This window comes from Cinclus cinclus, chromosome 4, assembly GCF_963662255.1.
Source record: "Cinclus cinclus chromosome 4, bCinCin1.1, whole genome shotgun sequence".
NCBI lineage: Eukaryota > Metazoa > Chordata > Aves > Passeriformes > Cinclidae > Cinclus > Cinclus cinclus.
In genome coordinates, this window is record NC_085049.1 from 3,005,501 (window position 1) to 3,077,589 (window position 72,089).

At 42.7% G+C, this 72,089-nt stretch overlaps 2 protein-coding genes across 2 annotated transcripts; one reads left to right on the forward strand and one right to left on the reverse strand.

Moving 5' to 3' along the window:
- Window positions 1-16,413: 16,413 nt before the first annotated feature.
- On the reverse strand, window positions 16,414-24,617 carry BPGM (bisphosphoglycerate mutase). The gene is made up of 2 exons (XM_062492618.1): window positions 24,002-24,617; window positions 16,414-16,638 (listed from the first exon to the last, which is right to left on the reverse strand). The coding sequence occupies exons 1-2, from the start codon at window positions 24,600-24,602 to the stop codon at window positions 16,460-16,462; spliced, it is 780 nt and encodes a 259-aa protein (XP_062348602.1). The 5' UTR covers window positions 24,603-24,617; the 3' UTR covers window positions 16,414-16,459.
- Window positions 24,618-42,069: 17,452 nt separating this feature from the next.
- Window positions 42,070-48,667, forward strand: LOC134043874 (aldo-keto reductase family 1 member B1-like). Its single transcript, XM_062492617.1, has 10 exons — window positions 42,070-42,144; window positions 42,225-42,392; window positions 43,219-43,335; window positions 44,538-44,615; window positions 44,847-44,969; window positions 45,469-45,569; window positions 45,742-45,823; window positions 46,310-46,393; window positions 47,372-47,454; window positions 48,213-48,667. The coding sequence occupies exons 1-10, from the start codon at window positions 42,070-42,072 to the stop codon at window positions 48,253-48,255; spliced, it is 954 nt and encodes a 317-aa protein (XP_062348601.1). The 3' UTR covers window positions 48,256-48,667.
- Window positions 48,668-72,089: the final 23,422 nt, after the last annotated feature.

A 72,089-nucleotide genomic window follows, 5' to 3' on the forward strand; every position in this document is an offset into this window, starting at 1 on the left:
CTGAAGTTTAAAAGCCAAGCCCCAGTTGGGACTTGAGACAGGGATGAAGAGCTGCATGGATCAGGCTCAGACAAGACCTGGTGCTCAGGCTGGATCCCAGCTGGAATCCCCTGGGCCCACAAGCAAGGTGTGCAAGGGGATGTTCTTAGGTGCCAACTCATATCCCATGTAAGATGTACCATCTTAATTTAATGCATCTTTTGGCCTTTCAACTACAGAATGTATTGAACTCTGTAAAGTTTCTTTGAACTTTTATGGAAATGTATTTTTTTTCCCTCTAAAACAGATGCCAAGGATGCTAAAAAGGAGAAGCAAAGCATCTGGGTGGTTTGTTTGTTTTTTTTGTTTGTTTTGTTTTTGGTTTTGTTTTTGTTTATTTGTTTGTTTGTTTGTTGTTTTGTTTTGTTTAAACCACAGTCTGAACTAACCTGGGATTCCATCACATCAGCCATGGTCAGGGAAAGCAGGACAGCCCTGCTGGGAGTCTCCCAGAGGAAACACAAGTGTTGGCAGACCCGATGGCACTGATCCCCTAGACAACGTGGATCAAGGGTCCAAAGATCTTCTTATAGCTGAGAGACTGGGTCTCCCACAAGAGATTAAAGATGGAGCTGTGTGACCCATGAAAAACTGCCCTCAGAAATTTTGTCACCGGAGAAACTTCTGTCCCTGTCCATACTCCCATTCCTCCAGTCAGCCCAACCAGTTCAAGGGAAGTGAATGTCCTCCAACATGAAACTTTCAAAGGACCAGAGATCTGAAAAACTCATCAGATAACTGGTTCATTAGTACTCAGGAAACTGTGATATGTTTTAAGAAGCTTGACAGTCTCTTTTGCCTTTGATAAATTACATACATTAGCCACCCCAAAGGTCTGCCCAGTAGCTGCCACCCCACTGTAACATCTTGCTTTCTTCTCCAGGGGAACTCCATAAATTCACTGTCCTTTCCTTGTAATCCATCTCCCTCCTTACTTCTGTCAAGGAACCACTTGAGCTTCTTTAATTCAGCCAGATTTTCCCAGGCACAGCTAAAAGCCTTTGGTTGTGTTCATGACAGGAGATGCCTGGTTATCTGTTAGGTAAACTGATTAATTAAATATAAAAGCTTCCAGGACATTTTTTTGGTCTGTTAAAAGCAGTTCTCAGTCTAGTCCTGTTGTCCCATTTCCTTAATACAGAGAGTCTTTACCTTTGCCCAAACCCCATGCAATATTTCAAGTCCCTACCACGGGCAGCAGTGGATAAAACCAGCACAGATCTCCCTCCACAGGGCACCCACCAACTCCTGAACTGCATCAGAGAGCTCCAAGGTCAGATATTTTGGCTTCAAGGGTTCTCTTTGCTGTTTTTCACCAAAGTGCATCCAACCATTCCTCTTCCATGGTGTCAAAAAGTCAGCAGTCAGTCACTTCGTTTTATGCTGTCTTTTGCTCTTTGAATGCAGCAGAAAAATAGTACTGGTTTGTCAGATTTCTACAATTTCTAATCAATACAGAACTTTTTACCTTTTGCATTCCTTCCCTCTGCCTTTCTGTAATGTATTCCTCAGAAATACAGCTCAGGAAAGCAGATTCTGATTTCTCCTAGGCCAGTTTTTGATTTTTGTTGCAACTTTACCTGCAAATGTTATTCTGCTCATTAGGTCAGATGTGCATTTTTGATGACAGCATTGAAGATGACAGCCAGAAAACATGAAAATGGTGGAAACCATGCAAAAATAACTTTACCAGGGGCATTTGACAGCAGAGCACTGTACAGAGGGAACCACTGCATCAGGCTCTCTGCAGATGGGTGTATGAGTTGCTCACAGTTAATCTGGCATTTAATGCTGGACCAAGAAGGCAGCCAAGGCCATGCAATAACACTGAGATAGTCTCTGTAAGCCCTGTCTAACTTTGGCCTTAACAGGCACAAAATAATACTAGTATCTTTTTATGTTTGGTTTTCTTGTTCATTCTTTGGGGGTTTTTTTGGTGGAGGAAGGGAACATTGTTTATTAAATCTTTTTTTCTTTTTTTTTTTTAACTAAAAAAAATGTTTTCACTTAAAAAACCCAGAATCCCTTTCAACATGGCAGCCCTTTGTCTTCAGCTTGTATGTTTGCAGGATATATACATACTTTTTAATATATGGTGTATATATGTATGTATATTGCTTGAGCCTAACCAAACTCAGAAGCAATAACAGAAGTTTTCAAATAAAATTAGGAAACTTCTACCCAAAGCAAATGGCACTCACTGTGCACGAGTGTACCCAAAAATACAAGTGCCAGAAAGAAATGCCATGGTCTCTCTTTTTGACCTGTTCTATCTGCTCTCCACTCACTCTTAGGATGAATATCTTTTGGAAAGACAAAGGGGGAATATAACATGAAATACGTCTGGCAAGGCAGGGTAGAAGAAGGGACGGGCAAATCCTGACCTCTCTCAGCTCACCACGGGCTTGGCAGGCACCAGGGAGGGTCTCTGAGGATCTCTGTGCTCCACACCCTGTCCCTGCTCTTCTCTCTTCAGTGCCCAGCAGGACACAGCCCCTCACACAGGCTTCAGAGACAGCTTTACTGCACTAAATATCTGTGAACTGGTGCCCTTGTGTTCCCTCTTTTATAAAAGAGGAATGTGTTTTGGCTGCTGAACAAGAGCAGTAAAGATGGGTTGTAACAGATACAGTTAAACCCCTTAAACCAACTTTTCTCATTTTATCTCTTCACTCTCCCCCCCATTCGATTCACATAACAAGCAAATCCACCCACTGAACATAAACATAAATAGATTTTCATGGGAAAGTTCATTTAAAAAAGCCCTCAAGTCCTATTTTAAAATAATTTAATAGATATGTCAGTGAGCAGCTGTAAGCTAAAATCATTGTCATTCTTACTTTTCCAGCAAAATCAAACCTTGAGTCTTCCTGGGTAATTCCCATCTTTGCATAGGTCAAATGCATAAATTACATTACTTTTCCCCAGGCCTCCTCCATGGCCAAAACTAAGCCAGGATGAGCAATAAATTTCCCTCAGTAGATGGAGCAAGAGCACCTAGATAGTAGAAAGTATGCCAAAGTACTGTAGTGGGACTCCCAGAACTGGGACAGCCCAACTCCATTTATAAGCCTTGGAAAACCAGAGCTCTTGTCTTTTATTCCAGCATCATCGTGCCCTGCTTCAGTAGCTGAGCAATACTCAAAAATCAGGAATTCCCTGGTATGGTAAAGGTCTTCAGGCTCAGAGGGGTTCTTGCTCACTGGTTCCCACCCTCAGTAACGCTGTTGCTGACAGACCTAGACAAACCATGCTCCTATTGGCTTTGTTTCTGGACAAATAGTAATTTTCAGTGTTGGTGTCTCTTGTCCAGCTCAGCCCCCTGGGCAGGGTCTGAGTTATCAGTGGTGCAGGGACACCTCAGCTCCTGCAAACCCATGGCAGGAAGCTGATTTGGTTTCTTTTGTAGCCATTGTTGGCTCTCCCTTGCTGCAATAAGTGCGATTTTCAGTCACTGATGAAACTCCTCCTGGGTATCACCAGCATAGAGTTCCAGCAGCTCAGAAAACCTGGAGAGCTGCAGAGTCTCTTGGGGCAGGAGCTACTGCTTGTACTGATTGATGGAGTGATATTTTCTGCAGGTTGTCCGGCAGCTCCAGTTAAATCCACTATTGAGAGCTATTCCTGTTTTCACACATCCTTAGACCTGTGGCAAAGTGTCACAATTTAACCCCAGCCCCCTGACAGCCCCTGAGCTTTCATCACAAACTGCATCCTCTCATTCTCCTTCCTGAGACCTGACAGTGGCAAAACCAGTTTATTTCCTAACTGGAGATTCAACAAGTCCTTTGTCATCTGGCATTTGACACTCTATTCTGAGGAATACTTCTGGTGTGGACGGTAACACCACCATTCTCTAGGGCTGAAGTTTAACAAAAAATATTAACAAGTGAATACAGGATGTGGGCAAGCCTAACGATTTGGTTTTTTTTTTTCCAAATGGTCAGCAATCCTAATTATCAGCCCTGCTGCCTGTGTCTGCTGCCAGAGGAAACAATAGGACAAACAGAAATCAAGCCTACAGGCACAGAAAGTGACAAAGTCCTACAAAAACTGTCTCATGTTAACAACAAATCCTACAACAAGAATCGTTACTCCCCAGTATTTGATAATCCAGGATTAGAACGAGTCTTTGGAGCAACATGAGGGAAAAAAGTCCCTTTTCTCCCCAGTTTACTCCGTCCCATAACCCAGTCCCATCCTGAACTTTCAGCTGCCTTTAGGGAGCTGCAGTTTTGCACAGAGATTTGCAGTTTCTCAACAGGGGAAATTACTGATGTGAGAACAATCATTTGGTGAGATGATGTATGTGCAGTACTTCTAAAGAGAAGTCTCACAGCAAACATTCTTAGTGGGATGAAATTCCTCTGTAATGTATTTATCTGCCTTCCAGAGAGCTGCAGCACAGTGATTTTCCCCCAGGAATGCTGTCTTGAGACAGGAACTGTCCTTTTTGCCACCTTCCTTTCAGAGTGTGACGCATTTCACAAAATGCCTGGGTAAACAATATAGCATCTTGAGAAGGATAAATTATGACAAATAAGAGGCAGAGAAAGATGCAAACAAAGGCATAAAAACATTCTTAAAATGCCAAGTATTTTTGTAGCAGATTACAATAGCTTTTTTCCCCCCTCCATCTTTTTGTCCTCACAAAATGTTTTCCTGTTGGACAAAGAAGCACAGACTTAAAACTGAGTTTTCTCCTGTCTTCTTAGACTATTTTCTATTATTCTGAAAAAAACCCACTTCCTAAAATAATTTCCAGTTTTTATAAACAAAATATTTGTACCCCAAAGTTGTGGTTTCTCATTTCATTTTTTTGAAATCTGTGAAGAAAAAACAACAAAAAAAAACCAAACCAAAACAAAACAAAACAAAAAAAAAACAAAAACAAAAACAAAAACAAATCACACTTTTGTCTTCTGAAACACTCTAAGGAGAAAAAACCAAAACACAACCAGCTCTTCACAATAGTAGCACATGCTTGCTCCTGCCTTCTTTTATGTAGAGATGAGCACACCTTGCTGCAGGATTAGATGGGAAACTTCATACAGGAGGTGGCAGGAGGATTGCTCTTTCTGCAGCAGAAGAAAACTTGCACATCTCCAACTGCTGCATCATCTTTTTATCTCAAATATTACCTGTGCACGTAGTGAGACTGAGGTCTCTGGCTCAGGTTTGCTTGGACTCTCACTGTCAAACTTTGTACTGCCTCCATGGTCCTGCATGAGGAAGAGGCACATATATTCATTATTTGTGTATGGTCTTTTGTGAAATACGTTTTATCTCCACCTACTAGTATTTTGCCTTATTTTATGTGGAAAATGGTCTCGTCATTCGTGCAGCTTGCCCATGTCCCTGATAATTTTGAAACCCCCTAAGTTCCTGCATGAGTGGAGGATTCACAGATTGCTAATTACTCGTGGTCTTAACCTCTGAAAAAAGCAGCTCACAAACCCCTTCATAAATCATAGAATCACAGAATGGTTTGGCTTGGAAGTTTAGGGAAAACAAAGCCTCTTTTCCTGGGCTGCCACCCAGAGCTCAACCTAGAGCAGCTGCACCCCGTGCCCCTGCACTGAACATGTTCCTCAGCAAAAGGGACCTCCCAGACCATGCACTTCCAGCCCCTGCCATGGTCAGGGGCACCTTCCTCTGGAGCAGAGTGCTCACAGCCTCATCCAGTCTGCCCATCCACAGGGCATCCACAGCTTCTCTGGGCAGCCTGTTCCAGGGCCTCACCACCCTCACAGCAAAGAATTTCTTCCCAATATCTGTTGGGGAAGATGAAACAGGAAAACCTTTTAAATATGGTTGCCTAGCAAAAGATTTTGAGAATATGGAAACTATAAGTGAGATTGAAATGAAAGCCATTTTCTCTGAGATACCAAACCTCAGTTACTGAACAGCTGAAAACAACAGTGTGGGCAGCTGAGAGTGATCCCCTCTGGAGTGAACAATTCCCTCTGCCTGCACACAGCTCCAGGGTCAGAGCAGACCCTGCCAGCCTGGCAGAAGGGTCCACAGAGGAGTTTGTAGGGTTTGAAATGTAACACAGCGTGGTAATGTAATGATTCTTATGGGCTGTGTGTAAATGCTGTAGGATTTGTGTCCTGTATTAGACTGGTCAGTGAAAATTGGAATATTCAGCACAGAAGATTTATTGTATTGTAACGGGAACTTCGCTCTCTTACCCTTCCTTTTACTATTGCCCTTCTCTCTTAGCTCTTTACTCTCACTTTCTCAGCCTTCTTCTCACTCTTGCTCTCCTGCTCTCTGGTGCCTGCTCCAAGCTGTGTCTGGCAGCTCCCAGCAGGGCCCTTTCCCCCACACCCTTTGCCATAAACCACAAGTTCCAAGACCTGGCTTCAGAGATTTCTCATCTCCATCCATCCTGACCATCCTACCCTCCTCCACTCCTACAAATTCCCAATCTGAACCTGCTCTCTTTCAGCTTGAAGCCTTTTCCCCTTGTCCTGTCACAACATGCCCTTGGAATTCCTCTCCCTTTTTCTTTTAGATTCCTATCAGATACTGCAAAGCTACAGTGAGGTAACCTTGGAGCCTTCTCTTCTCCAGGCTGCACAATCCCAATTCTCTCAGCATTTCCTCACAGGAGAGGTGCTCCATCCCTCTGATCAGCTTGGTGGCCTCCTCTGGGCTTGCTCCAACAGGTCGATGTCCTTCCTGTGCTCCAAAAACAAAGAGAAAATTGAGAACGGCTGTCAGGGAGACTGGAACTTCATTATTTGAAATCTCTCTTACCTGTTGGTTACATACACCAAACACAGGCAGGGACAGGCTCAGCTGTGCAAAGGAAGAAGTCCTGAAAGGAGGGGTCAGGATTGAGCTCTCAGTTATCAGATGCATCCAAATAAACTGACTGCAAAGTAATGACTGGATGTTGACATTAATACTGCAAAATATGTTTTACAGTTCCAATTGCATCAATGAGAATCATAATACACTGATTTCCTGAGGCCGTTTATTTACTTCAAGTGGTCTGAGCTTGAGAAGCATAACTGGGAAAGCATAACAAATGCATATTTCTTGGTGGTTTGCCTAGATTTGTTACGAAGCTGAAATCTAGACACTGGTCAAATGGTTTTTTTTATGGATATTGGTCATAGGTCTTTCTTTTCTCGCTTTAATTTCCTGTTACATTTCTATTTAGAATTTGAAATTGTACATCCTGAGAATTTCCCTTGTGGTTGCTCCACTTCAATCAGAGAAATTTATGTGGGCATTTTCTGGAAGCTAAGTATGCAGGTCTGAGCTTTGTCTCAACTCTTCGGATTGCAGTTTTCAACAGCAGAATTCTGCAAAATATTTAACACTCCGATAATGAGAGAAAAGAGCCCAGTTCTCTCCACCTTGACCCGTCTCCCCAGAAGGACCTGCTGGATCCTGCAGAAAATGGAAACCAAAGTTCTGTAAAGCGTTTGATTTTCCAGGAAAAGACGTGGAAGTGTTTCTCTCCTGAGCCACACTGCACTGACCTGATGAAATCCTCCTTGCTTGTGCAATCATAGCCTGGAGCCAGGAGCAGGGTCACATCCCCAGGATGACTTTGGACAATGGATTTGCATGTGCTGCAGCTGAGGAGCAAAGACATCAGTGTGCAGACATCCTCTCGGGGTGGTTTTGGGCAGCACAGGAAACTGAAGGCATTCTGGAAAGCCATGGCCCTGAATGGGGTGGAAAAGAAGCTGAAGACAAACATGACCCCAAGTGTGCTGGGTCCTCTTCATGGACAGCAAAATCCAGCATTGGGCTAATGATTTAAAAGGGTATAAATGTAACCACCCAGGGTTTTGTTTGAATGCTACATGTACCACCTACCAAAATAAACTCTGCAGATCAGAACACAATCAAATCGGGCATGGTGATGCTTCTGTGCAGATAGAGGCTTCTGTAAAACACATCCTAAATCAGATCCAGTCACACTGGAGCTCCCTGAGTCACTGGAGAAAAGAAAATAGTGGGAGGTCACTATTAATTTCACCTAAAGGTAATGTCTGAAATAGGTCTGATGATTCACATCCTAAAAAGGACTGCTAGTCCTTCTTATCAGTAAAAGGAGCCAAGGGAGGGCCTTGCTCAAGTGGGGATATTTATACTGCAGACACCTCCAAGGAGGTAAGGCAAAGCCTGTCCCACCAGTCCCCCTTGGTAAAGAAAACACTGTTATCAGCAACAGGCCTTGAGTGCTTCATCAAAAAAGGCAGGAACTCTTCCTCCACTTCCAACTTAGTGTCATGGTTGTTTAAACTGAACTTGAAAAACTTCATGGTCGTTTGCAACAGCATTACAAGGGCTTGTGAGAACGATCTTCCTGCCTTTGGCAGAGCTGGATGTGGCCAGAGTGTTTTTTTAGACGTTGATTTACTTGCATGAATGAACTCTTGCCGAGATACCTATGGCATGGTTCTACCAATGCAATGTAAATTGCCACCAAAGACTTCTGAGCTCCAGTCTCCCTACAATTTTTACACAATAAATGCTTATGGCAGTTCTTGTAGCATACGTGAAGAGGCAGGGAAACTCCATTTTAAAAACAAATTAATCTTTTAAGCACGTTGCAAAGATAAAACGCACAAAGCTGTTGTAAACAGAAGAAAGGGTAGAAATTTCAAGCTTTCCCAGAAACCTCATTTTATTACTCAGAGCTCCATTAAGTTAATGACTAGGCTAGAATTCAGGGTTATTCATGCTTTGCAATGTCTAGCCCTCTTCCTGTCTGTCCATCGAAGCTTCTGTCATTAAGGGCCCTCCCAGGAATCTCACAAGAAATACACTGACAAGATACAAAGGTTGCATTTCAAAGCCTGCTCTTCATTTCTGCATCCAGGGTCAAAAAGAGCTCATGGAGAGTCTGGCCCTCTCCCTCTGCAGACAGCAGGACCTCCACAATTCCCTGCAGGGAAAACAAGAGTCAAGATCCCAGGTTATAAGGATCAAGGTGAGCACAGCAAAGAGAGAGTGTAAAGAGCCAAATTTAGTGTTGTGTTTCCAGTCAGGAGTTCTGTGGTCACCAGTGGACACGCTCAACACACGAGGGCTGAACACTTGTTCAGCAACTGGACCTGCATGACAAAGGCACTCCCTCACCTCATCCTTTTTCCCCTGTGCTGCCTCAGAGCTGGACAAGATCACACGTTCACACTCTCTGCAGCCAGCTGAGGCAGCTCTTCGAGTGACCTGCTTTCACAGAAATGCTGAGTTCAGTGGAAATTATTGTGCACAACACTCAAAAACAGGGACATAGGAGGCAAACCTATTAAGCACCTTCTGAACCAAGACCAAATAACCAGGCTTTGTGGAGCCTTTTCTCTCATCTTCATGAAAACCAAGTCAAAGCTACATAAAACTGGAAAATAAATTGCCCAGTGTTTTGACAGCCCTCAGATGATCCTTTGGGCAGTACAGGCATATCTAATATAGCACCCCTAATATTTCTGTAATTGATTTTTCCATTCGTTAACCAATTCTTCTTCACTCCTGGCATGCCACTCTTGGACACTGAAGGAATTAACATCAAGCAGTGCCTGTTAAGTATGATTTTTTTTTTTTGAGAGATATCATTAACAAAAGACCTGATCCATGAGGTGATGAAGAACCACAGATCTCACTAGCAGTGGCAGAGGCACACACTGGTCTTTGGCCAGCCCCAGCAGTGAAAAGTCATTTGTCATGTAGCCCATACACAACAGAAACACACTGCAAGAGCCCCTCAGGCCACAGAGCCCTCCTGCTCCCTCCATCAGATCCTGCTGTGCAACCAGTTCCACCACTGTCAGCTACAAAAAACTGCTGGCATCATGGTGGGAAAGAGCTCCACTGGAGGAACAGAGAGAACAGAACAAGCAGACAAAAATTATTAAGAGGAGAACAGGTCACTCAGTGTTTCTCTCACGTGGGTGGCTTTTTCCAGCTAAAATATAAAAATCCTCATTCTCCCCTGTGCATCATTGGAATGCAGACAGGACTGTAAAATATAAAATGTGATCCAGCTGGAAATCCATACCTCAGCACAGCAGTTCTCGGGCTTTTTCAGAAGCATCTCCCTCTCAAACCTAGTCCACACCTGACCCTGTCTCCCCCCCAGCTAAACTCCTCTGATAAGCAGCCTGGAGCTGGCAGGACACACCATCGAGGAAGCTGCCATGGAAGAAGTCTGTGTGGGAGCACCTGGATGTGGTTGGAAGGAGAAGTCTAGGGCAGGGCCACATCAGGGGACAAGGAAAAAAACACAAACCTGAGAAGATGTGAGAAACACAGTAGCCAAAGGCATCACCCAGAGCCAAGTGAAAACTCTTCTCCCCAAACAATCATGAAGGACCACATCAGTTTTCAGCCAACTGGCATTTGTTTCCTTATTGTGCAGACAGCAGCTTTCTATGGAAACCATTTTGGTACTTGCCAGTGTTCATTTTTTTTTTTTTCATCATTGTTCTGAACAAAGATGTCAGTATTCCTGGTGGATTCTGACCAAATCTGATTCATGTTTTCCAAGCTAAGAAAATAGGACCAAAATCCAAGCTCCTGTGGAATTTGAGTTCTAAGGTATCAGAAGGGAAGGGCAGAGAAGCTAAATAAGGAACTAGAGGACAATAGGATATAAAGTACTAGTGCTAGTTACAAGGAGGTATTTCTGGCCATGGAAAACACTCGAGCCAACCACACAGAAGGGAAAGCACAGAATATAAGATTTTTCAGTATTGAAACAAAGTACTTTTTATTTTGTAGAGTCCGCTAAAGCTTTCACCTGAGAAAATGAGGTCTGGGAAAGTTTATTCTGTTTTGCTATTGTCCAAAAAAAAATTAAGTGTCAGTTCCCATAACATCTCATGATACTGAAATGTTTATGTTTTAAAAATTCCTTTAGAGATATGGGTTGAAGTATACATCAAGTGCAAAAACAAAGCTCATGAGTTTTGCATCACTGACGAGCACTTTTCACACTATTGTGTTAGGGAAGGTTGCAGAACAAGAATGAGAATTTATTTCGCAGAGGTCTTTTTCTATCAGCTACACCTACAGACTCACTCACCTGGATAACTCACATCAGTCCACATATTTCAAGGTAGGGGTAAGGGGGGGTCTGGACTGTCTTTCTCAAAGTTCACTTTGACAGCATGTAGAATGCTTATAAATTTTCACAAATTCTGATAGGGAGAGAGAAGAATAAAAGAACCCTTGGAAAAAAATTAGTATGAGAGTATCTGAAATCAGATTCCCTGAAATCCAGGGCACTTTCCAATTCATGTTGTTTTTAATTTGGCATTTGCTCATTGCTGAGCACCTATTCTCATGCAGCACTGACTGGTCTGGTGAAGCTGCTGTTGTGAAAGCAGAACCAACCTGCACAAGACACCCCAGATGATGACTGCAATTTATTGCACAGCAGAACTAACTCACCCTCACACCACTTGTTAAACCATAGGGCAGCTGTGGCAGAGATGCAACCGTGCTGCCTCTCAGGAGAGCTTGGTAACACCTCGCTGTCCCCACGAGCACACAGGAGTGTAAAACTGATCCCGTTTTCCTGTGCATACTTTACCACAATGTGCTTGCTCCACCTGTTGTCCACTTGCTTTTCTACAAGTCTATTTTTTGTTGATTGCTTTGCCATTAGGGATACTCAGGGATCTTTATGCCTGATTTCTCACTCCTAGCACAGCCACAACTGCCTTCCATAGAGATTCTGGAAAAAACAACCTGCAGTTCAGGAACAGCTGAAGAACCACAGATCTTAGAGGTTGAGCTCAGGTTTAATCATTGTATTTACTGAGAGCCTGACAAGTGTTCTGCCAGGAAAGCAGGATGCGCTGGGTAATTAATTACTTAGCAAGGCATCCTCAGTCTAGGTTATGGGATTAATAGCACATGTACATTCCTATTTTCCAGCTTTTCTGCTAGATTATCACCAGGAACAAGGAGAAAATAAATGGCTTTTACTGAAAGAAACAGACACTTCCACTAAATAGCTCTGGATGCCCATGTGTGCATTCAGCTGTGCCATTTGCTCCTCATGGGTAGACATGACCAATCTGGAAGATGGCAGCAAAGCACTGCCTGGCTCCTCTGAGGCCAACAGCAGCCCAAATATAAGCATTTGTGTCACCAGATTGACACTGCTTTCCTGACAGAAAGAGAATTTCTTTTCCCAAATTAATACATACTTTCATGCAAGTACCAGAGTGAAGGTGGGGAAATACCTGCTGTGCTGAGGGGAGCTGGGAAAGACCTGAAGAAGAACATGGCTCTGTTAATGAGGCAGTAATGCTTGCAGGCACAGCATTTGTAGTGCCAGGGGTCCCATTAGGGCCACGACTGCTTTCTGAAGCCTGGTAAGAGTAATTACAGCACCACAGCAACAAGCACAGTATAATCTGAGCTGGAAAGGACCCACAAGGATCATCCACATTGCCATCTCCAACTGAACTGTGGGTCAATGCCCCTGCTTTCAAAAGAAGTCATCTTCAGGTCACTTCACTGCACTGGGAGGGACATCACAGCACAGCAACAGCCATAGTCTGGTACCTGCCAGGTATTGCCTAATGGGAAGAGCAAGAACAGGGAGCCTCTGCCCCTGCTCCCCCTTTTTTCTGTAGCATGGGGACAAAACCTGGCTGCTGTACTCTGCTGGAATAGCCCCAGGAAGGCCAGGCTGCTGAGTAACAAGGAGTAAAGCAGTGGGAGGAGGAGAGCCATAGCACAGCCCTCCTGCTGTCTATTCACCCAGCCCCAGAACCTCTGGGCACCATAACACGAGGAAGAGGCAGCAAGCCCTGCTCAGCACAGCTCTCAGAGGGAGAGTCCAAACCCTTCTGCACCCTCTGTTGGAATCATTAGTCAGTTCCCACCCCAGCTCTGAGCTTCCTCGGGCAGCAGAGTTGTCATGTCAGCTTCCTCTCCTGCCCATGGGAATTTAAGGCTGAGGAGATGCCTCAGACAGGACAGACAGTGCAAGTGTCACTTATTGTGAATTTTGAGAATGAACACTCTCCAGAATAAAAGTTAAAAAAAAAATGAAGAAAAGCAAAATTGAAATTTTGAAAATGTGACTATGTAGAGTCAGTCCATCCTCAGGCTGTGTGCTGCAGGATCATAGCAAAGTCCTTGGCACAAAAGTATGGCAGACTAAAACCAGCTGGTCTTCAGATGGTCTTTTACCAACACAGGAAACCAAGGACATGGCTCCAGAACAATCTGAGGTGTTACTAAAGCAAACTACAAAAAGTGACGGGGGAAAGGGAAGGAATACACCTTAAAATACCAATGCAATTTCGAAGTGGTTGGCAGCAGTGCCACATTAACTGCAAAATGATAAAAGTGGCTCAGACCGATCTGTTCTGTTCCCCATTCAATCTTAACCACAAGACCAAGTTTCAAAAAGTTCGTTTATTTAGTAAGATTTTTTTTTTATCCCCCCAGCTGTGTCTTCCCCACTTCTATATGAATGTCCAACTTTTTGTAGGACTTTTATACTGCCTCCCATTACCCCAGCATGCAGGGCTTTCCATGTGAAGGTCAGCAGTAAGGGGCAGCCCTCAGCAGGCTTACAGTTCCATGTGCCTGTCCCTGGAGTTCCAACTCTGCTTGGCATCAAAGTGCTTTGGAGACTGAAGGGGTTGGCTTTGTCTCCAGAAGCCACAGCTTTAAACACCACCAAAAAGCAATGCTTCTTACTAAAAGGAAAAGCAAGCATTTGTTTAGATGCACTATTCTGGAACTAAAGTTCCTTGTTGCTAAGTAAATGCCCCCTTAGTTTTGAAGGGGTATGTATTCCCTCCAACACAGCTTCTTTACATGTAAACACGAGGAACTGTTGGCCCCAGCACTATTTTAACCCAATTGAGTGCATGATGTGTGATAAACAACTGCTTGAGAAGTTTTGGAACCCTGAAGGTCAGTTTTATTTACTTTGCAGGCCTGAAAAGAAAACAAAGGGGATAGGAGTAAAGGATAAAAAAAGACTGTAGCCAAATTAAATTCTATTTCAGGTGAATTTATTGAGTTAAAAACAACCTGCCAGCTCCACCATATTTACAAAGACTTTTGAGATGATCTAAAGCTATTACTGCTACTGAACCACATGTTAAAAATGCATAAACAAACCAATCAACCACATCCATTATGTTAACTGTAAAAACACCATTTACCATTTACCTTGTAGGACTTTGAGGCACACTCAAACATAGGGAAAAATGCCTCCCAGCCACTGATCTCTAAAGCAAGATTCTCATTTCTCCCTCTGATGTAGCTATGCCTGAAGGTCAGGAATCCTTATGCCACTGTTCATGGAATTTGGTTTCTGTTCTTTAATAGACATGGTTTATAAATCATGATTTTAATTAAAAGGTTACTCAAAACTGCAAGGTGTTAAAATTATCTTAAAGAGCATAATGAAATCCCAGTTGGTTCCATTGGATACTTTTGTGAGGTGTTATTGCTGCCAGATGTGCACATAAAATCCTGTCATCACTTTGGAGCCACACTCCAAGCAGAAAAGAAACTTCCCAGAGCACTGTCACTATTCACATCTCAAGCAGTACCTCCTGAAAAATCCACACTCTTCTCTTCTTCCTGTCCATGACTCAAAGGATGATTTCAGTCGGTTTCCTCCATTCAGCTGCAATTAATGCTCCCTAAATTCCCTCATCCACCTTTCCAGTCACAGAAGAGATCATGGATTCTCTGAGACAAGAGGAGGAGAGAACCAGTATCCCAGTTCAGCTGGATTAATTTCCAAGTATGCTCCAGCTGCATCACATCCTGAAGAAGTTGAACATTCCAGTTCCACAGTGCCAAAGGGATATGGACGTGGCCTATGTGCCCACACACCTGGATACACACAGCTCCCACTGGCAACAGGTGGCTCTGCTAGTCTTGTTTACACACCTACAGCAACATTTACTTTTAAGCTTCACACATTATTTAATATTTGGGAAAGAATTTATTCACTTGAGTGCCAGTGACCCTCCTCAGGCCTTTCACAGGTGAACATTTGCTGATCAGCAATCTAACACTGTAACACTCACTTGTAAACTATCAACTAAGATTCAGAGTAACTCTAAGCACAGAAACTAAAACCCCAGAAACTAAGTCAGTATTAAATCAAGTAGCAGAGAAGCAAATAATAGCATTTCCCAGGGGAAAAAAACAACAACAAAAACCCACAAAACCCAAACAACACTGAAATACCTCTCCTGTACAAAGAGAAGCCTACAAGCTTTATGTTTAGAAGAGAAACATGTAACTTTGTTCCTACTGCAAGGGCTACAATAACAAAACCAAAGAGAAGCCCAAGCACCATTCATAGGTGAGAAACTACCTCCTAGCAAGAGGTCTTTTATGGAGTATGTGCTACTCTGATGTGAGCTGGCATCAGACCTGCAAAGTCTTGCTCTGCGTGTCAGCAAGACTGTCAGAGGCACACCACACTGTCACACTGCTCTCCTCAGAAGAAAAACACAGCCTCTCACACTTACAAAGCAAGCTACAGAGCTGCTCACTTAAAGCAGCAGCTCCTCTAGGATTTTAAAACTATCATCGTATCAGGGAAATTCTCATCAACTTAAGAGATTTGTATCTGGGCTATGCTGAGAACACATTCAGGTCAAGCAGCACACACACAGGTGTCACCCATGTTGATATCCAAGGTCACAACCAGAAGCTCAGGTGTTTGTGGATTAAAGTATTAAAACCTATTACTGCAAGCCAGCAAAATGCAGGGATGCTAGGCTTTGCAAAGATGGTGGAGGAAAAGGGATTCCATCTGGATTCCTTAAAAACTGAATACAGTGTAACAAAAGACAACTACAGTTACTCTAGTCATCAGAACATCTCTACAAAATTCTCTGGACCATGAACTGGCCACAGAAGACTCAACAAAGGCAGAGTTGTCCAGCTGGAAGTATTCTGAAAGACTGAAGGAAATGCATCAAAAACAAATTGACAAGGCTATTATGACACAGAAAAATCATGGTTGATAACAGAGTTACCTGGTTTCATTTCATTAGTGACAGTTTTAGTGCCTATAACATCCTGCACTTAAATCAGTCCAGTAAGCTTTTCCCCTTCACAGATTAGGACTGATTGCTGGTAGACACCAATAACACATCCCTTTATTTCTCTACTGGGCCATCCTCAGTGGTGGATCTGGGGCAGACTGCCCTACAAGTTTCCATTACCTGAATGATCTCTTCCTTTTCCAGTATTGAAAACCCTACGCTGCAATCTAAATTCCAGTTTTTGAAAAGGCAGAGGGTTAAACTACCAACCTGAGACTCAACAATTGTCCCTTCCAAATATTTAGTGCTTGAAATTGAGACATTCACACAGTGCAACCTAGCAGTCATACACATCATCAGTTACTACCACGCTGAACACAGCTGTGTTAGACAGTGGGATTTTACTTCTCAGCAGATTTTACTTTCCCTTGATCTTCCACTTTTTTGATGGCAGCTTGGATAGCTTCTTGATCACCCAGAAACTGGTGAGGGCCCAGAGGGTGCAAATTCTCATCAAGTTCAAGAAGTATGGGCACACCAGTGGGGAGGGTGACATTGATGATGTCCTCATCGGAGATGCCTGCCAAAGAAAAACAGAACAGAGTTACACCTCCAGCTTCCTCACTGCCTTATTTCTGAGGTTGCCTAGTATTAAAACAGTCCAGGCCACTTTCCAACCTCCATCCACACCACCAGCCACTCAAGGGTCAATTCCCAGCTAAGCCACAGCTTGGGAAGCACTTTAGGAACAGCTGAGGGAGAGAATTCCCATCAAGGTAAAGACAGTTTCTTTGCTTTTTCAGCCTACACGTGTGAAATAAACAGGAAGAGACTGCCCTGAAGATTACACTGTTCCTTTAATACAGGTCATGGAGTACAACAGGTTCCCCTCCATAATTTCCCAACTCACACACCACAAAAGATGATGGGAGTCCACATGTACTACTCCAACATGAAACAACTTCTGCTACTTAACCAACAGACTCTTTAAAAAGGCAGCATAACAAGGTTATGTTTTCCCTTAAATTTTCTGGGCAACTTTTATCACACAAACTGTCATAAAAACCAGTATTTAATTATTCCTGCGCAAGAATCACTCTTTGCCCACACCTGATTTCTCACAAGCAAATTTACAGCAGGGTCCACAGTACTGCTCTCAGAATTACGACATACAGGATATTCATTTCCACTTTCAAATGAGGGGAAGAAAAAGGAAGCAGAAAGTCAACTTGTACAGCTTGGAGCATTTTTCTTTTTTCCACTTAACTAAAAGAATGCATACCTGGAAACAAAGTTTATTTTACGCAGACACGTAACTAAAATATTCTGGGCTCTCATCTCAATTTGCTGGTTATTTTTATATCAAACACACATCCAAAGCCTCCAAGTGAATTTCAAGACCAAACATCCTAGTAAAGTTTCCACAAAAGGTCAAAATAGTTGCATCACAAGCAGTGACTGCAAAGACATTATCCCTCAAAAAAAATCAGGCAAAAGAAAGCTAGTGTCATTGGGAACATCAAGATTCCATTTTCCCTCCTCTTTTTCAGAAGCACTGAGGTCCCAGCAGCAGCCTGCTATTGTGAAGCAGGGCAGCTTTGAGTAATTCACTTAGAAAATGCACACAACCAAGCCTCTAAAGTGATGACATTGCATGAACCAGACCAAGGTGCACCAAGCAAACATCCTCCTGGAGCAGCTGACAAAACAGATGGTCCTCAGAACACAGGGGTGTAAATTCACTGGAGATTTTCACATTAAGTAGAAAAGCAGAGCCATCATATTAAAAGGAAAACACACACGAGTCAAGTAACTCTGCAACAGTGGAGTGGCAACAGGTCAGGAAAAACAGAAATATTCATGAGGTGAGGATCATATGCCCCTGCCCAGAGACTACATCAACACCCAACTTTTGCAACGACCTGTTCTTGTTTTATGCTCAGCACCTTGGTGAGCCCTAAGTTTCAGAAGGGCATGGAGAACCAGAAAAAAGCCTTTGCAAAAAAAAGCTTGCACCTTGTTACATACCGAGCATCAGTCCACCGAAACAAGTCACACTCTGATAGCTTAAACAACTGTTGCATACAAGGGACAAATAATTCACCTGGTGTAGGCCACAGAATCAGACCTACAGGGAAAAAAGCCTCAAAAAGTACCTAAAATTTAAAAGAAATTAATGGGGAAAATACTGCATCCATTCACCAGGCACAAGCACTCTTCTCATGGACTTTATTTGTAAAACAAGCAGCCGAGTTGCCTGAGCTTTTATTTCAAGGATTCTTAAACATGAGATTTTAACAACACCCACATCACCATGTATATTCTCAGAGAATCTCTGCCTAGGAAATGTTCTGACCACCTCCTAAGTTCCATCTCCCAGACTAAACCATTCCTATACACACAAAGCAGATGAAGTCATGCAGGAGAGTTCAGGCAAACCACATAATGTGGTTAGGAGACATGATATTTAAAAGTTTCCTCTGGAGATGGATTAAACAAAACAAGCTGTAGCTACATGGATTCAAAAACGCATTTTACTGTTTTTACAGAACACAAAGTGACCACAATGTCAACTAGAATTGATTTACAAAGCAAAACAGTGCAGTCTAGGATAAACACATGGCAGCAAACATGATTATTTTCTCCTGGGGACTTTTCCTCATACAGAAGTGCTGCCCCACAGCTAAAATCAGAAGAAAATTCAAGCTGAAGTCAGAAAAAAAAATATCCTAAAGAAACAACAGTGTCCTGAGGCTGTGCACAGTATTTCTGTTCTTCAGGAAGCAGCAGGCTGAGCAGGCTGGTCACACAAGCTCTTTGGTTGCAGGGAGGACTCACCAGAACACTCCCCAGCCAGCAGGCCAGGAGGACAGCAAAGGAATCACACCTTGCAGCTGCCCTGGCTGCAGTGGGAGCTAACTGCTATCCAGTTACTCCATGTGCTGTAACTGTAACCAGCTGACCTTTTCCTGCACTCGGTCTGACCTGGCCTGTGGCACAGGGAAGGGTGAAAGAGCAAGGTCTCGACTGTGACTATAAGGTGCAATGGTAAATGAGACCACTGAAGAAGCAACACTCTTCCCTCCAGTTTAATACCAAAGCACTGCTGAAATCTTGTGCTGCTGGAAGCAGCCTTTACCCAAGAGCATTTAAAACCCAGGTGCTGCCTACTGACAGCCATGAGAACCCACAGACTTTACTGAAGTACTCAGGATGACGTCCTCAGGAGCCCAGATAAAATGCTGACTAGGCAACTGCACTCCTCAAGTAGACATCTGCCATGCTCTGTCCTGAGAACACTGTTCCACACCTGGATAGCAGGAAGCAGTTAGGTACAGGAACACTAATGAAATTTGGTACAGCGCTTCTTATAGAAGAATCCTTTCAAAATTCTTCCCCAGCTCACTTATCCTCCATTTAACTCAAATGGGTAACAAAACACACAAATTGGAAATATCTCCAGGCAAGCTTAAGAACTCACCTTCATGTGGTAGCCCATGGAGTGTTTTGAAATATTTGTACCTTACAAAGTCCTTCAGAGACAAACCCCACTGATTTTGAGCATCTCCAGCACTTTACAGGGGCTGGTTCAGCTTCCCCTTCCCTCTCACTTGTTCTTACCAAGTTCCTCCCTTCTGTTCTTATGGTCAGAGGAACCCAAAACCCACAAGACCTGCTGAGAATAACAACAGCCCTCCTATCTCCATGTCAACTGCACTTGAGGCCAGATGATTCATCCAACAGAAGATCATACAAAAGATCAAACACATAAATTCAGCCACAAAAGCTTGTTTAATACTAGTGCTTTGTAATTGGGTTCCAAACCAGGTCATAGCATCCTTCCCACATGCTTAATGAAAATACTAAAGCTTTAGCTTAGTAAGGTAAATATTCAGAGCCACTTTCTGCCCTCCCTGCAGACTGACAGAAGATCTAACTTCAACAGGGCAGTGGCAGGAAATGGGCACAGTGTTAGAATCTGGCTTTTGATCTTGACAGAATGCTACCTTGCTGTGCAAATCTTAAGCAAAAGAAAGAGGGGTGAGCTACAACCATGGTTGTAGCATATCATTCACGTTTGTTTCACTCATGTCTGCCAAGACTTTCTGTCTTAGGTTTGCACAGCCAGGCTTTATTAGTAGGGGGCTACAGTGGGGCACCAAAAAGGAACTGTGGTGGACACCAGGTGCCCACCAAGCTACTCTATCAGTCCCATCCTCAGCAGAATGGGTAGGGAGAAAAGATGCAGAAATAACTTGTGGATCATAATAAAGGCAATTTGGTAAAACACAAGTAAAGGTCAAGCACAGAAGCAAAGAAAAACAAAGGATTTATTCTCTATTTCTCATCAGCAGGGAATCCAGTCACTTCCCACTAATCAGGGCTTCAGTATGCAGAGCTATTGCTCCCATGTCATTACAAATGCCCTTCCTCCTTTCTCCCAGCTTTTACTGCTGAGCAGACATCATAAGGGGTAAGGAATATCCCTTTGGGCAGTTTGGGTCAGCTTTCCTGGCTACATCCCCTCCCAAGAGCTTGCCCAACCCCAGCCTATTTGGGGACAATGTTGGAGAGACACTCCTGATGCTATGGAAGCACTGCTTAGCAGTGGCCAAAATACATGCCAAGGTAATTTGCAATGAGACCCAACAAGCTCACAAGAAATAAGCAGCAGAAGCACTGAGGGAAATGACAGGGAGAGCAAGACCATCTCATTTCAAGAGCACTAAGCTGTTAGATCTCGAGCTGTTTCCTGCAACTGCACTCACACCACCACGCTCACATAAATAGTATTTCCTTAGGAAGGCTAAGCAGCAAAATCAGTGAAATAATCTTATCAAGAAGCCCTCAGCACACAATCCACACTAGGTGTCACAACGTGCAGCTCCAGCATGCAAACTGTTGTAATACTATTGGAAGTTCTAAAACTTCCAATTTTAGAGACAGGGCAAGGTGGTCACAAGTATTATACTAATATCTTCATAAAGGGACACTGTCAAGAGGATTTCAGTATGAAGCACTGGTTAGTAGATAAAGTGAAAACAATCCTCCCCCAAAGAATTGAGAAAAAATACCTGCAAATAGATCCTGTGCATCCAGGATGCTCATTTGGCATGACAGATTCGACAGGCACTTCATACACCTTAATAAGGTCCACTCCATGCAATGAGAAAACCAGAACAAGATCCAAACCCACAATCAAAGCTTTTGAGCATGATACTGTTGCTCCAACGACTGCATGCAAGTAAAAAGCAGAACTACATTTCCAGCTCTTTACCAATTACTTAGAACAACTCAGAGAATTGCAGGCCTGTTTCAAGAAAATACCTTCTTGAAATATTAACTTCAAGGGATACTCTGTAGTCTTTTAGGGGAAAAAAAAAAACCAAACTGACACTAAAACAATTAGAATTGTTCCATCAGATCCAACTGAATGAAAACATTTCTATTTCCTGCCATTTAAAGTTTGACCTACATGTTCCAAGATCAGGTTAATGCCATGATTAAGACATCCAAGCAGCTGTGCAAGATTGCTGCTTGAGACATTTGGAGCCCAGTTTTCAAAACGCCAAAAAATAAGAAAGAAGGATTCCAGCTAAGCTGGAGGGGCTTAGAAAACTCTGTTCAAGTGCAGGACACACTAAGCTTATAAAAAAGAAAAATCCACAAAAACACAGCCCATCTCACAGTGGGTGCTATAAATACAGTAGACTGGCAAAGTTTAAGCACTGTTGAATCAGGTCCAACTCTAGCAGGGTTCCAGAGCAACTCACAACCTTTCAGGAGAGAAAGGGAGACAGTCAGCAATGCAAACAAGGAACCTCTTAGATCCAGCTAGATTCAGGCCAAGGGGAAAAAAAGGCACAAACAAAACAGCAAAGGCAGATTGGGGGGGTCTCAAACATCTGTCCATGCTACCCTTCAGGCCAGTTCTCCAGAAATCCAATCTGCACTACATAAGGGGCAGCAGAGCCAGCAGGTACATGCCAGTTGTTCCTGTGTGGGAGCCAGGGTAGCTCACAAATGGTCCTTGGTCAACAGAACTAGATCCTCTGTCAAGGATTGCTCACATTTCCCTATGCAAGCATATGCTGTGAAGGTGAAGGTGTGCTGCAAGACAAAGGATTATACTTTGAGTTATAATCCTTTGGGCAGCCCTGGAAGAGTTACATGAAATTAGCAGTTGCCCCAAAGAAGTTCTGCAGCACTGCTCCTCTCTGATGTCAGTGCAGCAAGAAACCCAGCCATGCTAACTCCAAAGCAAGCCTTCCCAGCCCCTGTTGCACAGAAGGTGGCCCAGATCTCTGCTGGAATCTACATTCAGCTGTCACTGTTTCACCCCAAAGGGCTCAGCCAGCATGGTTTCACGGAGCTGGTTCAGTTCTTGGGAGGCAGGGGAGTCGCCACAGCTGCAGATCCCTCTTCCCCTTCTTCCTTTAGCATTTCACACAGTGTGGACAACCACTCAGACCACATTATGGAACTGACTGAACCAGCCCTTCCTCCTTCATCCAAGCAGTGATCTGCACCCCAGGATCCACAGCCTGTCTAGTTCCAGAAGCCATTTGTACCTGCTCATTTCACAGCCTTCAGACTCCTGTTCCAGTATGGCCAAATGCAAAAAGTACTCAGCAGGCAGAGCCACAGAACAGAGGATTTTATACCAAAAAGAAAAACCTGAGCAGACACAATCCAATCTGTGCATATTTGTAACTACAACTGAAGTAGGCTGCATTCACATATATATAATCACTAAACTCTGCTCTACCCACAAAGAAATCAATATAGTTCAACTTCCAGTTTAGGATGGCCTAGAAGCCAGGAGATGAAAGAGGAAGAGAGTGAAGACCCTAGCAGTGAAAAGGATATGTTTTATCATAAAAAGTCACAAATAAGTCCTTTTCAAGATCAGTTCTGGGATTTTCAGCCCAGGTAAAACTTGCTGGAGCAAGACCAGAGAGCCACAAAAATGAACAGAGGGTGGAGATCATCTGTGAGGAAAGACTGAGTTGGGGCTGTTCAGCTTGGAGAAGAGAAGGCTCCAGAGGGTCTCTAAGAACAATCCAAACAGAATTCTTAGCAAGGCCTATTGCAACAGGACAAGTGGTAATGATTTTAAGCTAAAAGAAGATAGTTTCAGACTAGACATAAGGAAGACAATTTCTATGATGAGGCTGGTAAAACACTGGAACACATTGCCCAAAGAGGCAGCAGATATCCCATTCCTGGAAAGGCCAGGTTGAACAGGACTCTTAACCTCATCCAGCTGAAGATGTCCCTGCTCATTGCACAGGGACTGGACTAGATGGCCTTTAAAAGATATCTCCCAGAACACACCATTCTGTGGCAAAACAACAACCTTATGCTAAGACACCAACTTGGCTGTTTATTTGGATGCATTTTCTATATTGGGATATAGTGCAGTAGTTGCACAAGCTTTAGCAAGTGCCTACTCTCTGAAGAACTCTGTCACATAACTTTTTACTTAAAAAATTATCTGGGTGGCCTATTGGAGGAACAAGAACATCTTCCACAACCCAAGCCAAACACTTTTATTCTTCTGTTTTACAGCAATGCTTTTTTAATTAAGAGATTTTTATCACAAACTTAACAAAACAGCTGAAAAAAAAAAATAATGTGAGCCTGCAGAGTTTTTGTCTATCTAAACCAATCACAAAGTTTGTTTGAAGACAGTAGTTTAAAATAAACAATGGCAAACAAAATGAAAGCATTTGGCCCTTTCCTTAACTACATTAACAGAACTAATTCTCTCCCCTTTCCACATCTCCCAGTTTGCTTCCTTGACCAACTTTCTACTTCCTCATTGGAGACCACAGACATTATTACCTTGCCCAGGTAAGCAATATGCACTACAGAGCAAGATATAAAACTCCAAGCCATTGAGTAAGGAAGAGAGGGGAAGGCTAAAACAAAGGCCTTACCTTCCACGTGCTTCAGCAATGCCCTGCTGCTGTTGCCATGAGCAGAGATAAGAATCATTTTGCCACTTTTCAGTTCTGGCACTATCTTTTCATTCCAATAGGGAAGGAGTCTATCAAGCACATCTTTGAGACTTTCAGCCTTCGGGAGATTCTCCTGAGAGACATCACTGCATTTATAGCGGCGGTCGTTGTATATCTCTGCGTAATAGGGGTGAGATTCAGAGATGGGAGGTGGAGTAACATCATAGCTTCTTCTCCAGATTTTCACTTGCTCCTCGCCGTGATTCAGAGCCATCTCTGCCCTGTTGAGTCCGATCAGCGCTCCATAGTGACGCTCATTCAGCCTCCAGGAGCTCTGAATGGGGACCCACTCCTGGCCCATCTCTTGCAGGATCAGCCAGGCAGTCTGGATGGAGCGGCTCAGCACGGAGGTGAAGACGAGGTCAAACTCAAAGCCCAGAGCTTTGAGGTGTTTGCCACAGTTCTGAGCTTCCTTTATCCCATCACTGCTCAGCTTCTGGTCCACCCAGCTGCAGAAGCGATTCTCCTTAGTCCAGGCTCCTTCCCCATGCCTTAGGAGAACGAGCCTATACTTTGCCATTTTGGTTGCAGCTCAGCACAGATGGCAGCTGGTCTGGCATCTAATAATGATACATCTGCATAAAGACATGACATAGACACATCAAACGTCCCACAGATAATGCATTGCAAACAGCAAGATGGCAGTGAAAAGTGAACAACTATCAGAATCAAAACAACCAAAGAAACAAGTGTCTGCCGAGTATGATTTGACACTTGAGAGTGGGAGGAATTCCAAACCGAGACACCTCATGTGGGAAGAGGAGTGCCAGCCTTGACCCAGCTTGTTGCAACTAGCCCACTTAACAATTGATTAGGAGCAGGTTTGTAGAAGCTGTTCCAGCCTACATGTGCTTAAACAGAGCCTAACTCAGCACCACAGGCTCCCAGAGCAGCAGATCTCCATCACTGGGGAACTCTGAGGTGCCACATGTAGACTGAGCCCACAGGGGCTGCCCAGATCCTCACTGCTCCGAGGGAATGCAGGCACACACAGCAGCTGTGGCCCTCAGCCAGAGAAACTGCAGCCTGGAATCACAGAACTGCAACTGGCAACACACAAAGTCTTATCAGCTTTTCTCAAAGGAGATGTCAACACAGTCACACTCTGCATAATTTCCTCATATCCCCATTCTGTCCTGCTAATTATGCCAGTCTATGCTTGATTTTTTCCCCAGGCCACCTCCTCCATCATTCCTCTACACTGAAGTGTGACAACACAGATACTCTGGGATGCAATGTACAACTAGTGAGTCCTCATTTCACTGGGTCCCCAAAGTGACCTCACAGATTACCCCATCCTATTCCTGACTTTTAAGTCTATTCTTCCTCTCCTGGCTGTGAATTTCAATGCCAGGTTCTTTGGCACCAGGATTAATATTTTTACTTTTGGAGTGGGAACAGAAGTACCAACTATTTGCTGTCTGCATAAACTCAGACAGCTACACACTCCTAAGACCAAACAGCACCTTTCTCTTTTTCTCTTGGCCAAGCAACAGCACCTCTGAATTGTCTTCAATGGCAGATACATTTTGACTATACACCCAAGGGTCTGCCAAGGTGGCCAAAGATCTGCTAGCAGACAATGGGATGCCTGAAAGGTCCATTTAACACAGGACTGCAGTTCTGAAAACCCCACCTGATCTCTCTGACCTGAGACACAAGCCAGATGACAATGGACAGAGCAGAGGAAAAAAATACAAAAATACATCTCTCTGCAGGGGGGACTGCTGTACACCAGATGAATATTAGGTGCTCTCAAAATGATGGACAGTGGGAGACTGAACTCTGATTTCTGCAACCCAATCTTGGGCTAGATTTCCAAAACACACTTAAGGAGCTCCCATCATCTCAAATCACTTGGAGTTGCTTCAATCACACTCCAATCAACTCAAATTCAGGCCCACTGTGACCCTGAATTAGGTCAGCAGGATGGGATAGGCCCATGCATTCTGGGTTCTGGAAAACACCCTGAACAATACCAGCATTCATTTTTTCAGACTTTAAAAAAAAAAGTGTCTAGAAAAGTTGAATTCATTAACAGACTCAGGAATCTGATCTTGCTTGTAACAGCAGTTCAGTTCTCCTCTAGTATCACATTAAGAGAGTCTGCATCACACAAGGGCACCATGCAACCCCCCCTACCTCAGGGCTAACTTCTGCCTAATGGCACAGCTCAGGATTAAAAAGCCTTTGAGGACTGAGATTTTTACACAATATCAGGAGATACTGTTTGGCACAGAGTACAAAATACAACCATCTTTAATTCCATAAATACAAAAAAAAAAAAAAAAAAAAAAAAAAGGGGGCCTTATTTCATGCAAAGGCAGGCTGAGATTTGTGCATGGGAAAGAACATCTCAGAAAAAATTCCCTGCATGGCCCACTTTTTCCACACCCAATAACCAGATGTACTTCTAAGCAAAAAAAAACCCAAAAAATAAAAAAAAAAACCAACAAAAAAACCAGCTATTGCTAGAGTCAGGTGTCAGGTCACATCACATCCAACACTAAACTGCACCCTGTAAGATCCTCGGCTTATAACAAAAACAAGTATTGGATAGCATTTCTACCTAAAGCAACTGATCCTTATTCAACATACCGCAGATACAATTAAAAAATTGCAGTGTGTTCACAGCATGAGCTACTACACATAATATAACTCCACAGAAAGCTCTATCTCTACAGATACCTCAATATTCAGATTAATTGATTCTATTATCCACAGGAATAGATTACATAAACTACAAAACCAAATTAAGACCCAACAATAGGGGTGATGAACCTCTTTGCCAAAGTTTAGTTGGCATTTTAGCCAAAAGCAATAAAAAATATAGTTAGTATAAGAGATATACGTACACAAAGACCAAATATCATCTGGAGGCCAAAAGCTTCCCTTTACTTACATAAAACATTAAGCAGAAGCCCAATTCTCAAACAATTTTAGAAAGAACTAGCAGTCACAGCATTGTTTAAATATCAGTCCACTTCTGGAAGCATTTAAACTAGAAAGCCTTAGAGTAACAGATGGAAATAATTCTACTCACCTTTCCTACAGCAAAGGAACAACCTACACAAATCCCAGGAGAGGCTGAAGAGCTGCTTTATACACAGGCCACCACACACTCTTGGCTGGTTACCTGCAGGGATAGAATAAACACCGAGTGCTCACAAAAAGAGCCCACAAGTGCAAAAGGCTATGCCAGCCACCATTTGCTCTCAAAGCTGTTCAAAAAATAGAGCACACACCCTTTGTACGGGGCTGGGAAAGCTACCAAATGCCTTCTCCCAAAAAGAGATGCCAACACACAGCTCCCGGATTTCCAACAAGGGAAAGTTTCTGGCCTCCTCCATGCCCCGGGATATCATTTGCTCCCTAAGATTTGTTTAGAGCGCAATTACCATAGCTCTAGTGTGCAGAGCTCTAGCAAAAGCTCTGGGACACCACGGGGAATACACACAGCAGACCTGGACCAGCTGGGAGGCACTGGAACAGGTTGCCTAGAGAAGCTGTGGTGTTCAAGGCCAGGCTGGTTGGAGTCTTGGGTCTTGAGCAGTCCAGCGAAAGGCGCCCCTGCCCATGGCACGGGGGTGAGACTGGTTGGCCTTCAAGGTCCTTACCAACCCAACACCCTGCGTGGGTCACTCCAGCAGAGAGCAGAAACCCAGAGCCCCAGCTCAGCACAGGAGAGCAGCGCACGGTGCTCAGAGTAACACACCGGTGATCTCTCGGCCCAGCACCGCTTTAAGCTCTAGTACCAGAGGCGGTCACCACCTCCACGGCTCCTGCTCCGGCCGGGACGAGCTCCCCTGCTCATCCCTTTCACAACTCGTCCCGGCCCTCCCCGAGTACGGAGGCTCAGCCACAAGGAGGGCAGCGCCTCCGGGACACGCGCAAACCCCGGCGGCTGCCGGCGCGGGGCGGCGACCCGCACACGAACACGAACGCAAACACGGCCCCGGGATCGCGGCCACCGCCCCCTCGGGAAGCCGCCGCTTGCCCGGGGGACCCCACCACCATCCCTGCCGGGAGAGCCCGCCCGAAGCCAGGGCCGCCCGCGGGAATTACCGGGCTGAAGCCGCGCCGCCTCACGGGGAGCGCCGGGGCCGCCGCCGGGTCGCGCGAGGGGCGGACAGCGAGCGCGTCTTATTGCGGCCGCCGCGCCTCCGCGCCCGCCTGAGCGGCGCGCCCCGATTGGCCGGACGGGCGGATGGGCAGCGGCCTCAGCCAACGGGAGCGGCGCGGGGCGGTGACGCGGTGCCCCGGGCGCTGCGGTGCCCGGCGGGGCTCGGGGATGCTCGGCCTCTCCCGATCTGCCGCCAGGGAACGCGGTACAAATCCTGGATACCCCCGCGGCGCTTTGTGAAACGCGCAGAGCATCCAAACATCTGGCTTCTCTCGAAACCGCTTTAGGACCTTCTGGTTTTGGTGAAAAGCAAGGGTCCAAAACCTAATTACTCATAATTAAATCAGTAGCCAGAAAAAAAAAGAAAAAAGAAAGAAACAGACGAATAGACGTGAGTCTTCCTAAGGATCATGCTAGCTCCCTCATTCCCACAGGCTGTAAACTCAATACAAAGTAATTAAAAACAAGCGGATGGAGCAGCTGTGGTTCAAAACAAGAGGGGAGCGGTGTGAGAAGATGATGTCCACGAGTGCTTCTATTGCCATAGGTCTGATTCTATTTTAACAAAGAAGCAGAGCACATCTTTCATACTCCATCAGAGTCACATTTTCTTCTCTAAATGCTTACCCCTGACCAAGGTAAAGCTTAGAGGGTCACAAACTGGACGTACACCAAATGTACTCTATCATCCTCTCTTACAGGGGATAGAGGCGCTCTTCCTTTTTTACTAAGTTAAAAAGATAGTGCAGGAAAAGAAAGGATGGAGGATTCAGATTCTCATAGGAAAAAGTGACAGGAGTAAATTTAAGAAAATTTAGGGCAGAATTATTAAAATAATGTCTCTGTTGTGCTGTGAGAGAAATGTCTAATTTTACATTTATAGGGATTAGATCCTGAGATCTAGTGGGGGACAGAAGGCTAATCGAGATGAAACACTGCTTGGCCAGGCTCACAGCACTGTGTGGTAAGAGTGGCCAGGCTGCTGGTGAGCAGCATCCTGCATCTCTTCGGTGGTTACTGCACTTTGCTCCTCATTCATTTGGGAAGGGCCAAAAGCATTCTGCATCTCGGGGAGAATATTTTCAATACCTTTCCTGGCAGAGCTATTCCTGACCTCACCACAGAACCACAATAAAATCTGCTGCTTCTTCAGAATAGTTCTGCTGGATGTGCATTGTACTTAACAGTTATGCATAAAATCCTTCTCACCTCATCCACCAACTTTAATATTAACAACTACCTTTCATTTCTGTCTAAACCCAGTCCAGCCTATGTAATCAAAGCAATACTCAAGTTCAAGGTGTAGAAGAGTTTGATTTTCCACCCATCAGCTCCAACTGGTGAAGAGAAACGCTCCCACATCCCACTGCTGAACCACACACCTGCAGCGACCATGCCTTCAGTCAAACTGGTCAGCTGAATTTGTATGGAAAAGAAGCAAAGTTCCTTAAGAGAGAAGGAAAAGTATATTTTCTTGAATATCAGCACTATGTGCATTGGCTGTATGTCAATCATTAAGAAGGCAATTAACAGAAAGAAACATTCTACAACAATATGTAGTCCTGAGTAACCCACTCCACAATCTGGGACCTCTAAGGCCATTAAATACAGATTTTTGTCTCCCTTAGTCTTTAGGAAAGGCCATTTCACTAGCATGGCAGCCTAATGACTTTGATCCACATTTCAAACTATCCAAGGACAGAAGAGTCAAAGCCACATCCCTGTGCGTGACTTCTTGCAGACAGCTATACTCACTTGGCAGCTATTATCTCTCAGACCAGCTGGGTTGTGTTTTTCAGGGGCTCTGCTCTGGAGTCCATCCAGACTGTTGCATTTAGCTGGAATGTTTGTGGCAGAATTAGTCCAGGAAACTCCTTTCCTCAATGTGTAAACTTCCCCGGGGGCACCAGTGCAACTGCACCACACTGAATAAAGGTCTGGAGCTGAGCAAGGCAGAAGCAGAAGGAAACAGAACTGGAAAGAAGAAAGGCTGATTAAGGACGGATTCAAACTGTGGCAAACCAGAGTGTTCTTCACTGATTATGCCCTTGGTAGTCTTCCACAGAATAGTTACTTTGTTCAAAGCCAGATCCAGTGTTTGCCACAGAGCATTGCAGACATACTCATTTTAATTTCCAGAAAACCCTGAGCTCTTTGATACATGCCCTATTTGATACACGATCTGTCTTCATTAAAAATTTCGTGCTCAAAATAAAATTCTGTAATCAAGTCCTTGAACTCTTTAATAACCCTGAAACTGTCTCTCTAAAACTTCTCCTGGATGTTTCCCTACTGTATGAATTTATATCTCCTTTTCTACACCCTCCCTACTCATTTCCAGCCCATCTTCTCTGCCACCCACATGCGTGTCCAGGGAATCCTCCCTCACCTTTTTCTGGGATGCAGGCCCATTCATTTTCAACATTTGATGTTTTTTCCACTATAGAAGACGTAGATACTATCTTTCTTCTGTCTGCTATCCATGCTATTGTCTCACATTCCTCTGCAGCTATTCTGATGGCCCGTTTCCACCCGTGGACAAATTTGTATGGAGAAAGCTCTGGGAGTACAACGCACAATGCAGAGAAAAATCCTTACTGCCTCCTGAGGACTCAGAACTACAACATCATAATATTACTCTGGCTAAACCCATCTCTTCATACATTTCTAGACACCAGACCTTAGTCTGTAACACAAGGAAAATTAGCCTTTTTAATTTCAGAGCTCAGGGAGCAGGAGCAGACAAGGACGTGCCAGGCTCCCTTGTCTCTGTTGGAGCCACTCTCCAGGTCTTGCAGTACCCACACACGTGGTTCTCAGCATTCCCTTGGCTCGAGCACACCTCTGCGTGGGTAATTTTTCATCACACACCTACCCCTACTTGTCAACACATCACACCACCCCATCTTAAACCAAGCCTGTTATTACCTCAGACTTAGGGGGTGCACCTGACAGAGCAGCCAGGCACACCTTGCACACCTGGGTGACCAGGTAGTCACCCGATTACAATTTAAGCTCCTTAGCAAAGGCCCTTTTTCACCTTTTGTTTTGCTTGTTTAGGCACTGCTTGACACCTGCTTAATACAATGCTGGTGTGTTGACACAGTGGGTTTTCATCCTGTTTGGGAATGGAGGCAATACACAACTTCTGTGGGTAACAAAACCATGTGAAGAGAAAACAAAGTACTGTACCTTTCTCTCTCTCTCTAACTGCATTACTTGGAGGGAAAATCTCTTAGAAAAAAAAAGAAAAAAGGTGTGTGACCATTGAAATTAACCTTGCATTTGTCACCAAAATCAGAGCTTTAAGTAAGTGCAGAAGTTTTTCTGAAACATTAATACCAAATAAATTACCAAGGAGGAAGAAAATACATAAAAGCCCTCATTATATGCAAAACAGATGGAGGGAAGCTGTTTTGTGAGGCATAATGTTTTAAACCTGAAGTGGGAACTGAATTTTTTATGTAATCACAATGGCTAGGTACTGGTAATGTCATTCTGAAGTAAAAAAAAGGTGACTTGTCTGTTCTTCTGAAATATGAACTCAAAAAACCCCTATTTTATTTCTGCATACCCCAAGCTGAGAACATACACATGGGAAAAAAAGCTTATATTCTCTATGCACTTAAAACCATTACATTGTCATCTCCAAATAAACACCTCAGCACAGCAGGTGCCTAGAACATTCAAAAAAGTGTGTGGAACACAATGTTCTGAAGAAATCCTCATAGATACAGTTCTCATCCTCAAAACTAGCTCCAAAAAAAGTTTTACAAGGTATCAATGGCTGGGAAAACAAAATTCTTTCTCACAATCAAAAGTTTCCCCACTTCTAGAGCCAGAGACAAAATTTGAAGATTTACAAGGTTCACTTTTAAATTTTTACATTTCAGATTTTGGTTTGGAACATTTCACTGGTTTTTAGTCACAATATTGTACAAATTAAGTTATTGTAGCAGTATCAAAAGCAAAGAAAATCCTGTGATTAATCTGCTTTTCCCCCTCCACGATAAACAAAGTGCTTCAGACACCAGACGTCAGTAAGGAACTGTCTGGGAAGAGATAATTTTAAAGGGCTTTGAAAAAAAGAAAGCAGCCGGGTGGTGTCTAGTCATGATAAGTTATTTTGAAAACACACTGGATAGTGCTGATACTAGAGTATGATGACAGCACATAACAATCTGGGCAAATACAACCAAAAGGGTAAAAATGAGAATTTCAGTGTCATTGCAGAGAATGGTGAGAACAACAAACACACACCACAGACTCAAGTTCATGTGTATTAATGTCTTGCTATGAAAAATGAATGGTTCACATCAAAAAAAGCTGCCCTAAAGTATTTTACTTCCATGCTACAATGAACCATGTGCTAATTAAGACCTTGTTGATGTGTGTGTGTAGTTATCTCTGTATTTATGATGTCTGTATTCTCACACTCTACAAATCACAAAGACCTTTCTGGTGCTTCTTACGTTTCTGTCCATGGTGTGTGGCTCTCTTGCATCACAGCAGTTTACAAAACAAGACTGCCTGAAGTTCAGTTTGGTTTTGAATGGAGCACAAAAATGAACTTCCTATATATAAAGTCTGTCCTATGTGTCATGGTTAGATAGTATCAAGAGAAGGACTGAGTCACACTGTTTTTACACTTTACTGAAACTCCTCAGAATTCACTGGGGCTGCTCCCGACCATAAAAAGCAACAAAATCAGGCCTCTCTTTTACAGGATTGTTTCCCAGGAAACTTTAGGAGTTAGGTTGCTAAATAAATAGCTGTGTTAATTCATGCTTCCTCCCCCTCCACCCCACCTCATTTCTTTAACAAAAAGGGAGCATCAGTGGAAAGACAGCCAGGACTAATAAATCATGCATGATGGGGACTCAGAATATCCTACTTCCCAGAGTTTTTCAATTTGAATTTTCATCTATTTTACTTACATGGAAAACCATTCACTCAAAAAATGTGTCCGGGTTCCACTCTTCTTCTATTCAGAATTACATTCCTCTATTCCTCTACATTGTCACCAGATCTAGATATCCATGGAAGGGCCAGGAAAAAGTATTTTGCCTGTAATTCAGTATCTCCTTTTTATCTTACAAAGAAAGAGACTTTTCTGCTTCAGCACTATCCAGCTATTCAACATTTTGGACAGGTCAAGTACTTCTTTAAACATTCAGTATTGCTGTCCTTATTCTTCTCTGTACAAGTCTGCATCTGTAATGTATCAAACACGGGACTGAGCCAAGATCAGTACAAGGAATGTGGGAGGAACAAAAAAAAAAAAACCAAAAAAAACAACCAGGTACTATGGTCCTGCCCTTAAGGAGGAATTTGCAGTAGATACATCTGAAAACAATCTGTCTTCTTTCTGGGGAAGGGCAAAATGCCTCAAAAGACACCCCAAAATGAGGCCCATGCTGTTGGACCAAGGCCTCTTGCCCTTCTCAAGATATAGAAATTTTAGAGATGAAGAAGCCACTTTATTTGACCTTATGGTTGTGTGCAGTTTGAGGGGCAGCTGGGAGCATACACAGGCCAAACCAATTTTCCTGGCTTCTGCAGCAACCCACAGGTGGCCACCATCTATTCCCAGTCCCTGGGGTTCCACACTCATTCTGCCTGCAGGACAAGCAGAGTCCCCAGCCAAGACAATTGCTGGAAGCCTCGTGCTAGAACAATGCTCAGCTCACAGCCTCCTCCCTGCCCATCCTGAATTCCTTCTGGAAATGACAGATGCTGAGAGTGCCCATCCGACCCAGAGCAGACCTGGAGCACAGAGAGCAATAACTGCACAGCCATGGATTAGTGAAGGACAATGAGCCGAACTTCTGTGGGAATCACTGGACCTTCCACATCCCCACTAAATGTTCATACTGCCCACGGGTCCTGCCATGTGACGGGAGAAACAGCACACGAGGTTCTGCTCTTGTATTTACAAAACCCGAGTAACTCAGTCAGCTAAAACCATCTGGCTCCCCTGTTGTGTACGAGTTCAGGTTATAAAGCAATTTCCATTCAGCTCTAACTGTACAGATTCCACTGTAGTATTTTTCATGTCGCTCCTAATCAAAATGAACTTATTGGTTTTATTGTGTTCTTCATTTTGTTTTGCTTTTCAAACACAAGGAAAATATTTCCTACACTTTTCAGAACTTTTGTGTTTTTTAGATGGGAAAACATGCCTCTTTTTCCACTCTTAGGACATTCAAAGAATCCCTTTCCTTGTCAAAACCAGGCATGGCTTACTGCTGAAACTTGAAAGGAAGCATGAAAATATTTTTCCATGAGAGCAAAAGCCTCCACTTGGCAAGAAAAATAGTCAACTGTTCTCTAAAGTGATGAGCTTTGGGAAACCTACAGTCTGCGTATCCGAGAAAGGAAAATCCCATTCCTGTGATAACCATGCCTACCAACAGAACTGGACAGGAATGCAGGTCTGGGTTGGGTGAATTTCCCTTTTGTAGATGAGATGGGTTTGGATGCTAGCCATGGCGTTCTTCCTATTCAACTGAAGTTGCCTATCCCCTCATTACAAAGCCCATTCTCCCACAGAAACAACTCACAAGGTTTGGTCTTTGTTGATGCTTTGGTACCTGCTCTTTTTACCTACAGAAAATCAAGTAAAGTATTTGCCAGTTCCACATTAATCCATCTCTCCAGTCTGTGATCAGAAGGTTTCTTTTTACAAGTTAAAGAAAAGACACAAAAGACACTGACATGTTTCTGCTTCCGCAGCAACCAGTCCTGGCCTGTGCAAGGAAGTTGCAATTTAATTAAACCAGTTCAAAAACTGATTCTGTTAAATTAATGTGAAGTCTTTGGGAGGATGGATCTTATTTTGCTGGAGTAGTTTGGACTGTTTTAACTGAAGTGGTAAGGAAGGGATTTAAGATAAATCAATACACAACATACTTTAACTGATATGTGTCCAAAAAAGGTATTTGCATCAGCATAATGAAACAGTGCAAGATTTTCATGTGGATAAGACTCAAAAGAAAATATAACTATATTATTCTTTGGGAATATCATGAACATGCCTTGTTTTGCCCTTGTCTGCTGTCAACACCTCCTCCACTGCCTCCAGGGGTCTGCTCCCCACTGCCTGACAGTTTTATTAACTATCTCTTCCTGTCCTGTTTACCCTCAGGTACCTACTTGTTGGCAAGTTACACTTCTCTTTATCACGAAACCACCACCCCATTGGATGTAGTTCTCAAAAGACTGCAGCTTCCTGCAGTTCTGCTAAGTTAAAAAGTTCCTCTTCAGGGTAGCTTCAACTTGATGTTCTCCAGATTTTCACCTTTCCTCTATTTTTAACAGTAATGGTTACTCCAGCTTCAGAACATAACTGGCAGGGTTTTTCTCAGAACCTAAAATACATTGTTCCAGGCTTTGCTGTGGAAACACCAGACTGTGACTACTCATTCTAGGAAGCCCTACTTGCTCCAGAGGATGACATACAGTGAGTGAGAAAAAGTATTTAAAAGGCCATTTTTAGCAGCTACTTTCTTGGCTTTTCATGATATTCCAACACCTCTTGAGCTCACTGGTTTACAGTAGAGTGGGGAATGTCCTTGGGAAGAAGGAAAAGGTCAATCCTTACTCTTCTTACCTTGGTTTGTCCCCCAGAGGCCAGTATGGCCAGCCCAATAATGGGATGAAGATCCTGAGGAATTTTCTCTCCCCATTTTACCTGAGCCACCATCGCTGCTTCACTGTGAGCTGCAGGGAGGACACAGGGGATCTCTGGAGATGAGGCCCTGGAAAACAGTGCTGAAATCACAACAGCCAGCCATTCCAACCACACCAGGGCCAACACGCAGAATAGGTTACACAGAGTTTGGTACTCCGGTGGCTGAACAAAGAGCTGCCACTGCTGGCAGATATTTTAACAAATGGCTCATTTCCACGTTTTTGAATCCATGGCAAACTTCTCAATGGAAGCAGCCTCTGGCCTCAAATGTGCAGTTCACAACCCAAGTCTGTACAGCACACTCTGCTTCCCATCAGCTGCACGTGGCCCTCAGTCCCCAAAGACAGCTGCAGCCAAAACAAGCTGGATCTGTTGAGCACAGGAGAGTGCTCCCAGTTGTAGTAAATCCAACTATACTAAATTTTAGATGGACTCTCTGCTTCTCCTTGGACATAAATGTTGAAGGTAAGTGCCTTGTTAACAGGAGGGAGAAAACAGACTTGATTTCCTCTCCACGTGCATAACAATGCTTAAAAGTCTGATTTTAGGAACATGTTTGAGACACAGTGGTGAGTTGAAGCAGGAGATCATCTCATACATTTCAGTGCAAAAGACAGCAGGGAAAAGGAAATTTTTTTTTATGTGTCTTTAATTCAAGGATCAGACAATTCAGAAAATTGATATGTTAGTGATAACTGGCTAATTTCCTCTTTAAACCTAGGTTTGCATCTATTGAGTCTCTACGAGAAAATTTTCAAGTCTATTCATTACAAATGTAAGCCACCTTTATGTTTTTTTTTTTCTTCTTATCCTCTTCTAGGAAAAGAGGCAGAGAGATTTCCAACTTGTCATTATTCTAAAGTCTAAGGAACACAATATCCAGTCTTCTGAGTTAATACTGAAGAAATGCAAAAGCAGTGGCCACACACAAGTAACACTCTGCCCCCGTGTGTGCAAACATTAAAACACATCCATCCACCCTGGATGCTGCTCTGGTTTTGTGCTAAAGGGTGTGATTGTTTGTGGCAGTAATTATATATGGCATTGCTAATTATATATGAAGCTACAGGACACCTTTTCTCTTCTACAGTCACATGTCTTTGCATTATGAAACTCCTCTAAGATGGCACTGGCTGCTAAAAACAAGCCATAGAGATGGGGAGGGGAGATGAATTTGGAAGGTGAAAAGTGTGAAAAATAAGGTTTATTTTTTTGGCAGATTTTAAAAGGTTTAATAAAAGATAATAGGAGACAAACAATAAAAGATATTAAGGGCTGGGTGCTTGGCATTTAGCTAAGAGCACACTTGATGTTTTTGGAGACACTTTTAAAATTTATTAGTCTGTTGTGTGTTGATAGACCCATTATAAATTTTAAACTTTGTCATAAATTATATTTTATATTTCAGGAACTGTTTTACATGGCTACTTCTTGAGCTTGTTTTTTTAGACCTTGTATGCTTTTTGGCTGTGGTTTTATTTTTTTTTTTTTATTAGTTGCAGTTTGGGCTGTGTTTTTTAATTTTTATAGCTGGTTGGTGTTGGTAATTGCTATATTAGTAGCAGGTGTTTTTACTGGGTGTTATTTAATTAAGCAGGCAGTTTAATTACTACAAAGACACTTTACTAGCTTATGTTTCTTTTAAAGAAAAGTATATCTTAAAAACTATTTTAACACCACACATATAGTACGTACTTTAATATCTGCAAAAAGCAAATATCATACTATGCATTTATGATAAAAAGGAACTCCTTCTTCCTCTGCAAACCAACACTAAGGTTTCTCCAGCTGTCTCACTTCATCAGCACACAAGGTGACAAGGCTCCATCAAGGCCACCACCACTGTGGTGGGGACACGCTGCTGGCCAAGGGCTCAGCCCACAGTCACACACCCACAGCAAGGCAGCAGCTCTGGGAGTGAGGGGCCTCTGCATCACATCTGATCCCAGGACTCGATTACTGACACTTTTCAGGACACCCCCAGGCTTTACCAGGGACAATCCTGGGCCAAAGCGCCCTTGAATGAAACCTTCTCTCTCAGGAAATCTATGGGGAGGAAACTGCAACAGAGCATCAGAACACCTTGTACATGGCCAGTAAAGACACGTGGACAATCCCTGGGACGTGGACAGGGCACTGCAGGAGCTGGTCCTGGCAGAAACACCAGGCAGCCCAGGACACGCCTACCTTCAACCCTTACCTTGTGATAAGGGAAAGGTCTGCAGGAAACACCACTGCCACGCCCTAAGTGATTACTTATGTTGTCAATTTTTAATTGATTTCAGCTTTCACATTAACCTTTGTCAGTTGAGTGCAGAGGGGAAAAGCCCCCAGCCTTGTTTGCCGGGTATGGGAGGACTCAGAGCACCAGTAATGCCCCAGCATTGTCCCCTGCTCTGGTCACTGAGTGCTGTTAAACCAGACAGCCGAGGGGCAGCTGTGGTGAGGCAACCAGGAGGGAGTGCAGGGCTATGGCTTCCTATGTGCACCTAAACACCACTGCCAAAATGCCCCTCGTGGGGCTGGCACCTCAAGGGTGAGAGCTACAGAGTAAAATAATTTCTACTGGATGCACTGGTGTTTGGCCATTACACTTCTGGATCAAAGAGATTGCAGCCAAGCACAACAAAACCCCTGCACAGGTGGGTACTCCTTCCCAGTGCAGGAAAACAGACCTCAGGAAAGGAACCTCTGTCACTTCCCCATGAATTGTGGTACTCCTGATTTTTCCCTAACAAAGAAGATTTTTTTATTATATTACCTCTAAGACACACTATTAACTCCTTGGCCATCAAAAAGACTCTTGACCACCTTCAAATGTCACTTCCCATCTCAAGTTCTCTTGCATAGACTGCTAAAACCCCAGGTGCAAACAAAAGGAATTGACTGGCCCAAACCTGAATGGGAAGGGAGGTTTCCTGTGAGGCTCCATCACTCCCCTCTTTGCTCTCCAAGCACTGAAGCCAAGCTTGCAGGGACGGGGATGATTTGAAATGCAGCTCTGCAGAAGTGGGCATAGATAAGGAAAAGAGCTGCTGGAACTGGAGGAAGGATTCAGTTGTCTGTTCTTGCAGGTTCTCCTTCCCTTCCAGATCCAGAGAAATGTGATTGCAATTCCCAAATCTGTCACCCCACAAGGAGAACTTCCAGGTGAGGGACCAGGAGTGAGCTGGGTGCTGCCCCTCAGGGATCCTTTATCACCCTTGCCACGGCCTCCTGCAGCAAGAGGGCTGGGCTCTTTCCTGCTATGCTTAATTACACTTTACTGAGTGTTAACCCAGCCTACTTTTTGAGAGTTTAATCAGCAATCCTTATATGATATTTTTCCCTGTTCCATGGCTTGTGGATGGATGAGCAGGCACATCTTGCTTGGAATCCCCACACAGGAACACACCAGAAACATCTTACCTAGAATTAGCAATGTTCATAAAATAGTCCCTGTGCCCATAAAACAAGTTGTTCAGAATTCAGTGGCCCATGTGTGAAAATGGATTCTCCAGTGTGGAGCTGCTCCTGTATTTCTGTTAGGTTTGTTCAAAGAGGTGATTCCCACTTGTATCTCTATTCAAGTGTTTGACTTCAAACTGAATAAAGAGGAGATGGCAATTATTCTGACCTTGAACAGAAACTGGAGGATTAGTGAAATGAATGTGTATGTAATGCTGCTTGTTTTCTTCTAAATCTTAAATTCTGAATATTCTTTACAAGGAATTTTGTGACACAGCTTCTAGGTAACATGAAATTAAATTTATTTAAAATTCGTGCCAACTCAAATTCCACCTGGTTTGTCCTAAAAAAATAGCATTTTTAGGAGAGGGGTTAATGTTTTCATTTTAAAAATGAAACGAAAAAACAAACTAGATTCTAATTTTTAATTCTTAATTTTCATGAAACTCCCTGTAATTTGAATTACAAAAAATGGATTCTGGATGTTCAACTCAACTCTGTCTGTATTAGAGAAAGGAGGACATGCACCTCCACCTGTTCTTTCTGTAATTGCATGATTCAGGTCTTCCCTTGGCAGCTCCTCCCTGCACACAATGTATCTCTACATCACATTTAGATCATGTGTGAAAATAACATTCTAACTTTCATTCCTTTCAGGTCCAAAAATCTCAAGGAATGCCCTTTCCATGAAGAATACTGAAGGTGCTTGTAGCATGGCCTTCATGAGACATCTGGAGTCATCTGCCCTGGTGCTGCCAGTGAAGACGTGGGATGTTTATCCCATGAAATTTGGGAGTTTTGGAAGAAGGAAAGAGTGTTTTCTACAGCATCACTATTCAGTGGTTGCCTTCAGTCTTGCATCAGTAGATGTGTGTTGATAAACAAATCCCACAGATCCACAAGTTCATCAGAGGTGTCATGCATTTTAAAGAAAATTAACTTTAAAATGCAAAAAAAAAACCAAAAAAACCAAAAGAAACCCTAATTGGCAAAAAGCTTTCTGTCTATTGTAGGAAAAACCCAAAACCCTCCCACTTAGAGGTGCACAGAGGGGTGGGCTGCAGTCACCTGCACTGTGGGGACACAGATCCTGCCTGGGACACTCAGCATTTTCCTCAGCACCCACCTTGTCCCCTCCTCACAGCCCTGGGCACAGCCTTGTTTTTAATAGACAAATACGAGAAATATCGCAGGTTAAAGGCTAAAAAAAAAAACAGAAAAAAAACCAAAAAAAACCCCCAAACCAAAAACCTCTTGAGAAGACACCGAGAGGTGGGACCTCAGAGGATGCTCCTGGCTTGATCTGAACTCAGTGCAAGAAAGAGGCCAACATCTTAAAATCAGATTAAATCTCTACCCCTGTTTTATTCCTGCCTTAACAGGCATCTGGAAGTTGAACCAATGCACACCATTTAGCAACATAAACATTCTGTTCCAATACATATTCTTTTCTCAAAGGCCCTGCCATCATCTGACAACCCCAGGCACACCTTCAGGACAGAGAGGAGTGACACCTCCCGGGTATTGGCATGGTCTGGGCAAGGTCTCACACGGACAGGCACAAAGCAAAACACAGAACCTTCTGCCCCAAAATCCTCTCTTAAAAGACCAAGGCGTCTCTCATGGCACGCCTTGGGAAAAGCAAGCAGCAACCTTCACAGGAGAGCATGAGTTCACAGAAAAAAGAGAGAGGAAGGACAAATTGCATTTCTCAGCCCTGCTCGGTGATTAAACTGCAATACCACATCCTGCAGAGGACAGCTGACAGCACTGGCAGAAAACTGGAGGGAGATTAAAGAGAAAACTAATTATCTTGTCTGCCTTGAAGCAGAAAAAATCTTGAGCATCTGCCGTGGAAGAGGTATCTAGAGAAAAATGCGCCACTGTAAATATTTCAGGTTTATGTTTGTACCTGAATGAATTCTCCAAGTACGAACAGCAAAGGCTCTCAAGCAGACCTAACAGGTATTATGGAGCACTTGGAGGATCCTGCTGATAAATTAATTTATTTTGCATTTCACTTTCAGCACCTCATCCGTACAGCATATTCTGCCTCTCCAAAGTTGCAAAGTCAGTTCCTAAGGTGAAATTAAACCATTTATTTCCACATTTTTATGTTTCCCTCTGAAATACCGTCTGCAGCTCCCTAAAGGCAGAGGGACAACGCGATCATTGCGATATTCGCTGAAAACTCGGTGTTCTTCAGTAGTTTTGAAAGCACACTAAAACACGCTTTCCCCAGCATTTAAAATGAAGTGATTTGTACTGATCGTATCCGAAATCACTCGCAAACTCACCCCAAGGTGAAACTGTCCCACGTTTGTGTCTCTCTCGGGGAACCGAGAGGTGTCAGAGCGCCCGGGGACACGGCACCAGCCGGATTCGCACGGACCGCCTGTGGCACAGGGACAGGGCGCTGCAGGAGCCGGTCCTTGCCGGAACTCCAGCCGGCCCGGGACACGGCTGCGCTCAGCCCTCACCTTTCGCTAGGGAACCTCACCCTTGTCCCGGGGCAGCGTTCGGACCCCTTCCTTCCTTCCTTCCTTTCCTCACCAACTGCCCTCAGCGCATCCCTCATGGCCGCCCGCCGCGCCCCATTGGCTGCGGCTCTGCTGCTGATTGGTCGGCGCGGCGGGCCCGCGCGGGGCGGGGGGCGCTGATTGGTCAGCGCGGCGGGCTCGCGCGGGGCGGGGGGCGCCGATTGGCTGCGGGCGCGGGGCAGCCATGGCGGGCATGGCGGGGTACGTGCGGCTCGGGGCCGCTGCCAGCGCGCCCCTCATGGGGCTGGGCACATGGAAGGTGAGGCGGGCACCGCGCTGCGGGACGGGGAGCACCTGAGAATGCCTCACCCAGACCCGTCCTGCCCTTTTCCCTTGTAGTCCCCCCCAGGTAAGGTGACGGCTGCGGTGATGGCTGCCATCGATGCCGGGTACCGCCACTTCGACTGTGCCTATGTGTACCAGAATGAGAAGGAAGTTGGGGAAGGGATCCAGCGGAAGATTAAGGAAGGTGCTGTGAAACGAGAGGACCTCTTCGTGGTCAGTAAGGTACGGATCAGATGGTTATGGACATACTGCTTTTACCTGTGCTGTTTTTACAGTAGGAACATCTCACATTTAACTGGAGCACTGGAGAAGTTTGTAATGTAAATGACTTAATTCCTGAGACTGTTTTCTTGTTTCCTGTACTGCCACACAGCCCAGTGTAGCGGCCTAGGGCCTGGGGTCCAAGCCCTGGCTGCCACCGACATACCCTGATAGGGAATTCCACAAGGAACAGCCTCTCCTGGAGTCTCAGGCTTCAGCCACAAGGTACCAATGTGCAAGCAGTGCCTGGAGTTCAGGCCATCAGCTCTTGCAGTGATTGCAGCTCCAAGTGATTTCAGCTTGGCTTGCAAGGTGGTACCTTTGGCCAGCACAGAGGAATGAGACTGGGAGCACTGTGTAGAGGTTCTGCAGGGTTCTTTATTGTCCTCTGCAAAGGGGGTCCAGGGACGGCAGCATTCCACTGAACTGGGTAAAAGAAGGGGTTTTTATAGGGAGGGTATGGCTTGACAGAATGACCAATGGTTTGGGGCTAAGGAAATATGATCAAGAGTGTTACAAGGAGATAAAGTGGGGTCCAAAGAGAGGAGAAGGATCTCTTAGCCCAGTCACTGTGACTGAGAAATTCTTGTCTAGGGGATAGTTCTCCAAGGAGGCCTCGTGAGGGACCCTGCTCCCTCCACAGCCCAGACTTCACTGCATGTGAAGAGCACTGCGCTGGCCTCCTTCGACATCCCATTCCAAAGAGCAGGAGCATTCCTGTGCTGTGCAGGAGAGCACTTGAGAGCTTCCACCAGGAGCTCACCATCTGCCCTGGTTTTGTCTCCAGCTGTGGTGCACCTTTCATGAGAAGCCTCTGGTGAAGGGAGCCTGCCAGAAGACTCTTGCAGACCTGAAGCTGGATTACCTGGATCTCTACCTTGTCCACTGGCCTTTTGGCTTCAAGGTACAGTAGCAGCAGTGCCCATAACTTTGTTTCTTGTGGCTGGCTTAATAGCCCAACAATTATTCTGGCTGACAAGACAATTACATGCCTGTTACCTATGCCAGCACTGCTCTGGTGCTCAGCTTTACTGTGGCCATGTGACTCAAGCTGTTGGTCTCTGCACCAGAGGCAGTTGTTTTCCCTTTGATCCTGGGAATGATGGCCTGAAAACTAGAGAAACTACAGGCATATGTCCCAGCTCCAAGCATAAGACAGGCTGCTTTCCTTTTCTCTTGCAAATCCAATGTCTGTTCATCTCAAAATCACCCCTTGTGGGAAGGAGGGTTGCATTTTGCTGCTTCTCTGCAATTTTCCTTTGTGTGCTACAGAATCAGAGAGCAAAAGAAAGCAGTTGTGTTTTCCATTTCTCTCTTTAATCACCAGATCCTTAATGCAGTACAGATTGAGCTGAAATTGCTTGTAGGAGCCTTAGTGTTGTTCCACTGAGACAGAGATTTAAAAGGTGAAACTTCTGTGAGAGAGTTTAGGCCCCCCAAGATCAGTGAAGGAGTTGATGTCTCAGTTTGAATATTTCTAGTCACAGTCTTTCTATCCTCCTGCAGCCTGATCACCTGTTGCCTTTGAGATACTCATCTTTTTTTCATGCTTTAACTTTATATTAACAGAGTCGTGGAAATGAAACTGTCTCATGGTGACAGCAGCAAACAGCTGCTAAACACAGTTCAGTCCTGGCATCTTTTCATACACAAAGGCTCTTCTAACTTTCCTAGTGTTGGTGGCTTTAGTCATGGAAGAACTGTCAATGCACACAATACCTCCTTTCAGTAGATCTGGTGTTGTGTAGACGCAAGTGTTGATTTTTTTTGTTGAAAAAGAACAAAACAGTCTTCTTGCTAAGTGGGAACTAAAGAACAGCACCTGAAGGGAGCACATGTGAGACTGGAGGCTGTAGCTCTGACTGGTTTCTTTCCCTGTAGCTATTTGGGTGAGCCATCACTGCCAGGGGTCTGGCAGAAAAACCTGTTCTTTCAAGGAATGGTGATGGGCAAACATGCCTTAAATTCCTTCCACTTCTCAGGATGGAATGACTGAATGTGGACAAGAATTAGCACTCTTGCACTAGAAGTTTAAGATACTGTGGTTGTGAGCACTCAAGTGGACTTGCCAAGAGATTTTTCAAGCATTTTCTTTGTCGCTGACAGGCAGGAGAGGACCTGTTCCCTGTAGATGGCAAAGGCATGGCTATCCCCAGCAACACAGATATTCTACAGACATGGGAGGTGAGTTCATCCCCAGTAGAAGTCACATCTTCTGTCCTCAGCAGTGCTGTTTGCTTCAGCAGTTGCAGAATGTTCATCCATGTACGCAGAATTAGTTGGAAAGAATTAGCAGAAGTATACGGTAGCTTTTAAAAATGTGCTTCCCATGAAGAGAAACAAGAGCATGTCAGGAAGAATGTATTCAGTCATGTCTTACCCACTGCATGCTGACTGTGCTCTTCTGTCTTCCAGGCCATGGAAGAGCTGGTGGATGCTGGCCTGGTAAAAACCATTGGAATCTCCAACTTCAACCGTGAGCAGATTGAAAAAATCTTGAACAAGCCAGGACTGAAGCACAAGCCTGTAAATAATCAGGTAAGCTGCAAAGTGGCTGCAGGGGAATACTTTTCAGGGATTTTAAAGTTCTGATTACAGTTAAATGAGGAGGTGGAAAAACAGAGAACAAAGTAGACACAGCATGTACTTTAAATCCCTCTCTCTGGATATTTCTTCATACAAACAGAACCATAGTATTTCCTTTCTGTCTCATCTTGTTGAACTACTAACTTTGAAGTATTTTCCTAGGAACCATTCTCTCTGGAGGCATGAAGAAATCAGATATGAGCAATTATTCTGACACAATTATTGACTCTTATAAAGCCTCTCAGAAAAAAAAATATCCAAAAAAGCAGCTGAAGACTCAGTGTAAAAGTTGGTGCCTTACAGAATTACAGTCTTGTATTGTCACATAGGCCACCTACAGGGACGGGTGAAGGCAACCTGTAATTAGGAAATTAGGATTCAGAAAAAACACTGGAGCAAGGGAAAACTACAGTAGTTTTACACCTTTCACTCTCTGCTTCTCTGTTGGCAGATTGAGTGTCATCCATACCTTTCCCAGGAGAAGCTGATTGACTACTGCCACTCCAAAGGGATCACTGTGACAGCATACTGTCCCCTTGGACGTCCTGATGGGTAATTTCCAAGTGGGTTCGTGTGATTTAAGCCTGAAGCATTCAGACTAATTAAGTAATGGTGCAGGTGTATATATATATATATATATATATATATTTAATTAATGGGGCTAGATAGAATCTTTCTAAGTGTTTCTTTTTTGTTTCATCCTTTTCTCACCCACTTTGTCTAGTTCTAAGCCAGAAGCACCTTCCCTTCTGGATGACCCCAAGATCAAGGAGATTGCAGCCAAACACAAGAAAACCCCAGCACAGGTGAGTAAGTGCCAGACAGTGGATACTCCTTCTTGTAACACAGCAATTTAGGAAACGATGTCTGAGGAGAGGGAACAGCCTCTGTTGTGTTACCTGTGAACAGTGCTGCTTTTTTGTCGTTAATAAGCAATGCAGGTTGTCCATTCTGTGGCCTACAAGATGTGCTACTACTAACTCTGGCCATTAGTCAAGAAAATATTCCTGACTCATCTTCAGTTGTCACTTCTCAAATCCTCTTGCAGAAATGAAAACATTGTATATAGTGCAAAACTTCTGAGTGCTAAGAAAAGGAACTGACTGTTCCAAAACCAGAATGCAAAGGAGACCTTCCATGGGGTCTTCTACCACTCCCTCTTTGCTTTCCAGGCAGTGCAACCTGGAGTGCAGGGACGGGGATGATTTGAAATGCAGCTCTGCAGAAGTGGGTATAGATAAGGAAAAGAGCTGCTGGAACTGGAGGAAGGATTCAGTTGTCTGTTCTTGCAGGTTCTCCTTCGCTTCCAGATCCAGAGAAACGTGATTGCAATTCCCAAATCTGTCACCCCACAGCGCATTGTGGAGAACTTCCAGGTGAGGGATCAGGAGTGAGCTGGGTGCTGCCCCTCGGGGATCCTCTATCACTGTCTGTGGGAGTCTGCCTAACCTATATTCCAGGTCATACAGCTGTTGCTGAAAAAAGACTTGTACCCCAACCCTAGGCCTTGGCAGGCATTTGTTGAGTTGTGGCGATCCCAAAAGAAGCGGTTCCAAGGAGTTATGGCATTGCCCATGTTAATGCCTCATGCATATTCCCAACCCTCATTTTCCAGTTCTCATCACCACTCCCAGTCCCTAGAATGTTCTCCCTGCCTTGTATCCCCATTGGACCCTACCTTCCCTTACCCCACCTCTGCATCACTTTCCCCTATGCCCATTGGACCCTGGCCTCGACTCCACCCCTTTTCCTGCTCCAAATTTATACCCAGGACCTCCCTACATCTTGGTCTTCGACCTTTAACTCCTATAGTGTTTGCACGTGTTTTGGGCCTTGTCCCACATTTTCTTTTATAGTTATTAAAGTATTCAGTTCCAGAGTTGTGTCGTGGACCCGTTCCTCATTTTGCCACCTTCGCTCTGTTATCAGGGGACCTTAAAAGGTTGGTTGGGGAGACTGCCCTTGAGTCTTGCACCTTGAATAAATAACCAAAAACCACGACAATCACCCTTGCCATGGCCATGGCCTCCTGCAGCAAGAGGGCTGGGCTCTTTGTCTGTCTGGAAGTCAGGGCTACAGTGAAAATTACAGTGAAGAATAGACAGAGCTCTTGGAAATAGTATGCTGCTAACCTTATCAGACACTTTACATGGTGTCTCCTGTTCTTCTCTTTCTTCCGTCTGCCAGTAGAATCTGGAAAATCCAAAGATACTTCTTTTCCTTTCCATGTTTCATGAATCCCTCACTTGTAACCAGCATCCTTTCTCATACGAACTTGTTCTTTCATCTCTTGAATCTTGCTTCTGATTTGATTTGTTCAAAGAAGTTAAATCCAGCTGTTTTTCTCTTTTTAGGTATTTGACTTTGAACTGACTAAAGAGGAGATGGCAACTCTTCTTAGCTTAAACAGAAACTGGAGGATCTGTGAAATGGTCACGTAAGTGACAGTGTGTGTCCTTCAAACTCTTACATTTTCTGTGATCTTTATTCTGATCTTCTATATCATTCCATATCAGGAACTGGCATAGCTGTTCAAATTGGGTGTATTTTGAAATGTGAAATTACTTTGGGGATGAAGCATCTGTTGTTATATTTCCACTTTATTGACTGAAAGGCAGGTATAAGCCATGCTGTGTATTCATTGTAAATCCATTCTCGAGGAAACTTCATATGCCTGGAATTCCAAAATGAGAGTTTTAGTTGATAGCTTTGGCTCCATCTATATTGGAGAAATGAGCATTAGGCACTTTTAAACTGAGGGTAATTTTTTTTCTGTGTGATATTATAAATTGATGTCAGCTCTTACATATGTGGTTGTGGTGGGTAATGACCATCTGTTGTGCAGTAAAATGCAGAGCTGCTTGCAGATATGCACCTTGAAAGCCAAGACAGGAAGTCTTGGCTGCAAGGCCACAGAAACTGCTGCTGTCTCTGTAAGCATCGTGATTTGTTACATTTTAATTTCTGTATCTAGAAAGTGATGCAGTTGGTTCCACCACTGTTCAGTGCCTGAATGATAGAAAAGGCTGGAACTTGTTGGTCCTGTAGGCTGTTTCTATGCTATCAAGTCTATTAAATTCACTCTGCAGTTGCTCAGTTCAGAGCCTCCTTTGAAGGCTCCTCTGTACACCCCCTGTTGTTCTATACAGCAATTATTTTAGCCTTGAGTAATCTTTCCTCTTTCATTTCTTCCAGGTGCAAAAATCACAAGGAGTACCCTTTCAATGCAGAGTACTGAAGATTTTTTTTCTGCCCTCTCTCAGGCCTCCAGGTTCTAATGAGTTTCTACCATTGCCTCAGATCATGCACTATTGTAGCTTACACACTGTATCCCTCTTGGCAGCAAAGGCACAGGATGTGTGTTCTGTGACTTTGGTCTTTCTTCTTTGGTAGAAGGAAACTGTACAGTTGTTCTGAAGAACAAAATGTGGGCTGTGGTAATTCTCATTACATGAGTGTCTCTGCATGGCTGAAATAGGAAAGGAGAAAACAGAGGGAAGCAGGAACTAGCAACTGATTTTATCTACTGTCTTCCATCAGCACCACTTAAGGCTGCAGGGTCAAGGTATGTAAGTGCAGGAGGAAAACCCATCCTGAGTAATTGTATAATCACTGCCAGAAGGTAAAAGACAAAATTAACTTCTAGAGCACAGGCCAAAGCTTTCTGGGAAAGAAAAATAAATGGGAGAAGTGTTCTGGACCTACAGATGAATACCAACTCATAGTGGGCCTTATTTCAGTCACTTTTCTTACAGGCTGAAACTGAGCAAAGATTGATGTTTAATTTCATTCTTAACCATAATAAAAATATTTGAATTACTGCTGGAAGTTCTGTTCTAATGTTAAAATTAACAAACCAAGAAGCTTGCATTAACAGTGTAATTGGAAATAATTATCCCTATTCAATTTTAAATGATGTCACAAGATCACTGAGATCTTGTCTTGATCAAAAGTTGAGTAATTTGGTATAACAAGCATTGACACAGCAATGCTGAAAAGAACAGTTGAGGAGGACCTTAGTGGGGGTCCACAAGCAACAGGAGACAAACACCTGAAACTGCTGGAAAACTGCACTGGTATCACTGTGGAGTGATTTGGTTGGTGGCCAGTGCTGGTGTCTGGCTGTTAAAAGCCCAGAGCAGCAGAGACTGGGAGGAAAAGGGGGGTAAGCAGTGTTAAGCAGGTGTCTGGTATAGCACAAAGGGTGCATGGTGGAACTTGTACATGTTAATACTGAGCTGCTGAGAGTTAATACAAAGCCTGACTCTGGAGCAAGTGTTACCTCCCCTTCAGGCTGTGCTGACTCACTGGGACAGGTCTCCTCTCTCACTGTAACCCTGTGAATGAGTAAAGGATTCCCCTGATAAAGCCTCTCTCTCCTGCTGGAGGGTGCAGGTGAGCTAATGGAGTCTGTAAGTCAAGAGTCTCTGAATTCTTGAGAGAAATCAGAGTGCAGAGATTGAATTAAAACCTTTGCATGGATTGAATTATGTTAAGCCACTCACACATGAAGTAGAGGTGTAAGTTTAAGTTTTAGAATAAGTAAGCAAGTAGGTAAGTAATTAAGAATAAGCTTTAAGTGGTTTTAGTGGATAAAAGGTCTCAGATGCCAGAGTAGAAGTGTGAGTTCTAGTGAAGGTTGAAAAACACAGTCCTATATACTGGTGTTTCTGTAGAGGCTCCAGGAACACAGTTTTAGACAAAATAAAACTATGGTAAGAATCTTGCTAACGTTTTTCAGATGGAACAAGAGAGACCATATGAGTAGTTTATATGTAACCTGGCGTGCTAAGAAACTAGAATTCTTACAGGTTAAGGAGTAGTGGTTCGAGTTTGTGTCTTTAGCTTGTTGGGAAGTTTCTATATAAGAATCCATGCACTGGGGAGAGCTTCACTTTGCCTTTTGCTTTGGTTCCTGCTCTCTCGCTGCCATCACCAACACCCAAGGAGAAGACAGGAGCTGCCCAGCAATGTGGGCCCTGCTGGGACCTTTGGGAGCAGCTTCTGTTTCTGTTTGGGACTCTATACTAAAACTCAGCATGGACTTGAGCACTTGTGAGTCTTTGCCTTTTGAGACGGATGTGCTTCTGCAATAAAAAGCTTTATAGCAACTATTATCTGCTTGGCTTTTTAAAGAAGACAACCACAACCTGACAAATGGTGCCTAGAGCACTGGAGAATTAAACCAAGCATGGTGCCCCTTGTCTGGTACCCTGTTTTAACTTGCTTTAAAAAGGATTTCAAGCTACTGTTGTGCTTCCTCAAAGGCCTCATGTAAGTGTGGTAAGCAGAAAGCTGGAAGCCCTACCAATTACTGAGAGAAGCAAGCACCAATAAACAGTGGACAACTGGGGAAAAGCCCAGAACTTCTCATTGCCTATCTTACATTGAGGTGAGCTTTGAGGTAATCAGAGAGCATGGGAAATAATATGCTGGAAGAGCAGAAGTAAATCTGTGATGACTTAAAATTTTTATTGAGCAAAAACGACTGCAGTGTCTCAGAAAAAAAAAATTGAAGAACTTTTGATATATGCTCAGGAGTGTTTTTTCCTGATATCGGTCTCGATTCTTTAAATACTTCTCTGTGGGATCAAATCGGAGTTAAGCTTTTTGACGATACCACTCGGGAGGATGAAGCAGCCCTGTTGCTATCACCAACTTTTTAACAATGCAAAAAACTTGTTGGGACAGATTTCCTCTCTCCCTTCCGCGCTGCCGTCGCGAACATTGCAATCGCGGTTTTTCCCAGCCACAATCCTCAGCGGTAACACCACGCAGGGAGGATGGCTCTGCAAACGATCTGGCGGTCCCACCGCTGCCATCCCCGTTGCCTGAACCCTGTTTCGCCACTCCGAGATCAGAAAGCGCCTCACCCCATGTGCCGAATTTCGCGAATTTGAGAGATTTCCCTTCCCTTCGCGACCAAGCCGCGCGGCAGCGCCGGTTTTAGCAGCGCTTGCAGCACACCGCGATCTTCTTTCTCAGCTTCAATGCGGGTGCTCGGAGCCCGGACCGTGAGCCGCCTTCCGCAACGGCGGCGGCTCCGCCGCTTTTATCCACCTCGTGGCAAGAAAATAAGGCTTTCATTGCGATTTATGTACCTCTCCCACATCCACAAACTACTGCGTCGGCTTCCCTACCCCAAACCGCGAATTTGGACGCGAGAGCGCTATGGGAAAGTTCTTCCATGATTTATACGCGGCCGGACCACGCGGACGCGCAGGAGCAGGCGCAGCCGCGTGACGTCAGTCCCTCGCGCCGCGAGCCCATCGCTTCATCTGCGCATGCGCACCCCTGCCCTGCTCCGCGCCGCAGCCCAACAGCGGCATCTGCGCACGCGCATCCTCCGCAGCTTCACAGCGGCTTCCGCGCATGTGCATTCTCAACCCGCTCCGCAGCCTCACCGCTGTTTCTCCGCCTGCGCGGCCTCAGCCCTCCCCAGGCAATGACGGCTGTAGAATTTCGAGGGCGGTATCACCTATCCCCGCCCTTCGCAATTATGTTTATGTGGTTTCTAGGGCGGTGTCACATATTCCCGCCTGCGCCGTGTTCTCAGCCCACCGTCAGGGTGGCCGTTCCACGTCATGGTTCCAATGCGCCCTCTATGGCAGAGCCGGCCGTTGTCGCCCTCACGTCGCCATATGGTTGGGGCTTCTGTGGCTGCTCGAGAAATTCTCCCCCTAGCACCACCCATACATGGGACCGCGTTGGGAAAAAGGAGGGGAAATTGGGGTAGGGAGGAAAGGGCGGCGGCATTGAGAGTGAGAGGGAAGAGAGCGGGCGGCGGGCTGTTGGGAATGTTAGAGGGGAATGAGTGTTCTGGTTTTGGGAAATCTGAGATAGCAATGTGTCCCGGGTTTAGGGCAAATCTGGGAGGAAACCTCTGAATGGGGTGCCTCTAGGAAAGAGATTCAAGCAGTCCCTCCCTCAACTGGTTCGGGGAAAAATACTTCCTTGGAGACAAGTGGGAAAAAAAAAAACAACTGTTTAACAGGCAAAGTGCTTCCCAGAACAAAAATGAGCAATACTAACCTGCAGAACCTCTCTCTGCTCTGAAGAGATGACGAATTCAGCAGAGTCCCTCCCGTGGGTTGCAGCCCGGCTGTTATAAATGAGAAACAAAGTCTCGACATTTATAGCAAAATTTAGATTGCTTTATTTGACATAGAGCAAGCAGCGCTGGGGAACGTGAGGGGTCAGTGCCCACTCCACGCTCCTCGAACCTTGGTTTGCAGCTCCTTTTTATAGGATGGTTTTCCTTGTAGTCTCGGGACAGTTTGTCAAGCAGCCATGTGGTGTTGGTAGATAAGGAGCAGTAGACATGGGGGTCTGGTCTTAACAGATAGTTTGGGATTGATTGCACCAAGGCAGGAAATCTGGTATTGCAAAATCTTTCAGGCCGTGGGAAACCCCTGTTTTACAAACTGGTATCAAATACAATTTACTAAGAAACACAATATTCATAACAGGAGATTTAAACAGAATGATTTAATCATATTTATTTTTTTCTATCTAATGTCCATGCTTCATTTCAGACCTAAGTATTCTGGTTTATACAAACCCCAGTGCTTTTATAATTAACACGAATCTTGTTATCAATTATCACATGGCTCACTCAGGCTGTTCTCAGTCCCTCCAGAACTGGGGAATGTCACAGCCCAGGCCAGGCCTGGTGGGACACAGCTGGGAGCTCCTGGTGCTCCTCTGGGTTTTCAGTCCAGAGCAGGCCCGAACAATTCCAAGAAAAAGGAAAGAAAATCCACAGTCCAGGGAACTTTGCCTCAGCTAGCCGGAAAAAACAACCAGAAGCAAAGGAGAACTCTCTCCTGCTGTCCAGTGCAGACAGCACAGCCTGTGTGAAGGATGCAGGGGAGCAAGTGCAGTCTCTGAGAACAAACTCTGCACCTCTTCTCTCCCCCTGCATTCCTGGAACCAGTCTAAAAGCTGCAGAACTCAATATTCAACACCAGCAGAGCAGAGGATTTGGGATAGAAGCATCATAAAGTCACCCCAAGGCACAGTGTTAAAGCCAGCAGATTCAAATGGGGAGAGGAATTCACCCCTTTTAAAGTCAAAGGGTTCTCTGTCAAAGACACCACAGTATTTTTTAGTAGAATAGGCAGCGATGAGGCATAAGGCAATTAAAGAAAAAGATTTTGATTTAGCTTCTGAGCCGATATTAGCTCTGCCAGTTAGATGTGGCAGAGGAGGTGCTAACCCTAGATGGGAAACAAAAGATCATCAAGATGTTAAAGAGCTGAGGAATACCTTAAAAGAGGATGGATTGGGCTCACTGTATTTTAAGCAGTTACTGAAAGGAGTATTTAACAATGTGGATTTAACACTATAATTGTCATTGTACTGCTGGCACATTACTGACAGAGTCACAATTAATTTTGTGGGAAAGGAAGTGGAAAATGTTTTGGAATCGATTGACAGTTATGTCAGTGGTCCCAATGCTCAATTAACACTGGCAGATCTAGCAGGAGAAGCCCCACATGACAGGGCTGAAGATCAGGCAGTGGATATGTCCAGAACAGTGCTCAGTGATGGCAAGTGGGCTGCTTGCAAAGCCCAGTTTCTGACCCAGCCAGGGGGACCCCAGAGGGAGATTTTGTGCAAATAAGACAAGGGCCAGCAGAACCCAAAGCAACATTCACTGTTCTCCTGTCACAGACACTGGAGAGACAATGTGAGGATGATAGGATGTGCACACTGATGCTTCGTACTCTTGCTTTCATGAATGCTAATGATGAATGTAAAACAATTATTCAAAGCCTGCCAGATCCTAACCCTGAACTGCCACAAATGCTAGAGGTTTGCAGTAAAATTGGCACTCCTCAACATATAGCTACTCTTTGAGTAAATACTATGGGAGAGAAGACTGGGGAAGTGATTAAAAAGAATAATGGTAGCCTTGCACAAGCTTTTGATACCTTAGCTCGGCACTTTTGCAAAACAATAAGGCACAAAGAGATGATGCTTCTAAAGGATCGTGCTACAGATGTGGAAAATCAGGACGTATGGTAAAGAATTGCCAGCAGAGGGCAAAAAACCACCTGGCCGTTGCCCAAGATGCAGAAAGGGAAAACACTATGCTAGCCAGTGCCGTTCTAAATATGATGTAGATGGGAACCACTTAAGGGGAAATTCCAAGAAGAGTGCGCCCCACCGGGTGACAAAACAAGTAGTGGGATTCCAGCACCCAGGGAGTTTCCCAGGGGCAGGATATATGAATTATCTAGCCCAGCCATTCCCTGGATGGCCAGCCAACTACCCAGTGATCCCACCTTTTTGCCCCCAGGGGCACAATGCAAACTGGCAACTTCAAAATTAACTTGCTTTTTAGAGAGTTGTCATGCTGTGGTATGCACAGGGGTGTCAAGGAACGTCACAAAGGAGACAAGATTTTCTGATTATAGGCAAAGATCACAGATTCTGCATATGTAGCTAACATAGAAGAATACAGGGATCGATTTTAAAAGATCTTAGTAATGACAGTTTATGCCATTATCTTACATGTCTTTATACTGTTTTGCAAAACTGAACTAATCCATATTTTGTTTCTCATATCAGGGCTCATTCCTCACTTCTAGGATTTCTGGCAGAAGGGAATGGGAGAGCTGATGAATTGACAGTGGCTTTTGCTAACACTGCCCAACATTTTCGAGCAAGAAAAACTGAGTCATGCGTTCTTTCACCGAAATGTACAGGCACTTGTGTGAACTTTTTGCCTTTCTAAAGATCAGGCAAAGGCAATTATAAGTGCCTGTCCTGACTGTCAATTGGTCCAACCTCCTGTCTCAACAGGAGCAGTCAATCCACGAGGATTGCAAAGCCTGGAATTATGGCAAACAGATATTACTTAATACCCATCTTTTGGGAAATTTAAAAACATGCATGTGTTGGTGGACACTTTTTCAGGTGCATTCTCTGCCTGCCTACATACAGGGGAGACAGCCAACCACGTGTGTCAGCATTTTTTGCCAACTCTTGCTTCATTTGATGCGCCTCAAGAGGTAAAGACAGATAATGGCCCTGCATACACAGCCAAAAGGTTGTCTGATTTTTTAATGGATTGGGGTGTTCTACATACTTTTGGTATACTTTACTCTCCCACGGGCCAAGCAATTGTTGAAAGAACACATCACTCTTTGAAACGTATTTTAGATCAACAAAAGGGAAGATTGGCACAAGCAACACCACAGATGAGTTTGAGTAAGGCCTTGTATGTTCATAATTTCCTGAACAGCTCTCCTACAGAACCTGATCCACCAATCTTTAGGCATTTTCATGATAATGTTCGGGCAAAATCGAAAGAAAATCCTCCAGTTTTGATCAAAAATCTAGAAGTGGGGAAAATTGAAGGCCCATTTCCTTTAATAACTTGGGGCAAGGCTTTTGCTTGTATCTCTAGATACAGGACTCAAGTGGATTCCAGCGAAGAACGTGAAACCTTATTGAGTGCATGAAAGTGCTGACCACTCCAGCTATAAAGAAGCAGGCACACAGATGTGAACTGCCAAAGATTTCTACTTGCACCTGATGTCTTGTGTTTTACCTGCAGAAGATTAGGGTTAGGGTTAGAAGGGTTAGAAGGGTGAAGGGTTAGTTGATTGTGAACACTGGGGTTTTTTTAAGAGGGGAATTAATAGTATTGTAGAATTTCATTATTTATTACTTTAAGGGAAATACTAGTTTTGTTTTTATGTTATGCTTTTACTTCTTTGCTTTGTTTACTATTAGTTGTACAAATGATTACTAAGTCTCTTAAGGGAGTCTTTATGGTTCATAGAGGAGGGGGAGATGTTGGAGTCTGTAAGTCAAGAGTCTCTCTGAATTCTTCTGAGAGAAATCAGAGTGCAGAGATTGAATTAAAACCTTTGCATGGATTGAATTGTTAAGCCACTCACACATGAAGTAGAGGTGTAAGTTTAAGTTTTAGAATAAGTAAGCAAGTAGGTAAGTAATTAAGAATAAGCTTTAAGTGGTTTTAGTGGATAAAAGGTCTCAGATGCCAGAGTAGAAGTGTGAGTTCTAGTGAAGGTTGAAAAACACAGTCCTATATACTGGTGTTTCTGTAGAGGCTCCAGGAACACAGTTTTAGACAAAATAAAACTATGGTAAGAATCTTGCTAACGTTTTTCAGATGGAACAAGAGAGACCATATGAGTAGTTTATATGTAACCTGGCGTGCTAAGAAACTAGAATTCTTACAGGTTAAGGAGTAGTGGTTCGAGTTTGTGTCTTTAGCTTGTTGGGAAGTTTCTATATAAGAATCCATGCACTGGGGAGAGCTTCACTTTGCCTTTTGCTTTGGTTCCTGCTCTCTCGCTGCCATCACCAACACCCAAGGAGAAGACAGGAGCTGCCCAGCAATGTGGGCCCTGCTGGGACCTTTGGGAGCAGCTTCTGTTTCTGTTTGGGACTCTATACTATAAACTCAGCATGGACTTGAGCACTTGTGACTCTTTGCCTTTTGAGACTGACGTGCTTCTGCAATAAAAAGCTTTATAGCAACTATTATCTGCTTGGCTTTTTAAAGAAGACAACCACAACCTGACAAATGGTGCCTAGAGCATTGGAGAATTAAAGTCACAAACAAGAAGGTCAAAGGAGCAATTAGTGGTGGAATACAGTTCTACTGTGTGCCACGTACTGTTTCACTAAAACGCAAACTGACAGCAGGGTGATTTCTGCTCTTGGAATCACAGAGGTGACCTAGGGCACTCTATCAAGCTTAGTTTGACCCTGACAGCTTTTGACCAGCTATTTGTTGTCATATCTTTCTGACTGAACAAGATGACAAATATACACAAGACCTTATGCCCAAATGCTGCATTCTGTGAAGTGAGGCAGATTTTGACCTTTAATTGCTAGAGGTCTCTGGGTCTTGTGACTTCACATCTGCTATCTTTATTGTATTGTAGTGGACAGAAATTCTGTTAACTAGTGTAGCAGTATGTGCTCCTAAAATAGGAAAAAATGTAGCTGCAGTTAAATGGCATTGGATTTTTTTTTTTATTCCACAAGACAGTCCTTTTTAAAAAAAAGAGATTGCTCTGACTTTACGGAAGAAGAGAGGTTTTGCTCGAAGTAATAAGACTCTTATAATTCATGCTACTCAGCACTGATACAGTGGCCTAACGTGACAAAACAAAAGAACGGATTTGGCCTCAGTTTGAAAATAGTTGAATAAATAAATAAGATCTTTGTCCAGGGCTAGAATACTTGAATAAATATATCTTTATATTTTATAATTAAATAAAAGATATCATCAGTTTCAGAAGTTAGCCTTTCAAAAAAGGAGGAAGAAATTACTAATAACTTTTTTTTTTTTTTTGGTGGCAATAACCAAAATGAGAGCACTGTTTTCTTTAATTTTTCTATAAAGGATGAATATTTTTCGGTTGACCTTTAGGTCACGTAGATTACCCAGGCAGAATTGTTTACCATGGTTGTTTTTCTTTGCCATCAAATGAAATTTGGCTAAGCCTTGAAATACAATTGCTTTATTTGATTTCCCTCTGTTTTGTGTGCACTAAAAGTTTTTCATGCCTATGACGTTGGTATCTGAGTACATTCAGTTGTTTGTGGACTTGTATCTCTCTGAAAACTAAGTTTGCAAACTACAAGTTGGGAAAAACCGCCTTAGATTAATGAAGAAGCATAGAAAGGCTCGTCACTGGGGAGCTGACTTGTAAAAAGAGGGTCAAAAATCAGTGAGCAACACAACAACAGAGGATAGCTTATAAATTAGCACAGCAGAGTATCAATAACCATGTGGGTTCTCATTCCAGCTCTAGGACTGCTTTTGTAAAGCCTTTAATGGGTGAGCTGGCTCGATGAATATCTTGTGATCTCCATTCCTTTTGTCTTAGCCCTTCCACACATAACAGCTCCAGGAAGGCAGGAAGAGGGTCACTGCTCAAAGGCATTTTCATGGTGCCACTCAGCTGCTTCTCAGTGTCAGAACTTCTGGTCTCCTGCTCTTACCAGGTCCTTTTGCCTGGAAAAGCCCTCAAAGAAGTGTTACTTGCCACTTTCCTGTTTGCTCTTCCCAAAATTTGCTGTTCAGCCCCCACTGTTACTTGTCCTGCATTCAGCTACCTGCTGCCTGCTTCCCTTGCCAATGATTCTTCTTGAGACTACTCTTGCCTAATTACAGACTGCTAACCTGTAGCTAGAATCTGTCTCACACTCAATAACATGCTTTTTCTGCTGAAAAGCTGGTTTTCTATTTTTTTCCCAGGTTCAGCAAACACACCCTAGAATGGTGCCTCAGTCCTACCTGTCCTGTTTGGGAAGGACGACAGGACCACCACATATACCACGATATATGTGGAAGTATACAGATGCATTTGATATAAAAATATAACTGCATTATTTAGGCTCTGGTGAATCATTTCAGATTTGAACATCTTCACATTACTTCTAATTTCAAGCTGTTTTAAAGTAAAGTGTGTAATGATTAATGGCAGTAACTTATGATGGGAGAATATCTAGTGGGTAGCATAATGTCAGCAATAAGTATTTTTGTCTTATGAGAATTTAGTTAGAATGTAGTTTCTCCATGGAGTCTTTAATCATATAGTTGGTTTCAGTGGGCATATACATGAGGACTATTTTTGGCAAGGATTTCAAGATCAAGGCTGTTGCCTAAGAAGGATGTTAATGATTAAAACAAGATAAAAAAAAGTTTTAACAGTAAAACTCTTAAAGTACCAGCCTGAGAGGTATTACAAACACTAATGTAATGTAGGTAACGCTAATGTAATGTAGGTAATACAGAGACACCTGCAGAGATCTGCAGAAAATGATACTAGAAACATAGAAGAGATCTATAGTGTAAGACCGAATGAATGTGAGTAGAAACTAGCCTATAAAACATATATTTAGCAGAATGTAGAAAAAGAAAATAAAGCAGAAAATGAGGCATGTGTTTGCAGCATGAAAAAGGCTCATAACTGGATTTGTGTCATAAGAAATACCACAATTCAATCTATTATTCCAAGAGAATGCTGTGGTATCAATCTTGATGAAGTGTATGCTGATGAATGCTTTGTAAATAGTAATCATTTGCAATTATTGCTAGTAGTTGGATGTTGTCTCTTTCTGTTTTACGTTTGCATGTGGTTCAAGAAGAGTGTGAAAGGAATCTTCTACTCGAGCAGTTTGGCTTCTTGTCCCAATTAAAGCTGCAAGAAAATAATTAAACTCCCCAAACTTTATACCGCTTATAAATGTTAGTTGGGATGAATTGATTAATTTATTTTTAAAACTAAAGTCCCAGCAATTAGGCAATTCTGTCTTCCTAATACATTACCTGCCTGTGGTTGAACTCTGGGGATTTTTGTTCTGAGATATTCAGGGCTTTATTCAATTGTCTAAAGATAGGTTGCTAATTAAGATACTGAGACTGAGTCACATGGGTCTGGTTGGGTGCCCCTCTGAAAAAGCAGTTGCAGTATCTTGTATGGTGCAGTGTGTCTGTATAAGGCAACTAATTTGTTACTCAGAAATGCTGAATGTGGGAGCAATCAAACCATGATATTCCTTCAAACAAAATTAAAATGTTTCTTAATAAAAGCATCAAAAGGGGGGTCCAAGTTGGGCTCTTGCCAGAGTACTTTGTTGGGGTCCATTCTCAATGTGGGGTATTGAGAACAGACTTCAGAGCTAATTGAGGACCTCTTTCCCAGCTGATCTTTTCCCTAAAGCAGAAATATTTCTGTTGAGCTCATGTACCACCTGCCCAGTGGTCTTGCAAAAGTCACTGGGTCTGCAGCACCCCTACCAGTAGGTCCCATTGTGATGGAGTGGGAACAACATGGTCTCTGCAACAGTTAAAGAGCTGAACAAATCACTTGGTAAGGCATCACATCGGAGTCCAACACATCTATTTGTTCAAAAGTTTATTGGCCAAGTACTGTTATCTGCACAGTGCAAACTGTGGCACTGAAACCCTGTGTTTTTACCTTTCTTTCTAAGATGCTCATGTTTGCATAATGTCCAAAGCAATGGTTGTCACCCTTTTCAAACATTCTGTTTAGTTCTGTCCAAATTCACACTGAAGAACATCCCTATCTACAATTTTATGATTTCTTCTGGGTTATTGGATTTCCTACTATCTTTATGTTAAGTACAGAATTTTAGCAATTGCTACAATCCTTGTGCACACAGCAGGGGTCCTGGGACAAATTTGCCATCTGCTGTTTAATATTTCAGTTGTGAATTTATGCTTTGCTGATTTTATATTATACACCTAATCATAGCAAGTTCAGAGATCCCAGGAAGAATAAGCATTGGGGTTTTTTGGGTTTTTTTGTGTTTTTTTTGTTTGTTTGTTTGTTTTGTTTTTTGTTTTGTTTTGGTTTGGTTTTTTTTGTTTTTTTTTTTTTTTTATATGAACCTGAACAAGCTTCTGTGTCATTTGGTAACACTGACAGAAAAATAGGATCTCTTCCCCCTTCCCCCTTTATCTCCTACTTTTACCTTTCCCTTCAAAGTAATTTCCTGTGTCATATGCCAGGCCCTACATACTCAGGTCCTTAGAATGAATCCCCCTCCAGTAATAACATGGAAAACAATTCTGCCTTGATGGTTCTGAAGAACAGATATTTTTCTGACTTAATTTTCCGGAATATATTTTTAGAAATATATTTTTTTCTGAGACACTACTGTTAACTTTAATTTCTGTTTATATTCTTAATATTACTGTTGTGTTTCATTTAGCCCACGAAAACAGGTTGCAGTCAGAGAGGCTGCCATTTGACTTACGACTTGCTCCTGCTGCTGATTCCATTTTATTTCACATTTTACTTACATTTAACAGAATTTAGTCCAGCAGCCCTAAATGGTTTTGGTTTAAAAACAACATGTAGAAAGCACAAAAAATTATAATATATGTTTCCAAACCTTATGGGTTTTATAGGTTTTTTTGATTGGTTTTGATTGGTTTTATTGGTTTACAAGCCTAATTGCCTTTTTTCTCTGCTGCAAGAAGTAAAAGGTGTCTTCTTGGCATTCCCTACCAAGCACTTTACAATAGAGCAAGATGTTATGGTGCTGCTTTGCAGTCAACATATGTAAAATCAGATTCTGTCTAGTCAGGTTTAGACACTGAAAAAGACACCTCTTTTGGCTGTGACTGATATTCAGAGATTATGTAGTTTTGTGTTTATCTTGGTTTTCTTTCACTTGGTGCTCCCGTGCCAACTTGTGCTCTTTCCCACTTCTTCAGGTGTTTCGAAAACAAGAAAGCACTGTAGTTTGCTCCAAGAAGAGTGGCATTACTTCCTGTGATATAATTCAAAAGGAATTGCTAAAATAATTGGAATTTCCTCAGTAAAGATCTTCAGTTTTTGGTGTGGATTTTGGGAGTTCTGCTTGTCCTACCCAGAGCCAGCTCTGCCCCTGGGATGGGCAGTGGGGCCAAGGGTGAAGGCCCCCATCCTTCTCCAGTCCAGCTCCCCAGGGCTCCCAGAGGAAGATTTTAGGGTGTCAGAGGGATGTAAACTGCTCTTCACATGCTACATGAAATCACACATATGTGTACAATTTATTCAGCATTCAGAGTCTCTTAGGCAGAGCTGCTGTGGCAAATGAAGAGAAAGACAGGAAAAGCAGATGCTTTGCTCACTCGTTAAACTTCTCTTGATCTCTGCCTAATTAAAATTCTGCAATAAAATAAATACAAGACCACTTCCCTGCACACATCCTTTCAATGTATTGTCAGTGGTGTCTTGCTGAATTCTTTGAGGTTCAGTGTCTTTAGCACCTGCAAGATCAGATCCTTGACTGTAACCAGATGGTGGCATTGTAGCATTACAGCAGTTTTCTAAAGTTGTCATAATTTCAATTGGGTAATCCAGAAAACTGTGAATAGCAGAGAGTCAGTTTCAAAGTGGAATTCACTCTAAAAATGATGCGTGTGCATATAGAGCTGAAAGAGGGTGCATAGGCCAAGGGTCCTTTTAATCACTAAAAATAATAAATAAGATTTACGTTTAAAGAATAATCACCAATATTAATAAATAGAATGTAATGTTTAAAGAATAATCAGTGTGTAGAAAAATCAAGCAGGCCATAATACTTAACTTCTTAATGGAGAACCTTAGTATTTAGAAGTTTATGCAGTATTGGTTGGGAGAGAAATTTTAGGAAAAAGGAGGGGAATTACACTGGCATATGCCCAAAAATGCATTAAATATGAAAATATAAAATTAGAAAAATAATTTTCTTTAACATAAATAATTTCTTAACCAGGAAAATAATAATTCTAAATGCAATTCTACCACATTATTTCACTATCACTTCCTATAAGTTATTAACCCCCTCAGCTTCATTCTCTTCACTTCTGAAGAAAAGTGCTGCAATGCTTTCAAGACTGAAAGTACCAATTAGTTCATATCTGCCAAACACGCTGGGAAATGTTGTGTGCTATCAACATTTAATCATGTTGTTGACAAATAAGGGTCACAAGGGAACCACTGCTAGCCCCTTCTCCAAACCAGCTGCTCTCTGGTACCTGAATCCTTGTATGTGGTTGCTGAGACTCCTGGAGGGCAGCACCCGGCCCCTGTTCTGCTCACTGCAGACCTGTGGCTCTTTAATCTCACCACCACTTTTTTTTTTCTATTATTATTGTTCTTTTACCCTGATGAGAATGAAAGCATACCACAAATCTCAAGACTCAGTTTGCAAGAGAAAGCTGATTTTTTTGGGTCTGAGACTGCTCAGGGCTCTAAACCCAGGGAAGCAGCACTGCAACCCGAGAGCTAGGCACTGCTGTCTCCACTTGGGTGGAGTGGTGACTTTCCTAGGATAATTGTAACTGAATGATTTCTAAACAGTAGTTAAACCTTAGCCATACTGTGTGAAGAAGTTATGGTTGCCACCTCTTAGAGATTTTCTGAATGGTGGGATTTTGCACAGGGTCTTAATAAGTGTAGAAACTTCATCTCCTCTGCTCGGCTCCAGTCCTACCTGTCCTCTGATCTGCTGCCTGCGTGACTTGTCTGCTTCTTGGTGGTTAATTAGCTGATTGGGGATCCTCAGAACCAGGCAGTACATTGCAGAGAAAAAAGGAAAACGTTGGCAGGCAGTGCTAGACGGAGCCCAGCAGTTCTAAGCAGCTCAGCCCACTGTTGCTGTTTTAGCAAAGTGCCCAGATGCTAACTGGAAGATGGGGAGATCTTTGTTGCCAGCCTCTGAAAGCTGGGGAAGGACCACCATGGAGGAGCGAATTGAACTGAAAATTCGAATACCTGAGATGGAAACTAAAGGTGGAGGGCTGATCTGAGCTTGTGATACCTTATCACAAGTATAAGGTGTAGTGCAGCATCAGATCTGCTGTCCAGTAAGTCTGTGAGAGAGGACAGTGACAGTTCTTACTTGCTTACATGGTACAGGCAAGGTGGACAGGAATAAAAGGAAAAGTGAACAAATGCAAAATTGTTCTGAAGCGTGATGGACTTCTAACTGAAGTTACTGATTCTGGAAGGGACTATGTCCTCGCCATCACCCTTTCACTTGTGCTTATTTGTGCAGGAATTCAGCATAGTTGTGAGAGGGACCTTTGCTGTAGCTAGCTTGAATTTGCATACAAATGAATAATTTCTCTCAAATAAAATCAGTCAGAGTGAAAACAATGTCAGTGTGAAATACCACCAGTCTTCATAGTGGGACTACAGGCACTAGTATAGCCTCTGAGCCCTGCAGGGTGAAAACCATGTTGGTTTTTTTTTTTGTTTTGTTTTTTTTTTATTTTGTTTGTTTTTTCAGATGCCATATGCTGATATGCTGTATAGGTTATTTCCTTGTGCCCTGTGGCACTGGCTTGCATTTCCAACCTGAATTTTGCATGGTGGATGTAGGGTTTCACTAAAAACCAATCAAGCAGAAACAACCTCTTTAAGATCTGACGTGATTGCATGAGTTTTAGCCCATACCCTCAGTGAAGAGTGAGCTTGTATTGAACTCACCCAGCCAAGTCATTTACTGCATGGAGAAAACTTGACACAGGAACTAATATAACTTAAGATAACTTTGAAGTGATGACAGTCCACGGAAAATGTGATTTTGTCCAGGATCACATTGGAAGGAATTGTGACATACCCGGCTATAAGAACTGGCAGATGTAGCTCTACCTTCTTGCTTGAGCTGGATTGCAAAAGCATTCTCTCACAAATTATCCTAAAATAAATAAGGAGGAGGAGAAGAAAGAAAGGTGGCTTTCCCTTCATTTTAGCAAAAGAAGGGTTAGCATATGGCTTTTGTTTTACCATTGATTTCTACAGGAGCCCATGGAGCCTGTTCTGTATCTGAAGCTGAAAGCTCACCCCTTGTTCAGCTTTTTGTCTCTGGTGCTGTGGGTGCAGGACAGTGTTATGTGACATGAAGGCATAGATAGGGACCCAGGTGTTGCTTCTGACTAAAAGCCTCTCTGCTGGAACTTCCTGACTAATTTCCCTGATTACAAAGACAGCAGGTGTCAAACATATCAGAAAACGAACAAAAGACTTTATCTGTCCATACTTAATTAAAGGCAGAAGTGCACTCAAGCCTGGCTGGCTAAACCAGAAGGCTGTGAGGTTAATAGTGTTTTAATTTATTTTAACTGTGCAGGAAGAAATTTAAGATGATTGCAGAGAACAATGCAATTAAAATATGGAATTATTTTCCAAATTTGTTTTGGTTCTGGTTTGATTTTTGTAGAAAAGGATTATGTTTGGATTTCCGCACAGTTGCTTTTCTTAAAACACCTACTTTTTGCAAATACAGCACATGGTATAAATTTAAAATATACAAGGTAGGCTGATAAATATGCAGAATTATATCATCTTAGCTTTAGTTCAAATGTCACTGAAGGAACAGGCTTTCAACTCCATCATCTTCAGTGGTTACATTATTGGATTTTTACCAGTTTAAATTTTGTATTACATGAATCCTATCTATTAATCAAGTGAATATCTTATTCATCATCTCATATCTTATGCTTCACCTCGATACTATAGGTTCTGCATGAATTCAGTCACCCTTTCACTTCTGTAAAGGTTTTCAGCATAAAGGATTAAGAGAAGAGATGTCATCTTTGTTCATAAAAGGCACTTTCTAATGAAAGGCACATTCCAATGAAAATGACAGTCATATGTTAGTAGCTTAACTATGTAATGTTGTTGTGGAATATCACTGAATTTCATATCTAGCTTGTAAAAATTACACAAATTATTGTACAACAAAACCTCATTTATGCCTGCCCTAGAAACATCCTGGGAAAATATCGTTGTAGTGTTTTCATATTATTCTCTTTTTTCATTGCAATTAAAAGACTTAATACTACTGCATATTGCAGTACATGTAATTTCCCAGTTAATAATTCAGAAGACTTATATTATAGAGTGTTTTTATAAGATTAATTAAAATGTAAAGGGTCTGCTAAACACCAGGGGTTTAGCAGGGCAGCAAGAGGAGGTAGTGCTCTAATAAATACCATGAACTGACTACTCAGAGGTGTCGCATCAGTCTGGGGGTTCGAGATGCTTTGAAAATGACAATTTACTCTATTAATAAATCTTCTTAAACTTTAGATATACCATTTCACTAGATTTGTAGTAATTCCATAAAGACTATGATTCTGCCTCTTGTACTTAGCTTAAATAGTTCTTACATCTGTGAAGCTCTCTCTGAGTATTTGGTTTCCCCAGGAGTTTTACTATGCTAAAGAGTTTACAGTATCAGTAAAAGTCACAGTCTGAATTTCTGATTCAAACTTCAGTGAATCAGGCTCTTGACTGTCTTTGAATCCAATTCCAATGTTCTGATACAAATAAATGAAAATATTTCAAATGTATCCTTACAAAGCTGCTTATATCAGATCATAGGATTTTGTATTGGACTCAAGCACTTGCTGAATTTATTTTCCAAGATTAAACCGTAACTCACAGTTATCCCAAGTGATACATTATGGCATCTTCAGGGAATATTTGCAATTAGATTCTGGTACCATTGGTTAATGTCCAAAGCCTGAGACTTTTTAAGAACTGGCATAGATTTAATTTGACTGGTCTTCTAAGTTTAGTAAGCAGTTGTGGTTATGCTGCTTGGGAATAATTTTGGTTGTACTTCGCTTCATTTATGGGAATAACTAGGATGAAATAATAAACTTGTCACTGAAGTAGTTAAATGTGACATGAGAGTACTCCTAAGGGTCCTTATTTAGTAGAGAATGTTATGTTTACCATCTTTCTTTCATAATCTTTTTAAAGATGAGAACAACACTAACAGTACTTATGTCTTCTTTTCAGCAAATTTAAGAAGCTGGCCTATTTCTCACTATTGAACATTTAAAAAACCCAACCCACTGGATTTCTAGAATATGTATCTGAAATAGAAACAGTTATTGTAGACCACAGAGTGGTCTCAATCCCTCTTTAGTGGAGGGATATGTCTAATGGGAAAATTAGGGATTTTTCCATTCTTTTGCTCTCTTTTAATAACGTCACAATTTAGGGTCCTTTATCCAGGGCATGAAACACATAAATGGTGAGCTACACTTATTTTTTTTTTTGCATTTGTCATGATGAAGAATGCTAAGTGGGCAAGCAAGTAATACCAACAAATTGCTCTAATAATTAAATGCTACTGGTATCCATAAGATAGCAATCAAATAAAAATTAGTAACCTGCATGTCAAAATAGTGACTTAGATTGCCTAGAGAAAGAAAGTTAGTGCTCCTCCTCAGAGCTTGGACGAGAAAAGCAAAGCAAAGTGTTTTCTATTCAGAATAGGAAAGCTGAGTGAAACTGTGATTGAGAAAATGATGAGTTTCCCCTCACTTGGAATAAATATAGTTCCTCTTACACTTTGGCTGAAGGCAAAAAGTGACTGCAGTTATTAAAAAGAAAACATAAACCGCAACAGACTCCCAAAACACAGTTCCAGGAGATCAGTGTGAGACCAGTAATGTGATAGACAACATGCATTAAGCTACACCAAGATAAAGCTTCTGACTTAATTTTCCCACTAGGGTGCTTGTGGCTGGGCAGCTGAAAACATATTTAAGTTAATCTCTCAGGTTACAGTTCAGGAAAGCTCTTCAGTACATGCTGTATCAATTTCTATTCAGGAAGACAGTATGCACAAGACTAAATTTAAGCATGCATTTGTACCCCATTGATCTCAATGAGATTTAGGCACAGACCAAATATTAAACATCTGTTAAAATATTCTCTCAGATAGGGATATTATACCAAATGGAATTTAAAGTATTAGCTTTGCGCGTTTCTTTAATTTGTTTAAATTGAAGAGTCAAATAAGGAATTTTCCTTCTGCAAAGCAGTTTATGATCACATTATATCACAGTCTGTTCCCCTAAATAACAGTTTAACTTTTTTCCATTCAGCAGTTAAAATGCTTGGTTGTGTGAAGCTGAGCAGGACCATGGAAAGTAGTTCTGGAAGTGTGGCTGCCAGGAACATGATTGATGCCTTCCAGTGCATGCCTGTTCTCACATCTGCATTGCTGTGAGGAAAATGTCCATAGTACAAAGCTCTGGGAGGGAATTTCACCTCAGTCACCTTTGGTTGTTGAAGCTCTGTGAAAAGCCTTAATGGGTCATCCTGCACTCCTCTTGTAACAAACGGAGAGATGCGGATATCCTTGGATGATGATTCACCTGACTTTGTCTTAGATAAGCATTTTAGATGTAATAAATTGCCCTGAGTACGTGGGGGACAGTGAACTTTTTTTTTTTTCCCCCTGGAAATTTCAGGGGAGCATAAGGTGATGTGTTTAGACACCCACTCCTTAGATATCTAAGACGAGTCAGAGGAATGCCACTGCTTGTGCAATGTGTACATTCACATGTCATGCATTTGACATTAGTCATTAGCTTAGCAATGTTGAAATAAGAGAATTATTTTTTATTAAATAAGTACGTGAAACATCTGTCTGGCTTTAGCTTGCTTGTCGTTTTTTGAATATTACATGTTGGTAAAATTCCAAATGCTGGAATTTTCCATGAACTAATTGCATTAATTAAGGGTGTACACAGAAACATTTTCTTCTGGTCAGTTATTATTTGACTCCTGTTAAAACAGCGAGGATTTTGTGTTAGATTTTCATTTTTTCCCCTGAAATATTTTGGAAAATGAGAGGGGGTGTTTTTTGCTGTCACTGTTGCTATTCAAGTGGTGGAGACTACACCCTCCTAAACATTGTTGGGAAAAGGGAATGGTGAGAGTGTGCCACTAAGGTAGATGTGCAGTACTTCTAGCTGTCCATCTTCCTTTACTTGCTAATCTTAGATTAATCTTCCCTCTCTTGCTTTGTCCTCATGTTTTTTGACATCAGAGCACAAAGTACTAAGTGTGCATTCTCTGATCCACGATAATAAGACAATTTCTTCTAGGACTCTCGCAGTCTAAAGGTGATAAATATATTTACTTTCCCTAAAGAAATCAATTAATCACAGAAGTCAGAGATCAGGGAATCTATTTTCTCCACTTTTGCAAGCATGGAATGTATTCACTCATAACCAGTCCCATAACAGATTTTAGACAGAAGCTCAAGATGCAGGTAAACATGAACACAATTGGCAGGCAGCAGAATAGTTTGAGTTTTTTTAATATTGAGATTCTTACAATTAAACACTGCCACTGTCTTAGGGAAACTAATGCAAGAAAATTATGTGAAATATAAAATTTCTTCAAGTTAAGTTTAGGCTCATCAATGAATATCATACAGTGTATATTTAAAACCAAACAATTTTGATGTTGCCTTTACAGGCACACACATTTAATGTGTGTTTCTTCTGCATTGAGTTTAGATGTATTTCTTAATTCTGTGTATTCCTTTATATCTTTGTATCCCTGCCTATGTAAATATTAAATGAAATCAGCTTCCCTTTGATTTTCAGAATAATACACAGATTTACTTGAGCAAAGCCTAATGATGTGTTATGTTTTTTTGGTGATGGATTGCCACCTGGCCCTTTCTGGCATAGAATTGCATTCCTCACTCCTAAGAGTTAAAATCTCTTTTCCATTTTAAACAGCTTACATATTCTAGAGGAATATGTAAGAAGTGTGGAGTAGCCACACAGGAGTATGTAAAACCAAGAGGCCTGATAAATAAACTGTACTTATTGCTGTGAAAAGATGGTAAAATATAATTAAGTGCTAAGTAAGATAAAATTCATGAATTTGTGAACAGTCCATGAAAAGAAAGAGTAGCTAAGATTTTCAAAGGGAGATAATTTTCCTTGTGCATGCAGGCATGATCCTTAAAATTCATGGTAAATTGTATCTCAAGAGTTTTATGAAAAGCAATAATACATGCCTGGAATCAGTGCTTTAATGATGATGCTGCGTTTGGCTGAAACGAAATGATCTTTGTTTTTCACCAGAGCACTGGGTTCATGGTTTCTCCAAGTCTGCTCTCACATGAACTGTCTCCTGCAGAATTATGCCCTCACTGAAATAAAGTAGGGGTTTGTTTTCATTTGCCTGTCCACTCCTATCTTTTATGTGTCAAACACACTACTGAAAATTCTAATTCATGGACTAGTCAGTCCACAGCAGACACAATATGCTTTTCTGACGCCAGTGTAGGGAATTTTGAAGATATGTCTGTCACGTGGGAATAAGTCCAGCTTTGGTTTTCTTCCACATACTAACAGACTGGCATGATCCAGTAATTTTTTTCAATATCTCTTCTATTGATACGGCCTCAACTACAATATCAATTTTTCTAGACAGCAGTTTGTCAGTTCCTCGATCTCACGTAGGTGTAATAACAGCGGTGAGATACAGCAGCTCTCCCTGGAAAGTTAAACTGATGTTTTGCCACATATCTGTATATAAGAATTGTTCTAGGACTTGATTCTGATATGCCAAACCCTGATTTTTATTGAAGCCGATCAATTTTGTAATTCTAGAGCTTTTTTTTTTCAGTTTCAGGGAACCAGGCATTTCTCAGAGATTTATACATCTGACTTTCCCTGACCCTGTTGTATTGGCATCCCACCACACAGAGCTGGGAGCTGGAAAGGATGAACATTTCCCATCCAGCTCTGAGAAATGCTGGGCTGGCTCTGTGACAATTGCAGCACACCTTTAACAACAAAGGCTGACATCTAATAAACCAAGAGAGCTGAGACAGGGTTGTGTGTAAAACCAGTCATTTTTGTATCTTATGAAAAGTGTGAAAGAATAATAAAATATATGAGGTATGAATAACAAGACTGCAGCTGTGGAGGGGATGGACTTTCTGGTGTGGAATGGCATCTTTTTACTTGGCAACTGAACCCACTTCATATGGAATCATTAACTTCTTGAGTGCTTAGAACAGCAATAAAACTTTGTTGCATAACATCAAATGATCCTATTCTCATTTGCTGTCACTATCTGGCCAGAAAGAGTCCATGTCAACTGCACAGTTGGATTCTATCAGCATTAATATCCTAGGTAAGTATTTATGGATATAATTGTTAACGAACAGAAATTATTTCTGTCTGGGTCATCCTCAGATTAGTTAAAGCCTTTTAAAACGGTGTCCAGTATAACTGTCTACTTGAGCTATGGTTTTTCCTAGCATGACCAAGAAAATGTTCTTTATGGCAGATCTTGGTGCAGATTTGACAGTCTCTAGGTGTTTTGTTTGTTTGTTTGTGTGTTTGGTTTGTTTGTGCATGTGTGCTTCTGCGGCTTCATCTGTCAAAATTGTAAAGAATTTTAACTTAAAGGAATCTTCTATGCTTCATTTGAAACATCTCAGAAAATAAATGTATTCCGCAATTCCTGTGGACCACCAATCCATGGAGAGAAATGACCTTGTCATAAGATGATGAAAATTTAGCTCTCACAATCCTTTGCACTCCTGTAATTACTTGCTGAAGTTAATCTCTTCCTATCTATTGCCCTCAGGAAAAAGAACTACAGACACAAATCCCAGGCCCAGTGACAACTCCCTTTCCTTCTGGATAGATAATATTTATGGATATAAAAATTAAAAGCTATGGTGAAGTGGTCTTTATTCTGGACATTTTCATGTAGCATTAGCAAAACCTCTCTGATTTGACTTACAAAATCAACTAGAAATATTAAGTTGCCCAATGTCATTAAAACTTCTGGAACTTAACAGCTGAATATGAAAATATTTCAACAGTTTAATGGTAATCAGGTATTTTTAACTGCAAATACTTGGGGGTTTTATTTAGTTTCAAGAATAGGTACTTGCAAAATGCAGAGATATGCCTTCAGGTTTGCTAATTTGGTATTTACATCTGGGTTCAGTACTACAATTAGTTCCAGTTTCTCTCTTGAGAAGAAAGTATTGACAAGGTATTTGAAATAACATTGCTGCTTAAGCAAGCTGATTGTGGGACTGCCATGCTCTTTTTTAATGCAGAAAATCTTCAAAATATAATCTTACGTGGAAGAAGCAGTAATGCTGTGTAGAGGCATTCTAACTAGTTGGTTTAAGCTGCCAATTACTGTGGATGCTAATTTTGCAGTGCTGCCAGGATTTTATGTTAATGTTATTGAACAAAAGCCTGAAGTATTTTTTAATTTAAAACTACTGAACTATAAAATTGAAGTATTAGACTTTCCATGAATTTAAGGGGACAAAGAGAATATTATGTCAAAGGCTTAATTCAGTCACCTTCAAGCCATTACACCTTTTGAAATGTGAAGCAGTAAGTTGCTGTGGTCTATTATTTTAGGCTGAAGTCCTCCCATGGTCCCTGCTACTACCCTTAAATAAAGGGTAGTAGCAATCTTCGTTCTTCCCTGCACTCAATGCCAAATAGTAACGTAGAGGACTTAAAATTAATACACCCCATTCTTCTATGGGGTAGTCTCAGCATGCTCAGGCAACTTGTTTCAGGGCAGCCTAATCACATGAAATCAAAGAATTTGGCCACCAATTCACCCTTGCATAACCTTGCAATTCTGCACACCTTAGCAAGCACAGGATTCCAGAATAAGGTGGAACAGGCTGTGGATACCCTGACCTCTTTCTTACCTTCTGGTAAGAAGCAAACCTGGAGCTGCACTACCAGTGGTA

Coding starts and splice junctions, on each gene's coding strand:
- LOC134043874 (XM_062492617.1), top strand. CDS start 42,070: ATGGCGGGCATGGCGGGGTACGTGCGGCTCGGGGCCGCTGCCAGCGCG. Junction 42,393..43,218: donor ACCTCTTCGTGGTCAGTAAG/GTACGGATCAGA, acceptor TTTTGTCTCCAG/CTGTGGTGCACCTTTCATGA. Junction 44,970..45,468: donor ACAAGCCTGTAAATAATCAG/GTAAGCTGCAAA, acceptor CTCTGTTGGCAG/ATTGAGTGTCATCCATACCT.
- BPGM (XM_062492618.1), bottom strand. CDS start 24,602: ATGGCAAAGTATAGGCTCGTTCTCCTAAGGCATGGGGAAGGAGCCTGG. Junction 16,639..24,001: donor ATTGCTGAAGCACGTGGAAG/GTAAGGCCTTTG, acceptor TTTCTTTGGCAG/GCATCTCCGATGAGGACATC.